Genomic DNA, 72,089 nt, shown 5'->3' with positions numbered 1-72,089 from the left:
TTGGTAAATACAATTAGTCATTCAGATACCAAGCCCCTTTGTAAAGCTAACTAGTGATTACAGAATCCAACATCTAATAAACTTGTAATTGAACATGAATAACTTGCTAACTGAAGCTGCAAAGAAAGGGAGAAAAAAAGTGAAAAAATATTTTATTAAACCAAAATTTACAAAGCAAAGATTATTTTTATCTTTGACAGTAGTATTCACAAAGATGGTATGAAGTATGAACAATCAACTATGCATTGTTGTAAATAGGAAGGCGCCTTGAAGGTTCAACCTTTGGTCTTCACCCTAAAGACCAACTTGTTTACCACCATGCTTAACCCTATTGCTTATATGCATACCCTTACAACATCTCTAATTTCATGGTAACCAAACTTGTAACTAAAGAAACCAAATCCTAACAAACATTTTTAACTTGCAATTGAAAGCCACAACTGGCTCACCGAAAACCAAACAGATTGAAAGATAAGCTAAGGAGATAACTCCACTTGTGAAATTTCCAATAGCAACAAGGTTAAACCCTTAGAACATTTTTCTTTTCATCATGCACAATCATGCTATTGCAAAAACTAACTCCTATAAGAAACCTGTAATTCAATCCCAAAAATTTGTTAACAGAAACAACTATGTTGAGCAGAAAAATCATTAATGAGATACAAAAGTGACATTCATTTTCATTTTCAACAATGATTAATCACAAAGCTTCTTTTATGATTTTGCAAAGGAATCACCACAAACCCCTACATAATGAATCAAAGTAACAATTTGTAATTAAAATAGGGGCATAGATTGCAGTAGAGATACAAAATGTTTCTTCTACGGAAACCATGGTGTTCCAGCAACTTCAGAACAGAAACTACAGTAACAGTATTCAGTAGCAAAGTGATTAATCGGATACCGAAATGACATTATATTTGTTTTCAACATTAACTAATTACAAATCTTTTTATTTTACAATTTTGCAAAGGAATAGCCACAAAAAGACCGAAATCAACGTAACCATTTTGTAATTTAAACGGGGACACAGATAGAACTACAGACATAAACGTCTCATAAAGAAACCAGGAGTATCTCAATTCCAGCAAGTTCAGAGCAGGAATAACATACCAAAGTGTCATTCATTTTTGTTTCTCAACATTAATTAGTGCATGTTTGGGTTCCCCCAGTTTGCAGCACCCATAATCAATTATAGTGGATCAAAATCAATTATGTACATCATCATAAATGACATTAGATTTCCAATTAACCAAAATTTTGTAATTGATTATGGGTCAAAATTAATTATATCATATGTGAAAATTTATCACTTCTCCAGTTAAAATGTTTGTTGATTTTAATTGTCAATTATAAAAATTTACCAAACATATATGACTTTACTTCAAAAGAAATTTTCACATAATCAATGTTAGCTGAAATCAATCCTACAAAAGAATACAAACTTTTTTTGACGAGTAAACCATCGGCCCTGTTGATATGCCTCAACCAAGGATTAGGAACTTTGCATTCAAGTTTCCAAACCCGGCTTATTCACCTAATTGACGAGTAAACCAATCAAAACTTACTCCGAAATATTCTTAACAAATATCAGGAAGAAATATTCAATGGCCATTAGTCGTTTATTGGATAATATATCATAAATAAGTAGTCTTATAAAGAAGATGAAAATTACATGTATGTGTAGCTAGATTTTTTACAAGTATTAGGAGAAAACTTAAGTAATGTGAGATTTTCATAAAATAAACATCAAACATTTTGATTCTATAATAAGCACAGATGAAGGATTGGACATTCATCTAATAAGAACGGTATCATTTCATTTTATTATTGTCTTTGATAAATAAAATGACAAGCTCAACTTAAAGGAATAAATCATAAACACACAAAAATCCATCAAAGGTTTAGAGCGTAAAAACATACTTCCACACTACCAATAGAATCCGCTTCTGTATGTTACAAAATCATCATAGCAATTCTAAATAACAAAGATCCCTTACAGCTAAAATATCACAAGTCCTCTTGTGACCATCTTCAAAACTGTGTTGCATACCATAGGATTACATGACTTCTGTTTAGTTTGAAAAATTGAAATGATGATCAAACATTATTAATATATAAATTAAAAAATTAAAATTATTAAGTGTTTATTTAATTTTTTCTAATTAGTTATTTGATGTTGCTGCTTGTGTGCAGGAAGAAAAATTTAATTTTATGAGTAAATAGTCAAATTGGTCCCCAAAAGATAGCCCGATCTCCAAATTAGTCCCTGTAAGAAAAATTTAATCAAGAATGTCCCCGAAAAATTTAAAATTGGTAACGTTAGTCCTTCCGTCAAATGTTTGAGTAACGGCATGAACATCTGCTGACCTGGCCGTTAGTGTGACACCTCAGCGAAACCTTAAACGGCGTCATTTTCTTTCCTTCCCATTACAACGCTTGGGTTTCCATCCCTGTTTCCTTACATCTCTCTAGTTACATCCTTCTTCTGGAAAGAAAAAACCTCTGTAATCCCTTCCTCTTAGTTGTTACCTCCACGAAGATGAAGCATTGAATGGCGACTACCAGGCTAGACCGACGGCGACATTGTGCTGGAGTTGCAGGTGACCGGTTTGCGACAACATTGGTCAACCGAAAAGGGCACTCCATCGCCTTGTGTGAGAGGTAGGTTACCTTTCTTTTGTTATTTTCTGAGATTGATTGTGGTTTTATCTCCTGATGAGTGTGCTTGTATTATCGTTGGAAATCCATTGTTACTGTTTGCAATGTTAGGGTTTAGGAGAATGTGTTCAGGCTTAGGGCTTTGGTGATGATCCATGAATGACCCTGTTTTTCGAGTCTTGAGAACAATGTTTGTGTTCTGTGTAGCTGCATGTGTGTGTATTTTAGATTCATTTTGGTAGTTGATGTTGAATCTGCTTTGCCTCTTTATGAAAAAAATTTTCATTAGTTGTATGTGTTGCTGTTTTGGTTTTAGATGGAAGGTCCCCCTATGACCTTTGTATTTCACCATGGTGGGAAGTTCAAAACAAATGAATCAGGTTATCTGTGTTATGAACCAGATAATACTGAAGTATTAATGGGTGTAGAAGCAAACACTCTAGACGTTTTCTTTGTGAAGGGATACTATAAGGAGCTAGGATATGCTGAGATGAACAATTGCTTGTGGAAAGTGCCTGGAACACTGCTGGATAATGGCTTGAGGAGGCTAGAAAATGACGCTGATCTGTTGGCATTGGTTAAGGATTACAGGAGGAATCATCACTTCATAAACATCTATTTTGAACATGTGGTGTCTAAGCCACACGTGGTTGACTGCATGAGCGAGGATGGTGATGATGTACTACAGTTGCCAACCATCCCTGAACTCGTAGAGAAAATAAACAAGGACCACAATGATGCAATGTGCCAACCTTATTGTAAGACAACAAAAAAATCACTTTAGCCAAAAAGAGCCAAAACTCAGCACACCAAGTTACCCACACCTAAGCCCACTCCTCAGCCCACACCTAAGCCCACACCTAAAGCCACACCTGAGCCAACTCCTCAGCCCACTCTTGAGCCCACACCTAAGCCCACTCTTCAACCCACCCCTCAACCCACATGTACGCCCACACCTAAGCCCACTCCAAAGCTCAAAACTAAGCCCATGGAAAAGCCCATCCAGCAGCCCAAACCTTAGACTAAACTCCAGGCTGCTAAAATTTCTAGCAAGGCTACAACAGCTGATAAGATCAACAAGAAGGTGAAAGCTACAACCAGTACAAGATCTGGAAGGCAAGTTAAGGCAACTCCGGTTGATAATGATAGTGACTCTCATGATTCATATGAGAGTGCTGAAGACAGTTTGTATAAGCCTCCAAAAGTTGCAGGGGATTCTATATACAGTAATGACAGTGACAGTGGAGTTGATGGAGTAGAGTCTTCTAGGACCAAGAAAGTAGATCACAGAGAGAAGCATAGGCCTGCTGCTGATAGAACAAGGGACAAAGCTATTGACACTGATGACTCCAGCTATGAGGATATCGAATCTGATGAATGCTCTGATGGAGGTATTGTATAATTAATTGTGTATGAGTTATTGAATTTGCTTGTTTCATAGATCTGTGTGAATTACTTTTTTTTGTATTACAATTTTGTGGTGAATTCATGTAATTTCAGAGTCAGATGAGGAATTTTTGTATGAAGAATCATCAGATGGAGATGAATGGAAGTCAGAAGATTCTGTCCAGGAGTTAGACTCTGAAGACGAAGGGCCAGCTATGTATCCACATTATAATGACAAGGCCAAATTTGGTGATCTGAAGTTTGAGGTAAGTATGGTTTTCAAATCCAAGCAACATTTTATGACTGCCACTAGAGATTATACTATACAATGGGGTAGGAATATAAGGTTCTCTAAAAATGACAAGGTTAGAGTCAGGGCTGTTTGTAAGTGTGAAGACTGTCCATAGGTAGTATATTGTGCACACAACCCCAGTGATGATTCCTGGCAGATAAAAACACTAGTTGACAATCACATTTGCGCAAGAAAGCAAAAAAATAGAGCTGCGACATTGGAATGGACTGTGAATAAGTTATACCCAAAACTTAGGAAGCACCCTAAGATGAAGCATAGGGAGGTGTATGAGTGGTTTGTTAGGAAGTGCAACGTGAAGCTGAATAGTTCATGCATTACCAGAGCTCTTAAGGCATCTAGGAAGATAGTTGAAGGGGATGAGATTGCACAATACGGGTTGATATGGGATTATGCACATGAATTGCTAACTACCAACCCAGGTTCCACCGTTCATGTGGGTGTCATTCCCATTACTGATAATCTGCCTCAGTTCGAGAATATTTATGTCTGTCTAGATGCTTGTAAGAAGGGTTTCAAGGTAGGGTGTAGGCCATTGATAGGGTTAGATGGGGCATTCCTGAAAACATTACATGGAGGACAGCTTCTCACTGCATGCAGACAAGATGCAAACAATCACATTTTTGTGATTACATATGCAATTGTTGATGTTGAGAACAAAGAGAACTGGAAATGGTTTTTGGAGCTGCTCCTCTTAGACCTAGGAGAATATGAGGCAAAGAACTTGTGTTTCATCTCAGATATGCAAAAGGTGAGGACCAATTTGAATCGCGATTTAATTTTTAAGGACATGTCTGATTTAATGATGATTCTTTCAAGGACTAAAATGACTATAAATCTTTTCGGGTTTGACTGTTTGTGCAGGGGTTAATACCTGCTGTCAAAGAACTCGTGCCAGCAGTTCCACACAGATTTTGTTTCTGGCATTTGTGGAGGAACTTCTCTAAACAGTGGGGCAGCGTCGAGCTTAAGTACTTGGTCTGGGAGTGTGCAAGATCGAGGACCCCAGTTGAGTTCGAAAGGAATATGACTAGAATCAAGAGGATTAATCAACAAGCTTGGGAATATTTAGCCAAGTGGCCGAAGGAAGGTTGGACCAAAGCCTCTTTCAGTGAAGGGCCAAAGGTAGAAAACATATGCAACAGCGTTTGTGAATCCTTCAATGCAAAGACCAAGCATGACAGAGGAAAGCCTATTCTGAGCCTGGCGGAGGAGGTACGAAGAATGGTTATGAAAAGCATATCTGATAATAGACTAAATCCTTCAATGCAAAGACCAAGCATGACAGAGGAAAGCCTATTCTGAGCCTGGCGGAGGAGGTACGAAGAATGGTTATGAAAAGCATATCTGACAATAGACTGAAGCTTCTGACTTATCAAGGAATACTTACTCCAGTTCAGCAAAGTAGGCTAGAATCTCTTATTAAGTTATCCAGAAACTGGGCTCCCTACTGGTCAGGTGATGCCAAAGAGGAAGTGTACAAAGTTCAAGGATGGCCAACTAATATGGTGGTAGATTTGGGTAACCATACTTTCTCCTGCAGGTTTTGGCAGTTGACAGGTTGAATTCATAACTCATTTCTTCTTTTAGATACATACCATGTTTCGTACTTCACTAAATGAAATTGTTTTTTGTGAAATATATAGGAATGCCTTGTATGCACGCAATATCAGCCATTCAAGAAAAAAAATGATAAGAGGCCTGAGGAGTATTGCCACGAATGGTTGACTATGGAGGCGTACAGAAGAACATACCAATTCAATGTGAATCATGTCAAGGGACAAGATCTATGGGAGAAAACTGGTTCTCCTGCACCTGTTCCACCTCCAATCAAACCTAAATCAGGCAGACCAACAACAAATAGAAGGAAGGACAAGGCTGAAGGACCCACTGGCACGAAGACAAAGATGAAAAGGAAGTATGCTCCAATTCGGTACATGTACTGTGGAGACGTGGGCCACAACAAGAGAACTTGCAGCAAGAAAAAGCAAGACGATGCTCAAGAAAAAGCAAGGATAATGCAATTGCAACTTGCAATTGTGCCACCACCACAAGCTGCACCTGGTCCAGAAGCAGAAAAGGTAGATGACACTCAGCCCATACAGACACTACCTGCAATAGCACCAGCTGCTCCAGATGAACAGACTAAAATTCCTGTTACTCAGCATGCTCAGCTTCCACTGACACAACAATCACAGACCTCAACCAATGTTACTCAGGTTATCTTCTATTCAGTTTCAAATAGAACATTAGTTACTTGTAGCTGTTCTTATTTGAGACAATGATGATAACTATTTGATGCAAACTAGAGGTAGAGGAAGGCCTCCAAAACTCCATGTCACCAGGGCCAGGGCAAAGGGAAATGCCTCTCCAAAGCCTGTTGCTCCAGAACCAGTTGCTGTATCTACTAAAACGATCAAGGGTAGCAGCTTCGCAATAGCCAAGAAGCTTGCTAGCTTCATGAAATTTGTTCCAACTCCGGGTTTAAACCTCCCAGAAAAAAAGACATGGAATGACTTCAAGACTTGAAGACATGAAATATAGGGCAATTAGTATCTGTTATTTTGTTAGGGCCAAATTTTGCCATTTATAAACAATGTGGTAGTTGTGGTATCTTCAATAGCCCTGTTTTTTGTAAGGCCCATTATGGTATATTAGTATTAGACTATCAGCTTCTACCTTTGTGTTATTATCATGTTAAAACAATGTTGTTACTTGAATCTGAGATAATGGAAACTAGTACACCATTGGTGATGTTATTCTATTTCTAGTTCAGTTAATTTTAATTCTGCTTCTTCTGATTTGCTTACATTATGTTATGATCAACAAAAATGTTGCATGTAGATAACCTTTTTACTAGTAAAGAAATATGAACATACAAGGTTTTCACAATAACAGCAAACTATCAAGGTTCACAACATCCACATTTTCACAATAACTGCTTCACTTGCCACTAAAGAACATACACATAATCATAAAAACCACAATCACAACTATTAATCCAAAATACAGTTGCATCCTAAGTGCTCTAACTTCAGCTTCTAAGCTCATCATTCTCCATGATAGGTTATGGTTCAAGACAACAACATCACTCTCCATTTCTGTATCAGTTTTAACATCTCCTAAGTGCTCTAATCCTTCATACTCATCATCCTCAGCCCACCTAAAGTAATTGTAGTGGCTGCCCTTCTACACAACATTAGGGTACAAAAATATCAAAATCCCACTCAAAAAATTAGAAGCTTCAACAAGACTACATTCATAACTCACCCGGTATCTTGGAAAAGCATGGAACAATCTATCTGAATTTTCTTTTGTCCCAAACTTCTTGATCACTGTCTTCAGCCCACAAAAGCACACTTGGTCGGGGTTCTTCCTCCGCCACCGCAGCGACGAGCTCGAAGCATGGCTTCCCTGTGATTACAACACTTGTCGACTGCGACCCCCACCTACGCTACCCATCGTGCAGTTGCTCAAGAATTTTCGGCCTCTGCAGAATCAATCTAAAGCTGCAACAATAATGGCATTGCAGACGAAGAAGGGATTAGGGTTTACAGACCTAGGACTACTTTGACATACATATCGAAACATATCTTGTCACCAGCCACTATGCGCCAAGCTGGCATGCTGATATGCCACACTGACAGCCATATAAGCAACAGTTAATGGCGTCAATGATGGAATTCACAGAAGGTTGACGGAAGGACTAACGTTACCAATTTTAAATTTTTCGGGGACATTCTTGATTAAATTTTTTTTACGGGGACTAATTTGGAGATAGGGCTATCTTTCGGGGACCAATTTGGCTATTTACTCTTAATTTTCTATTGGGCCAGTCAATACAATCCCGTTTTGGTTGACAAACAAGTTTATCCCAACAATAATTATTTACTTCAAGTGGCTAAACAAATTAAGGAAAGATGGCCCAAAGCCTTAGTAACCGGTTCAGTGATCACAAACCAAAGGGGATTCAAATTGTCAAAGGCTTCATGCCTTGGTTACTGGAACTCAAATTTCAATTCAATTAATTACACTCCTTGGTAACCGAAACTCCAAATTCAATGTGATTTAATTTTATTGAAAGCTTCCACTGAAAGCTTTCTTGCTTCCTCTCTTCTCTCTCCTCTTTTTCTTGCTTCGGTCAATCACTCAAAGAAGAAGATAGAAAAAAAATGGAAGCCACAGAGAAAAGCCTATGAAGAAAGGCTAAGAAAGATTTTTTCCACAGAAGGAAAATATGTGAAGAAGGGCCAAAAGATTTCTTTGCCATAGAAAGAAAGAAAGACCTTAGTTCATGAAGCAAATCTATCTTGAAGGCACAGCAAAAATTTATTTCCATTTTTGTGCTTCAAAGAAGATGTAAGCCTCAGAGTCTCTAGCTAGAAGAAGTAAAAATGGAAAGCATAAAGCCATCTTGGGTCAGATGCTCATCAATGCTCAGAATCAATTCTTAGGGCCAAAGTCAAGATCAATGGCCAAGATTGAAGAAGTTGGATGAAAAAGGATGAGTGAGATGCATGCAAAAAGATTCAGTTTCTCTCCCCCTCCTTTGTTCAAGCCGACGCTACACTGATGTTGGAGAAGAAAGATGCTGTGAGGGTGCAACTGGCTTCAACCTTGGAAGTTTCACTCTTCTATATTAAGGGTGAACGGCCAAGGGTTGAGGTAAGGAGAGTAAGTGAAAAAGCACAGAGTTCTTATAGCTACCCTAAAGCTTTCTGAGTTCTTCTCCTTCAATGAAGTTCATTTAGTTTCTTTTTCTTAGTTTTGTCTGTCTGAGTTTCATGGTAAAAGGCAAACATGGTGAGATTTATAAGAAAAAGCTAATAAGAGGAAAAAGTAGTGAGCAAAATTAGAGAAAAAGCCATAGATGTCTAAGAGTTTCTTTGTACATCTTTCTATTGTGTGTCATGATCCTGTGGGGATTCCCTTGCAAGTTGGGTTAGCACTTTGCTATTGAAAGCTTGGTTTGAGTCCAAGTCAAATTCAGATTGGAGTTAGAATCTGGATTTGTCCCAGATAGGATTTGGTAGATCCTAGGGAAGAATTGGTGTTTGTAATCTTGAAAAGATAGTGAAATTTTATCATTATTGTGATGGGACTAGATGTAGGCTACATTGCACCTAGTAGCTGAACCAGGATATATCTTGTGTCAATTCTTCTTCTCTACTTCTTTTCTGTTTTTGGTTCTCAGGAGACAAAACTAAACATATCTCTCAATTTGTTATGAGACAAAAGTGAAAATATCTCCTGAAGTTTGTTGAAAAAGTAAAAGTAATACTCTGTGAAAAAGGAAGCTAAGATTCAACCCTCCCTTCTCTTAGCCACCGATTACCATCAACTTCAAACCCCAGAACCCACTCTCCATTATCTAAAATCGATTTAGCACATAAATAACATTAAGAGAGACATCTATCAATTCATTTGATATATCTATCGGTAGCAAATTAATTAGATATTACCCAAATCTTTCCATAAAATGTATGCAATTATTATCAAAAAATAAAAAATTAAAAAATGTAGAGAATGTTGACTCGTTCATCAAGATTCTTCATCAAGCTATTGAAACCTACAAGCTTCAATTAAAATGATACCAAAACAATAGCATACATCATAATGCACTTCAACAGAACACACCTAAACATGGAGCACAATTCGAGTATTTGACAACCACATCTTAGCAACACACCACAAATATCATGAATAAGTATGACATGAACCAAAACCTAGAAATTAAATGACTAACATAGGAAAATTACAAAATTAAAAAGCAGAACAAGACCAGAAGGTGTGTGGAAATAGACAGAGATACGAGGAGGGATATGATTGGCTGACCGAGCGGGTGTGAGAGACAGAGAACTTACCGTCGGGTGAGAGGGTGATGGAGAGAACAGAGAAGGCACGCCACGACTCTACTCGAGTCGAGCCGAGAGTTTGGGTTGGGTTGGCTTAATGTGATAGTGAACCAAAGTTAGGTGGGTTGTAGGAGTATACTCCTATTTAGTAATGGACTAATGGCTTTTTCAGTTAGGTTAATGTACGAAAAGCAAGTAAATGGCGGCCATTTGTATCCATAAAATATATAAACAGTGACAAATGTATTCATGAAAGAAGAAAACTCATCTTATAACTACTGAAAATGACCTCTGTGTGCCGGAAGTACCCTGACGTTGGTTACGCAATTGGTCCGTTAGTTCCGAATCTACGTGGCAACAAAACCCCTCCAAACCTATTTATGTGTAACCCAACGTATAACTCTACAAAAATTGAAACCCTATATGTCTTTCTTCCTTTTTCTCCAATTTTTCTCCTAACTCAGAAATCTTCACCTTTCTTAAATACGACTACTGACAAAGAAAAATTCTCTAACCCCTGGCCATGTTTCTATGCAGATTTCACTCTGCTATGAGTAATGCAAGTTGTAGCAATGCTTCGAGTTCGAGGAAAAAGAAGGAAAAGAAGCTTGATGGGAGATACTTCTGTAGGTTGGAGGTTGCATTGATGGAATTTGGCACGATAACAAACCCAAATAGATGGTTCATCCGATGTCCCCTCTAGAAGGTAATGGCTTAGCATTTTTCATTTTTTGTGAAGGTTCCATTCTTTTTTCATTGACAGTTGGATGGGTGTGGGTATTTTGATTTTCTAGACAAGAAACTGCAAATACTTTTTGTGGATGGATGAGGTCGAAGAAGGTTGGGAAGGTCTGGCAAGATCGTTAGTTAAAAGGAATATGGAGCATTCTCATGCAAGATGTGAAGATGAACTGACAATCACTGCAGTTGAAGGGGAGAATCATGAAAGCTTCTCCATGATCGCAAGGAAAATGGGAAAACTCAGGGATGAAGTTAGGATAAGTAGAGTGTTGCTTGTAACCATGGCATTGGGAGTTGTGTTTTGTTTAGCTTATAACTTGTATTTAGTGATGAAAATATAGGATTGATGTAATCTGGAGATAGTTGTTGCTTATGATCATTTTTTCTTGTTAACAATGACAAACCAGTCTGAACCAATGCAATTTGTTATATTTAACAGAAGTACCCATGAATGATTAATCAGATGGCATAGCTAACCATGTATATTTGCTTTATTTGACTAAATAGGTCATGTAAGAGTAATGAGATGATGTCTAAAATATGCATTCGTCATGTATTAATTCCTATCATACATAACTGAAACACAAAGCTCTAATTCTATAACACTGTCTTTAAAGGTTAAAACAACATACAACATATGATGCATTGTGGATTCATAGAGAAACACAAGAGTCTAGTATCTCTTAAAGAGTACCTCATATTAGCAAAATGAAATTAAAGAGTCTAGGGACTGTGCTTAGAACCTCATAACAACAGAATGAAACAAAAAAGTCTACTATCTCTGTTGATCACATGAAAAATACCAACAAAACAAGCACAAAAGTCTAATTTAGATTAAAATAAGATTAAACTAATACACCAAACAACATAGTTTTCATCAACTAAACAACTATGGTATTGGAGTTGAGTTGTTGCTCCCACTTGATATAGTATTACTGGGCCCACTGCATGGATGTTTCTCTACCTCTGACTATTGTTCCTCTGCCTCTAACAGTTGATATTGCACCAAGTGTAGGCATAAACTGTATAAAACATGTGGTAGTCCCAGCACCAGCACCTCTCATTGTTTAAGGTGTAACCATGGGTGTTATTTTTGAGTTGGTTGTGGGAGGGTTTGTAGAGGGAGGTCTGGAATATGACGTAGCATTTGGAGGAGATCTCTTAATATTTCTCCTTTTAACAGGCTTTTTAGTTATTGCAGAACTCGGTGGGAAATTTGGTTGAGTTTTCTGGAGTTGATACAAGAAGCAATAGATTACATATTTGCAGAATGTTATGTAGTTAATGACAAATATAATGTGCATCAAATGAAATGACACTTACAAATACAGCTTGTGGGGCTGCTAAACCACTTCCCCCACCAGTGCTTGCTGCTGCTGCTTCAGCATCTGCAGCTTCTAAGGTTTTCTCCCAATACATTTTGGCCAAAACATCAGGATCTTCATCCCCCGCATCTACATGCTCCTGAGGTGCACCACTCCCACCAGTCATTGCTTCTTTCCTCTTCTTCTAACTCCTCTTATTGTGACCCGGCTGCAATCAAAATAGGAAATTGTAATAATATAATTTTAATTGCAAACAATATAGTTACATGCAGAGAAAATAGGAAATTGTAATCATCTAATTTGTACATTGATTTAAGGTACCTGAAGACAGTATTTACAAAAAATAGTTTCGTATCTCCTCTTCATTCTATGAGGGTCGAAGACCTCAGTAGGACCATCATTCCTCTTGTCTCTCTTGACGGAAGGTCTCCCAATAGGTTTCTTATAGCGAGGTGGCAGAATAGGCAAAGTGTCTACCTTCTCCCAAAACTCTTGGCCTGGAACTGGAAGTATTGAATATTGATAAGTTGTATTGTATGCGCCCATTGTTGGCCAGTTATGGGCAAACTCTTCAGGTTTTCTATTTTGATAAGCTAGGGTAGCACATATATGCCTGCAAGGGAGGCCAGTCAATTGTCACAGTTTACAACTGCAAGTTCCCTTGCCCAAATTCACACTAACTTTTACAAGTAAACACTGCTCGTACACATTTCCAGCATCGTCTTTGGTTAAGCGAGGCCTCCATTTATTGCTTGTCCTCTTCTCCCTCTCAAGTATGCTCTGTTGTGTAGGGGTTAACCTTCCGTTGTATCCTCTTCTCCCTTATGACATAGCATCTAACTTCTTCAAGCATGGTGATGATGGATTTTCCTCTCATCTTCTTAATCTTCCCATTAAACACCTCACAATTATTATTCGTGTAGTTGTCTACCTTTGGATATTCACTGAAATGGGATCTACTCCATTGCTTGGGTTTAATCTTGTCTAGGTATTTCCAAGTCCGAGCATTGACTTTTTTAAGCCTTTCCATGGCAACATTAAAATCTTGGGGATTGTCATGAAAGAAGTATTAATCGCTTGAGAATTCCTATAAATTCATGTGATTATATGATCTTGATGCAAACACAAAAATTCATACATTGTTGCTATGACTATCTCAAGACATTCCTTTCAAGAACAGTTGTCAATTGTCACTTAAGCAAATTAACTTTATTTCAAAATTTAAAATAGTACAATTTTAAATGACTCAATTAATTATACCATGTAATAATATTTTATTCTTTTAGTTTTATATGAAATCTCTATTTATACTAACTTATATCACCAATCACCAACAGATGAAAAATAACCACTATGCAAGTAACTCAAAAACAGTGTTCCCTAATCATTAACAGATCAAAATAATCACAAACAAACCAATTCAAGAATAAAACAACATTCACTAACAAACCAACTCAAAATAATCACTAACAAACCAATTCTTGAACAAAATTCACTAATCACTAATCACTAACAGGGTTCCCAACTCAAAATAATCACTAACAAACCAATTTAAGAACAACATTCATTTATCACTAGTCACTAACATGGTTCCCTAATCGCTAACAGAGCATGTCACTAACAGGACTCACTAATCATGCAAATATACATAGAATCCATATCAATATCCAGAATATATTAACTCACTAAAATCATTAAATATAATAGGTACCTTTTACATATCTGACATGAAGTTAAACCCGCTTGCTCTAAAATCTCCAAGGTCCTCTTCCACTATCTCTAAAAATCATTTCCAGCTGGCTTTGTTCTCGGATTCAACAATGGCATAAGCAATAGGATATATATGGTTATTTGCATCTTGTCCTATGGCTGTAAGCAGTTGACCCCCGAAGTACCCTCTGAGAAAAGTCTCATCTAACCCTATAAATGGTCTACATCCTCCAAGAAATTCCTTTTTACAAGCATCAAAACATACACAAGTTTTGAGAAATAGAGGGTTTGAATCAAGCTGTGGATTAGTGTGTATCCTCACTGTGGACCCCAGGTTAGTCTTTAGTATCTCATTCGCTAATCACGGAGCCTAGCATATTGAGCAATCTCAAAATCCTCTATCCTCTCCTTTTCTTTTCCCATCAATCTGTAGATTTTTCTTTTATTAATCAGCACATCATACTCATTTTTGAAGAATTGGTCAGCCTCTTTCACTGTTAGATTTGGTTGGACTCTTATTCTCTCCTAATTCATCTACAACCCATTTTTTATCAGCTGACTTACAATGGTTGTTTTTTGCTGCAGGTGTGTTCATTGACAAACGTCTTGACCTGATAACTCAGGGGAAAGGACTTCTTAGCACAGTATATTTGCCATGGGCATTCTTTATCATAGCAGATTGCCTTGCTTCTGGTTGAATCACATCGAGGGAATAATATGCTCATTCCAATGTTGATGTTAAACTTTCGAACTACCTTTTTGAAATGGCTGAGTATTTCAAACTCCATCCCCAACTCCAACCGAACTTGGATAACAGGAGCATCAGCATTGCTTCTAGGAAAGACTAGAGGCTGATCAGCATCTTCATCACTTGCTATGCTTCTCAATTCTTCTAATTCATAACAATGATATCTAGCATTTTTCATCCGAAAATTCTTCCACGTCAACAGGGACATAGATGGATGGAGGGTTGTTAGGATCAGGATTGGGTATGAAAGATTGTCAAGTTGAGGGAGGCCTCTTTGCTAATCTTCTCTTGCTCAACTTAGGCCTTCCCTCAGCCTGCTCATCTGGGGTGGTCTGGTTGTTCTGAGGAGTACTATTAGCATCAGAGGATAGGATTGGGTATGATTTAGGATTTGATTATGAAAGCGGATTTCTATATGGTTGTAGAATGTATTGGGTTACTTGTTCAGCTGCTTGAGCTTCATTCTCACTGGATACTGAGACAAAAATTACACTTGGAGATGTTGAACCAGCAGTATGTATTGGTTGCTGCTCTTGCTCAATGCAATGTTGTGAAGGCTGTGATTAATTGGAAGGTGGCTCATCTGGTTGCACAGGTGTTATGAGAGACTCAGACATCTGTTTTGCTGGAGATCTTTGTTGGGCCACATTAACCCCATCCTCTTTTTGGGCCTCAACTTTAACCTGGTTGTTTGCTTCATAGGCCTCTTTCTATTCTGAGCCTCACCCCTACCATGGACCTCCATAAAAAATTATACATGACCCACTATTTCAGCATCATCATCGTCATCATTAACAACTATAAATCTTCTTCTTGGAGTCTTCTTTGGAGTTAGATTTCTCTTATCGCAAGTCTTCATTCTCATCTTTGTTGGAGTAATATTCTCTTCAATCATAATAAGATCATTTACAGGGTGTTCTGTGTATGAGTGAATTATGTTACCATTCTTCATAGCAGCCTCATACAGCTTAATTATGTCCATATCAACCCTTAACAATTTCATCCTATTATCAATCTCCTTACTAGGTTCTATCCAATAAAAATCAATAATAGATGTATACCCAATGTCCTTCAGAAAATCATTTATGAAAAATCCATTGAGGGTATCCACATTAACTCTCTCAATTTTTGTTACTTCCCTACCAACATACACAAGCTTTCCACATGGACCTCGCTCAAATCTTCCTCTATGAGACCATGATTAATACAAAAAGTAATATGGACAGTGGTCATCCTAGCAAGCAATACAGTATAATCTAAGGTACCATCCCATGTAATTACGGATAACAACATAGCAACTGAAAATCTAACCCTAACCCAAAAATTATAAAAACATTTCTCAAGCCCATAGAACATAATCAGAATATCCGACAAATTCTCAGAAACATTCTAAGATGGAAAAACTAGTAATGACATACCTCTGTTCTTTGTGGAGCGATAATGGTCGGCTATGGGTAGTGGACGATGAGATGCTTACAACGATGGTGGGCTATGGGTAGTGGACGGCAAGATGATTTCAACGATGGTGGGCTACATGCGGGCAGTGGAGGGCAAGATGTGACGAAGGCGGCCTACGAGTAGTGAAGCAACGACTTGATTAAATTGGGAAAATGTCTCTGTCGTGGAATGGAGGTGCTCTGGTCTTATTCTCCAATTCGGGATGGCAGTGGCGGTGGCAACGGAGCTCTGATAGGGCACAGAGAGTGTTTTTCCCCATTTCTTAACAAAAAAATATTGGGTTACACGTAGATAGGTTTGGAAGGATTTTGTTGCCACGTAGGTTCGGATACTAACGGACCGAGTGTGTAACCAACGTCAAGGTACTTCTGCCATACGGAGGCTATTTTCCATGGTTATAAGGTGAGTTTCCTTCTTCCATGGGTACATTTGTCATGGTTTGGATCTTTCATGAATACAAATGATCATTTATTCTACAAAAAGCATAAGTGACTCAGTGAATTGGTCAACTGATTAGTTTATTTATAAATACAGGTCTACTACACATACAAGTCTTTTGGCTTACAAGTTGGGCCAAGTCCAACAAAAACAACGGTCACATATACGAGCGTGATAAACACGCGCTCACTCAACCGTACAAGTTATACATGTTGGGCCAAGTCCAACAAAAACAACGTTCACATATACGAGCGTGATAAACACGCGCTCACTCGACCGTTTCAATAGCGCGCTCACTCATGATTATGAAAGACAGTTCTTCTTCTTCCTCGATCAAAATGTCAACTCTCAAGATTCAAACGACGCTCAAAATCTCTCAATAAATTGTCAAAATCGTCGCCAAAACTCAAGAAAATCAACAAGAAAACTTCAAAATCTCCATCAAAAAATACACAAACAAAAGAAGAAATACTATTCAAGGTACTGTTTCACTAATCGTCGAGGTTTTTCACTTTTCTCTTTCTCATTTCGAACGCAAAACACTATATAGTTGTATTTCGATTTATTAAGTAGATTCATTATGTGTTCTTGGTTTAAAATAGATATTACTGTTCTCATCATACTGTTCAGTCGGTGACAACCATTTTACATAATGTTTGACGTATAGTTTAACGTATATTTTCATGTGTTTTGTGAATGTTTGCATGTTTAGAACTGAGTTTCTATAAATAGAAACTTTCGCTGTATTTCAAGTAAATTCGACTATAACTGGTGTTGTTGTTCTTGAATATTGTCCTTGTGCTTCTTGTGTCATTTTATGCATGTTTGGTTGACTTGAATATCTTTTTAAACTCATATTATGTCATGTAATCAACAAAATAATAGAGGTGTATATGGATGGTATTTCAGTGTATATCAAGTGAATTCGATTGTAACTAGTAATGTTGTCCTATCCCTAGTGTAACTAGATACAAAATAGTGTCATTGTACTTCTGGTGTCATTTTATACATGTTTGGTTGACTTGAATATCATTTTGAACTCATATTATGTCATGTAATCTAAAAAATAATACAGATGTATATGGCTAGTATTTCGGTGTATATCAAGCGAATTCGACTGTAAATGGTGATGTTGTCCTTTCCCTACTGTAACTAGAAACAGAATATTGTCCTTGTGCTTCTGGTGTCATTTTATGTATGTTTGGTTAACTTGAATATCATTTTGAACTCATATTATGTCATGTAATCTAAAAAAATAATAGAGATGTATATGGCTGGTATTTCGGTGTATATCAAACGAATTTGACTGTAAATGGTGATGTGGTTATCTATTAACCATGTTTTTTATTCCTTACAGTAAAAATGATAAGCAAGAACCCTGCTGCACCAAAATACAATGTAAGAACATATATCTTAGACCAACTAAAGTTTTTCTTGTATAAATATAACTTATTTAAATGATCGTCGTTTCATTTGTTTACAGAAAACTCGTGATTTGAGATGCTCGACAAGACTCCTGAATGAAAAGTTCCAAAACATGAGCGAAGAAAAGAAGGCCATCATCCAGGAATTGGAATTTGATGGTTTGATGCACATCCCTCCAATGAATGTACCGCATAAACTCTTGATGGAGTTGGTATATTCCTTTAATGTGATAACAAATAAATTGGACACCCAGTACGGTGTATTGACCATCAATCCGGAAAATATAGGAGTTGCCCTTGGCTTGAATACATCTTGTAACCGATTATACAAACTGTTAGACTTACATTCTTTGTAATCTATTCTTTTGAACTAATATTATGTCATGTAATAATAGAGGTGTATGGTTGATTTTTTGGTGTATATTATGTCATGTAATCTATTCTTTGTAATCTATTCTTTTTGAACTAATATTATGTCATGTAAAAAAAAGCATGCATGCTTTCACTTCTTTGTGTGCTTCTCATCCCGGACCAGAAGTGGTGATCGAGATAAACTAGAATCCATAAATGATGGTCTTCGAAAAGCTCTGCAAAAACACCTAAATCAGAATTGACATACACCAAAAAACATGCATTTTACACCTCTGCTACAATTAACAACATACTGAAATTAACAATATCACTTAATCCTAATAAAAAACAACATTACCTGAAAGTCACTTGTTGTCCCCAAGACCATACTTCATCAAAAAATCATTATAATTCCTATCAAATGATTCTTTTGTAAGAGAGTTCCAAACAACATGACTCATCTCGTGTTCAATTTCTTCGTGTCTCTTGTAGCTATTTAATTTACTTGGAATCTTCTTCATAATGTGCCAAGTACACCACCAGTGAATTGTTGTGGGCATACAAGCCTCAATAGTCCTCTGCATCGATTCACATTGATCGGTAAGAATGCCTTTTGAAGCATTTCCTCCCATGCAATGAAGCCAACATTCAAATAACCATTTGAATGTTTGAATATCCTCGTTTTTCATCAAAACACATCCCAGAAGTGTCGACTGATCGTGGTGATTCATCTGGACAAAAGAACCAAAAACCAGATTATACTTGAATATGACGAAACAGAAACAAAATCGTTAAATCCACAAAAATAATATCTCTTTACACCGAAAACGGGTCCAAATACACATAAACCAGAACAACATATTACCTGTTTGTAAGTGGTATCGAATGAAATAACATCTCCAAAATATTCACAGGCAGCCCTGCTTCTTGCGTCCGCCCAAAAAGCAATCTTAATCGACTGATCAACCTCGAGTTCAAGCTCGAAAAAGAAATTATGATTCTTCTCTTTTATTCTTAATAAGTATTTCTCAAATTCTCTTGCATCCTCTAGTTCTGAAACATTCCGCACTTTTCTTGTGATGTAATTTCTCACATCTTTTTCGATAAAACTTAACTCACGATGATCCCCCGCTGTTGCAACAAATGATTGGTATATTTTGCTTGGTTTGATTCTGCCTTCTCGTTATTCTCTATTGTACGTCGAACGGACATGCTTAGTTAACTGTGCTGTTTAAGCATCTCTGCTTGATTTGCACGGCAGGGATGTGAATGATGCAATACAACATTCGAAACGATCCAAACACTAATGTCCTTCAATATGTGTATATAAATTCTTGTAAGCCAATTTAATCTGGCTGAGGGATTTGTCTTCTCAGTTGGAGATATTTTCAATTTCTATTTTTCCTCTCTGCTACATGTAATCAATTGGTTCTTAATTTCATTTCCTTTCTTATTTGTGTTCCGAACTCTTGTAGGAAAACCTGCAACTTTCGAATAATCTTTATAGAATTTGGCAGCATCTTCAAACGTGTTAAAAGTCATTCCAATCTTCGGAACAAACTACTAATCAACATCGCAGAGAAACTGTAAAATACGCCAAAAATAGTCCATAATACACAGTGTTAAAAGCTAGCCTACACCGAAACTTATCATAAAAAATAATAAAATCAGATTCAGAACTCATCGTTAAACAGAAACTAAAATGAACTACATTATTTAGATTCAAACCACACCTCGCTATTTGATTCGATTCAAAACCACGTTATAGAATCATAAACTACAAACAAACTACATTATCTAGATTCAAACCACACCTCACTACTTAATTCAATTCAAAACAATAATACAATTCACCCTTGTTCAATTGAAAATATGTGAACCTGTAAATATACCGAAAAATCCCTCACAATACACCAAAATAGTTCTGATATACAATGCAGCAACTTCATTAGAACTCTTACATTACATTCAATTCAAACAATCAATAATGAATAGTAATTTTCACAAGCAATTTTCACAATATTATTTACCTACATAATCATAAACTACTAATGAAAATATTAACTAGAATTGAACCACACCTCAGCCACTTCATTGGATTCAAAACAATAATCCACTTCGCTCTGGTTCAGTTGACAATCTGAACTTAAATTATTCATTATCTTCAAAACGATTTCAGACATTGATTTCAAAAACGAACACAGAGAACAAAGAAAATCAAGAAAAACGAAGAAAGAGAACGCACGAAAACGACAAAAGAGAATGAAGAGAGAACACACAAAAATGAAGAAAAAAAACACAAAGAATGCAGAAAATGCTGACGAAATTCGAAAAAGGAAATAAAATCCTTTTGAAAAAGGCAGTTATATATTCACGTGTTAGATCGAAAATTTAGTTAAATTAAGAGGCACATGAGGTGAATTAGGCTAAAATGACTTGTATGGAGAAATGATTTATATATGGATAATATTTGTATTTTTTTTAGGTTTAGTTTGATAAAGTTTTTACTTTTTAAAAATAGCTTATAAAAGCTAGCTTTTAAAAAATATTTTTTTAAAAGTTATAATATTTATATTTGGTCAATTAAATTAAAAATAATTTTCAACATATACAAGCAACAATTATTATGTTTAGTAAAATAGTTTTTAAAATTTAAAGATACTATAATAGACAGTAAGAGTTAAATTTAAAATTAATTAATGTATAAGATTATATAATATTAGACTTTTTAATCTTAATAAATGTAAGCCAACTTTAAAAAACTTCTTTTTAAGTGCTTTTACAAACATACATAACTTTTAAAAAATGCAAGCAAGTTTGATTTATCAAAAACGAAACGAAATGTTTGTAATACAAAAAACTTTTCCAAATTAAATTTTAATATACTAAAAGTGAATTTTGTCTGTTATATAATGGTAAATCCATTTTTCATATACTCTCCTTTCCTCCAAAATTAAGTATGTATAATTAATTTAATTAAAATAATTTATTTTTATTTTTTTTAATTATTCTCTTATTTATAACAATATGCTCTATATGTCAACGAGTTATAGTTCAAATAACATAGTTTTCTCATATCTTGGGTTTGAGTTTTATTCCTAACTTTCAAATAAAATAAAAAACAATATGCTCTATATCTATCATAATTTTATTTTTATATTTTACGGTCTCAAATAAATCAATTCATAATTTCTCTTTTAGTTCAAATCAAATTTCAAATTGTCCATCTTAAAATAAAACAATTATTTACTTATGTTTTGGCCATTCTTCCTTTTTATATTTTTGTTCTTTCATATATTTATATGAGAAATGTTAGATATTAAAATTTATTATTTTTTATTATTATTTAATTATTAACTCATTAACTTAATTCTTTTAGTTTAATAATCTAATAATATACTTTTAAATATTTATGACTACCTAATAACCAAAACCATTAAATATTCTAATAATCTTCTAACATTCCTCTATTTATATTCTTAGTTTTTTACTCTCCTTTCCAAATTACATTATAAGCTTTTTTGACAACTAATTTTATTTTATTTTCCTTCTCATTAACTCATTCTGCTTTAATTTATATATTCTGTTTTCGAATAAATAGCTACTTTTTTAATTATAAAAGATTGATACACTAATAAATTGAGAAATTTATCATAAAGAACCGTTAACACATATTAATTAGTAAAAATGATCAATTAAACTAAAATTATTATAAAGGACATAACAAAAAAATTTAAGAATAAAGACAAAAAAATTATTATAAGATGACAATAATATTTTTTAATAGTATCATCCTTTTTTATTTTAATTTAGTTTTTTTTTTTTTTTTTTTTTACTTTATGCCCAACACCACTCATCTATGATTTTTCCAAAATCTATTTTAGCTTTCAAAATATCAAAGAGTTGCAACAAAAAGATTCTAAAATCTCATTAATGAGGTTGGAAAAAATTTATGTATATAATCCCATCATTATTATAATTCTCATTTATCATCTTTTCTCATTCGATTTTTTAAAAATACCTAACCATAGTGTTAATCGTGCCACTCAATCACAGAACTCTAGCATTAGACATAAATCCTAACTCCACTACACTCTATCACCTCAAGTTTGCAATTGAAGATAATTATGGCATCTTCATTTTTCAGTAGCATTTGTTTATCTCCAACAACCTCCAAATACGCAAAAATGACGATTTTGCACTCATCTCCGACTTTCGCATCAAACGTTACTCAACCGTAATCTTTACATTCCTTTCTTTGGTGGCACGCTGTCTTCGACAGTTCTCAAATCACGATTTGATTTTTTCAACTCAAAGTCATTTCCGAACTATGATAAGTAGTGTTATTGTAAATTTGAAAACTTTAACTGAAGAAAGATAAATCAAAGGAGAATATAATATTGAAGGTAACATTGTCACTTAATGAAAATAACATGGTCATTTTTTAAAGATAAATTTTAAAGTTAAGTACGATTTTGGTTTTTAAGGTATAAGTCAAAAAAATTTTCCATCTTCAACCTTTTTTTGTGTGTACAAAATCGTCTCTAAAGTTTAACTTAATTTTAAAATCGTTATTTTTACTTAAATCTTAAAATTTATGACAAAATTACTCCTAACTAAAGTAATTATAAAATTGAAAAAAAAAAGAAAAAAAAAAGAGAAAGAGAATGGATGAGAGGGAGAAAGACAACACAAGGAAGGAAAGAAGAAGAAGGGAGAAGGGAAGGTGCCGACGATGCCAGCGAGAGAGGATGTCCGCCGCGTCGCCGTTCTACACAACTTCCTTGCTAGCTCGCAGGTCACCACTGCTCCTCGCATGTCACCTGCCGCTGCTTCGCGTCCTCGCTGCTGCTCTTCACTGCTGTTCCTCCCTAGGGTTCCAATTCTGCTTTTGATTTGTTGATTTATTAATTATATTGTTGATTCTTCTGCTTCTATTTTTTTTTGTTAATTACATTGTTAATTTGTTAATTTTCTTAATTACATTATTTCTGATTCTGATTCTATTGTTGTTATTGATTCTGATTCTATTATGATTCCATTGTTCTTCTGTTTCTATTTCTTCTGCTTCTGATATGATTCTTTTGCTTTTGTTTCTTCTATTTATCTTTCTAATTTTATGTTTATTCCAATTCTTCAGATGGTTTCTCTTTCTGGTTCTGTTTTTTCTATTTTTGATTCTATTTTTTATGTTTATTACATTGGTTCTGCTTCTAATTTTATTATTACTGATGAAGCTGTGATGAAGAAGAAGAAAAAGAAGAATAGAACCTGAGTATTTTGGGAAAGAAGGAGAAGAATATTTTAGTTCGAAGGACAATTTTAAAACCAAGTTAAATCTTAGGGACGATTTTATATGTAAAACAAAAAAGAGATTGGGGACAAAAAAATTTTTGATCTATACCTTAGGAACCAAAATCGTACTTAACCCTAAATTTTATTATGGTCTTTTAATAATTTTAATATATTTGGACTCTCTTTTAAATTAACCTTTACTAGTGGTCCTCTCCCTAGTGATAATGATTTGACTCTTTATACACATAAACTACTAATTTATTCAAATTAATAAATTCAAATAATTAAAATTAAAATTTAATTTTAATGCACTGTCAGTGTTGAACAATTTGATACGTACATCCAATTATATAACGCTATATCTGTAAGACCTGAAAAAATAATAAATAATCAATTAATTAATTAAAAGTGAGCTAAGAGGATTTAAACTGTCCGGTTTGGGATGAAAATCCAAAATTTATAATTTGGGAATTTATAGATAAAAATTTAACTCAAAAAATTATTTGGAGCGCAAAAATATAATTATTTGTGAAAAAACGCATACCGGCGTCGAAGTTAATTGTACACGCTTGGGATTGTCCGGTACTGTGTATGATCAGAAAAAGATTAGTCAAACTCACGCCATCAATAATCAGACTACACACATTTCCACTCACCAAGCATCTAGTGTGAAAAAGATTTTGGCATTGCTCTAGGCTATCTTCTTTCACCTGTAAATTCAAAGCACGTCTAACAACAAGAGATTCACCATGGATTGCATACTCCACATCACTATCAGAACAATCCTCCAAAGGTGGCAAACTATTATGATCAGAATTATCACCATGATCAGAATCAGACACAATATCATCCCCTCTAATAACCATCAATCTCCTGTTTAGGTAATCACTAGCATAATGACTCATACCATGACACTTAAAGCATTTAATATCTCGGTGCCTAGAAGTAGCAGAAGAAGAGTTAGAATTATCTTTCTTCTTTGTAACATCAAGCACCCTTAGGCTTTGTTGTGTTAGCACTATGAGACTCCCACTTTAGATTAGCATGAGATAATCCCCTTGGTGCTCTTCTTTGTTGTTGCCTCTCCACCTTCATTGCCATACTAGCTAAATCCTCCATCTCCACATAATGAAGTAACTCCACCACATCAGCAATTACTCTATTCAAACCACCTACAAATTGTGCCATAGTAACTTTAGTGTTCTCTTTTATGTTAGCAGTGATCATAAGCATCTCCATTTATTTATGGTAGTCTTCAACGGATTTGGAGCCTTGAGTCAGCTGATGTAATTTCAAATGCACTTCCCTGTAGTAGTATGAAGGCACAAATCTCTTCTTCATGAGGAGCTTCATAAGATTCCAAGTTTCTATAGGGTGATAATCATTTTGTCGTCTTGTCTTCACTAGTTCATTTTTTCTTTTGAATGGTGATATTTGCATCTTGATGGCATTGATATTGCTATCTTAACTTTTGTGTCGAGGTGTTATAATCCCATCAGAGTCATCATCCGAAGGTACATGATTCTGACGCCGATTCCAAAAAGTTCCTGATTTAGTATTCTTGGACAATGTCTGTGTCACCTCTTGCCTCCATGATTCCAATTTAGTCAAGCGATTAGTTAAGTGTTGAATGGCCCTTTGCATCAACTCCATGTCAACTAAAGTATCTTCGGAATGAGCCGTCATAACAATGAACCTGTAACAAAAATGTTATAGAAAGGACCTCACAATCACTCTCTCACGTGTTTCACTCAAGGATGGGCACTCGTGTTTATTTTTAAAATTGACTTTTACCCTCTATTGAACTTACCACTCCTGTCTTTTACCACTCTTGAATCTCTTTGATTGTTGTACTTTAGAAATCAAATAAAATAAAAAAAGTAGAGAAATTCGACACAACGATAAGAGGAAAAATGACCAAAACAAAAGGCAAAAGATACAGAATACAATAATAATAATAATAATAATAATAATAATAATAATTTTTTTATTTTAGAAATTTGTTTGTTTGAGATTGGTGTGCTTTTGGTTTTTTTTTTTTTGGGTAATACAACTCTTTTTTTTCTTGTAATTGTTTTGTATTTTTTTTTTGCTGCTTTTTTTGACGTAAATACTACTGGGCAATTTGTTTTTTTTTTTTTGTAAAAAAAAAAAAAAAAACCTAAACTGTACGGGAACAATGCAAGAAGAAAAGGAAAAGAGAAAAATAAAAGACATCACGGGACACAATAAAAAAAGGAAAGAAAGAAGATAGAAACCAATAATGTGAAAAGGAACAGCAATTAACTAATGGTGGTACTCCCATGAAGATATTATAATTGTCTTCATGTGATGATTTTTCTTTTTGACCCTTAGATGATGGAGTGTAGGGTTAGATTTTGATATGTTATAAAAGTATTGTTTTTATTTGAAGTGTGGCCAAATTAATAAATCACACTTTTATACAAAGCATCTTCATAAAAAGATGTTTTTTGCATCTTCATTTGAGTAGCTCCCTTAACTAATTATAGCAAAGTAACAATAAGAAAAGACAAAAGACAAGGCACTAAAAGGAATCAACAAGAAATAATGAATGACGCAGTGAATGATGATGACGGCGACCGTTTAGGGGAAACTTTTTTTTTTTAAACAAGGTCAAAGAAGTATAAATCTAGATTAATAAGGATTAATCTAATACCTGGAATTTGATACCAAATGATACGGAACGTAACTCAGAGTAAGATAGAAAATCAAAGAAAGGGACTCCTCTACCTCAATTTGATTTCCTGATGCAACAGTTAAAGGAATCATTCTACCTCACCTGTTCACACCCAAGTTTCTCAAAGAAACTCAAAGAATTTTTATTCATAAAAATTAAGGAAAGAAAATGGCTACCAGGTTTTAGAAGGTTTTTATACCTCTTAAGTTTAAAACCCTAACTCATAAGTTCACTAAAATAAAAATGGTCAAATCATAACTGGGCCTATAACAAACAAAAACAAACTAAAATATAAACATAAAATAAATACTAAGGACGTAATGCCTATTTAATTCATCTTGATTAATGAGAGTCTTCAATGCATCTTGTAAATAGTAAGACGTTTGACTTTCCATAATCGTTAATCATTGTCTTGTCCAATTCTTGATGCATCTCCTGAACAAATGATTTAGCCATCTTTGCAAAACCTTCTTTTATTTTCTTAGTTGTTGCTCTTGTAATTGGACCAATTGGCATATGAAAGTTCTCAGTCCTTCACCCACTTAATATAACAGTGTGACTCACCCCCCATTCAATCAAAATTTCATTCATTTCCTTTGAGAGTGAGAGAGAGTCACGAAGATGAAGAGAAGAGAGAAGCATTAACATTATTCACCCATCCATTCAATTTTATTTTTCTCTCAATCCGGAGCTCTGATCGAAGACTGGTTTGTAGCCATGCGACCACCTTGACATCCTCTACATTTCTATCTAACTTTTGCGATGAGCATTCACGAGAATCTTAGCCTATTTCTCTATTTTCTATCAAATTTGAATTTTAGTACATGTTGGATTGAAGTTTGTGATTTTGATGTTTTAGGAGAAGCTCAAGCACAATCTCTAGTAAAATTTTGACCCAATATTATGTGGTACAAGGTAAATAAACTTTTTTCTTTTGATATTTTTCAATTATATACGAAAACCTAGTATAAAAAATTGAGAAATTGATATAAATAGATTAAATGGAGTAGCTTGAATGCTTGGTTTGATTTGGTACGAATTTGGGTGTGCTATTTGATTGGAGGAGGATCGGGTGAGGCTTGATTGCGTTGATTAAAGCTTGGGTGTAATTGGAGATGAGATTCAAAGAATGTGAAAACCGCCGTCAATTAAGGTACCAATTTTAGTTTCAGGTAAACATTATATAACGCCATGTGAAAACTTAGTCTATATACCCCTAAACTAGTGTTGAATTGAAATAATTGATGTCGTTGATGATAATTGTTTAGTGTGAATAATAATTAATGTTGAATGATAATGTGTTGTAGTGTGTTTATGCGAAATTGGGTTTGATAAGTAATATGTATATGTGTATATATATATATATATATATATATATATATATATATATATATATATATATATATATATATATATATATATATATATATATATATAATGATTAGTGAATGAAAATTGGATCGAAGGCTTTGATTAGGTGAGTTACACCCATATTGAATAAATTTTTGGGCCGGAGGTTGTGATTGGGTAAGTCTCGGATTCTTGGAAAGTTTGGCCGAATTCATTTGAGTTATATAAGTTATGGACATGCATTGATTGGAGTTGTTGAGGGACATTAGCTTAGTGTGAATGTTTATGTTGAAATATGTTATTGAGATTGACATATAGCAAATAAAGCATGAAATTGTGTTGTGTTGATTTATCGATATTGTTTGGGAGTTGTATGAATAGAGGATTAATGATGAAGTAAGGTTGAGGTATTGATGGAAATTTGTTGATTTGATGCATGTGAGAAATTATGGTTTTGGTCATGAGAATTATGTTTGGCAAAGAATTGAGTATTTGGGTAAGTTGAGAAGGTATAAATGATGGAAAAGATTGATTGATACGGAGGTTAAGATGAAAGGAGGTTGTGGTGTTGATTTCAAAGGGAAGGATTTGAGAAAATTAGGTTTTAAATTATGCAGAATTTTGGGTAAAAGTGAGATTTTGGCCAACTTCGATGACCCATAACTTGGCGTTCGTATTTTAGAATTGAGTGAAACTTATCTTAAGTTAAAATTGGTGATGAGAGTTTTAAAACCGTCTAAGGACGAAGGAAAAATAAATTTTGTAACAAAAGTTATGAGTATTTGAAAATCAGTGTCGAAAATTAAAAATTATAGATTATGCAGCACACTAGAAAACGTTCTAATGTGTGCATGTGCACAGGGGTGTGCGTGCGCACACGAAGAAAAAAAATTTGTGCACACGCACAGAGTGGTGGGAAAGCTTGCTGACAAGCTTGTGACCCCCTGTAGCCTCCGTATGACACCCGATAATCAATTTTCAAGCTATGAATAGAGTGTGAATAAATTTAAGGGATTAAATTGAGTAATTCCCAGATAAACATTTGGTTAATCGGATGATAATGTTGTGGGGATGGTGGTTCGTCCCGCCCACGGTGAGGACGATGATGCTGTCCCGCTTACGAGATAATGAAATTGATAAATTGATAAAGAATTGGGGTTAATGAATATTATAATGATTTAGGTCAATGATTTGATTGAATGTGGTTTGAACGACTGAATTGGCAAGGACGGAGGTCTTATCCTGCTTACGCGTTTATGATTGATAATGATTATTAATTGGCAAGGTCGGAGGTTTGTCCTGCTTGCATGGCAAGATCGTGAATTTTGTCCCGCTTACGTATTGATTTGGCACCAGCACCGAGTAAGGATGATGGTTCTATCCCGTTTGTTTGTGGTTGCGGTGTGATGTGGGGATGGTGATTCGTCTCGCCCATGGTGAGGACAGTGGCAAAGTCCCGCTCACGAATTGATAAGGTTGAAGATTCTCTCCGATTATATATATATATATATATGTATGTATGTATGTATGTGAATGGGGTTATGATGAATTATGCTCTACGAGGCTAGTTAAGATTATGACTAGGATTGAATGGAATTTATTAGAGGCTTAAGATAAAAACTATCATTGAAAAGTGTAGTGGGCACTATATCCCAAAAGTGTAGTGGACACTATATCCCAGAGCAAATAGACAAGTTGAGGATAAATGATTCCTCTCTTACTGCGATAGACAAGTTGAGGATGAAGGATTCCCTTTTTTCTTGCGGTGGACAAGTTTGAGGTTGAAGATTTTTTCTCTTGTTGCATCAGGGGATTAGATAGAAGGTTGAGAATTCTCTTCGATTTATTCCCAACTGTGGTGAGGACAGTGGTTTCATTTCGCTCACGGCTAGAGGATAATTATCCTTGTGATAAATGTAAATATAAAGAATTATGATTCCGATTTCAATTTTGATTATAATTGATTGTGATTATGATTGAAAAGTGTGTCGGATACTATATCCAAAAAGTGTGCCAGACACTATATCCCTGATAGCACATTTCTCTCTGGTTGTAAGGTAGAAAGGCACACTCTTTTGTAATTCTTCCTGGATAAGGTGGAAAGGCAACACTCTCCTTCATTTATATTTCTCTTGGGGATGCACAACCGAGAGACCATGTCTAATTTTGCTACCGAATGTGTCGGGTCTGCCAGTTTAACCGACAAGTGAGCTCACAGCTAGTAGGACAAACATGCATCATGTGTATTTATTTATTTTTATTTGAGTGTGCATAATTGTTTAGTTTGCCTACTTGTTTATCTATCTGCTACATGTACTACTTGAACTAATTGCACTCGATTGTGATTGACTTGGATGTTTTGTTTATATTTGATTTTATTGAGAACTTGAGACTGGAAATATAAGATGGATGATGTGTTGAGATTGATGATTTCAAATCGTGGCCAAGTTTAGCGAGTGGTAAATGTTAGAGATTGAGATGATTGGAGAATAGGAAATGTATTATGGTGGTGTCATTTTAATGCCGATGAGTAAGTTGTTTGATTTAGAGTTCTTAGTCTGTAATTGTGAGAAAATTATTGTTACATTAAGAATTTTGTTAATGAACAAGTAAGATGATTAACTGAATTATAATTAAACTTAAAGTACCTAGTAAAGTTTTTCCTTAAACAAATTAGTTAAACTCTAGGCTTGAACTTCTGTGAAGTTGGAGATTTAGGATTGTAGAGTGGGTTCATGTTTCTTTACATAGTCTTTTATTTGGAATTGCTACCCTATTGGAAACCTTCGGGTTCTCACCCATTGTGAAAATTTCTGTTTTTCAAATACAGGGCGTAAATGCACCTCACTGTGTGTGCGGGATTCTCTTTGATGAAGTGAAGAAGACTCTTTTGGATTTATTTTGATACTTTGTATTATTCTCCACTTTTGGAACATATTATTGTATATTCCTCTTAAAGGCTTGTATTTTTGGAGAAACAGGATGCTATTTTGTATACTTTCTGGTTTTGTAATATTCTAGCCGGTATTTTTTTCGCAATTCGAGACTAGTAACTACTATGTATCCTATTTCCGAACTTATATATATCTGTTTTGTTTCTGTATACGACGTTTTCTTGCATTAACATGGTTTGATTGTGATTAACGGCTGTCAATTGTTTAAAAATTTTCTTTAAAGGCTCCTAGTTATATTATTATTCTTCAAAGTATTATGTATGTATCTTTCTTTTAGGTGTCGTAATGTCTCACTACCATTGATTTACAATTTAAGCGTAAAGCTCTGTGTGGTAGGGTGTTACAACATCAATAAAAATAACGGTAATGCTACATGTACAAATATTTTTGCAACCAAATCCAACCAAGTTGGCTCAAGTCTAACGAAAAAAATGCGTACTTATGTCACCACTTCTCCTTTTTCGCACTTTTGCAACACACATTTTTTGTGAAAAACACATAAATTTATTGATACATACAATACAAAAAAATTTATACATAATACAAAATAATATAAAAATTTTTGTATATACCACATATTTGCATATAACTTAGAAATTCTTGTTACGAATGTATTTTGTTAGTTGGACGAGTCAATGTTTTTGAATATGTGGTTCTTAAAAAATTTATGTGCTACACACTAAAATTTCTGTGCTATGTACTAAGATTTCTGTACTATACACTAAAATTTATGTGCTGTGCGTATTTTGTTGGTTGGGTGCCACCAAAATTTCTATTCTATGTACCAAAAATTCTATATTTTGTGTATTTTGTTGGTTGAGTGCCAATGTTCTAGATATTTTATTTTTCAAAAACTTTTTATACTCTAATTTCTTGAACATATATAGGAGAAAAAGAATATGAAGACGTTGATGATAATGATGATGATGATAATAAAAAAAATACGAGAAAAAAATTGAGGAGAATAAATTAAACAACAACAAGACGACGACAATGATAACAAAAGTGGAGGAAGAAGAAGAAGCAGCAGCAGCAGCAACACCACGTATGTGAGAAGGAGAAAAGACGTGACTTGGTCAAAAAAAATGCTTAAACGTCTAATTTATTGTAAAATTAAGTATAGGGTTAAGTACTTTTTTCGTTCTTAAGGTCCGAGGCCAAAATCAAAATCGTCCCCGACTTTTTTTTGTTATTAAAATCATCCTCAACATTACAAAACATTATAAAATCGTTCTTTTGAACATAATAATTTTTGAAATGACACAAATACCCTTTTCCTATTATTACTAATTACCCCAGTCCCATCCACCCGTTACCCCCACCCCTTTCCCACAGCACCTAAAACAGACAAACTGAAACAAAAAAAATGAACAAAAGAAGGAGAAAAAAGAAAAGGAAAGGAAGAAGAGGGAGGCGACGGCGGAGAAGAGGGCGGCCTTCTACGGCGAGGAGACGTCAGCAGTTGCTTCGTTAGGGGGATGGCAACAGGTCAGAGTCGGGCGCTTGGGTTGCGTAGTGTAATGGGGTGCTCGAAATTCTGTTCGTTGGGGTCGTTGTCGTCGTCGCCGGCGAAGAGGCCTAGAGAACGTGCGACACTTAGTCAACAGAGCTCTGGGCTCCCTTCACTGTGTCCCTCCCTTCGCTAAAGGTGCTGCGCGTTGGGAATAAGGTTTTGTTTGGGTGCCATGAGTATATAGTGATGCTTTTCGCTAGGTGCCCTATTCTTGATAAATTAGTGTTAGAATCAACCTACAGCAATGCATGTGGAGGACCCGTTTATGCCCGGAGAAGTTCAATTTAATTTGAATCATTTGGTGAAAGCTATGATTGGGTTATCTTGGTACAAAACCTACACTAAGTCTATGTTCTTGATAATCAATTTCCTCTCCAATGTTTGATGCCTTTCAATTTTGTCCTCCACGGTTGAGGTGTGGTGTTTTTTGTTTCTGAACTTGGATTTCTTCAATTCACTCTATTGAAGTTTGATTATTTTAGAATGTGGAAGTGAAGTTTTATGTGATGTGTGGGGCTTGGGGGTGACTGTTGAAAAATCACCTTAATTTGAAATTTCTGTGGATTTATTGTGATTGTTGTTGTTGTTGAATTGTTGCACAAAGAAAACGGTTCAGGTGGAAAAAAAAGGATTAGGGGTAGTGGGTGGGTGGTAGTGATTTAGAATGATGAATTGAAAATAGAGAGAAAGAAGATGTGCTGGTTATGGTGGAAGTGGTGATGGCAATAAAGAAAGGGAGGAAGAGATGTGTAGCAATAGTGATGATGTTAGAGGTTAGTGGTGAGGGTAGGGAGGGTTTTTCCATTTTTGTTTAAGGGAAAAATTGTCCAAAAAATATTGTTTATGGACAAAAGGACAATTTTATAACGTTGAAGATGATTTTAATAAAAAAAAAGGTCGGGAACGATTTTAATTTTGGCATCATACCTTAGGGACAAAAAAAGTACTTAACCCTTAATTATATTTTACATTGATTGCATGAATGATTATAAAAAATAATATAATTAGACAATTATCTAAAATATTTTATATTATCATTACATCAAATTAAATTCTTAAAATTATTAATAATTATTCTCCACATACAAGTATTTTACCCATACAATTCATACAAGTCCATATATTCTATTTCACGTCAGACGTGCGTCTTCTAGCACGTCAATTTCACGCGCCTCCTAATTTAACAGATTTTTCAATCAACGCGTGCACGTTTTTCTTTGTGCCGTTACTACACGTTCCTCCTCCTCCTCCTCCTCCTCCTCCTCCTCCTTTTTTCATTGGAATTTCTTCTCCTTCTTCCTTTTCCTCCTTATCTTGTTGTTAACGATAATGAATAATTCAAGTTTAGATTATCAATTGAACCAAAAAGAAACTTCTTCTTCTTCTTCTTCTCCTCCTCCTCCTCCTCCTCCTCCTCCTCCTTTTTTCATTGGAATTTCTTCTCCTCCTTTCTTTTCCTCCTTCTCCTCCTTATCTTGTTGTTAAAAATAATGAAATAATTCAAGTTTAGATTATCAATTGAACCAAAAAGAAATTGATTATTGTTTTAAATTCAATCAAGTAGTTGAGGTGTTCTTCGATTCTAGTTAATTTTTTTATTAGTAGTTTATGATTTTGTAGGTGAATAATGTTTCATCGTTGATGTTCTGAATTGAATGTAATGTAAAATTTCTGCATTGAAGAAAATATTTTTCTGTATTTGCAGTAAATTTGGGTGTAACACGAAAATATTTGGGTGTAACACGAAGATATTTGGGTGTATTCTTTAAGAATTTTCTGTGTATGTGTGCTGATAAATTCTGTATAATTCAAATCTCTTCTTCTCCCTCCTCCTCATCTTCTGCTTTTTCTTCTTCGTTCTTCTTCTTCTTCTTCATCATCATCATTATTATCTTCTTTTTCTTATTCATCTTTTTTTTTCTTGTTTTATCTTCTTAAGTTTCTTCTTGTTTTACTCTTTTAACAAGAATAAAAATAAAAAAAAATCAAACAAAGAAGAAGAAGAAGCATATAATGGTACAAAATTACTTGGAAGATGATGAAGTTACATTCGTTCAACTAAAAGAAAGAAAGAAATAAGGAAAAAAAGAAGAACAAAAAAATACAGCATTAGAGGAAACATTTTTCTGTATTTACAGAAATTTGGTTGTAACATGAAGATATTTGGATATAACACGAAGATATTTGGGTGTATTATTTAAGAATTTTTTGTATATGTGTGCTGATAAGTTTTGCATAATTCAAAACTCTTCCTCTTCCTCCTCCTCATCTTCTGCTGCTGCTTCTTCTTCTTTTTTTCATCATCATCACCATCTTCTTCTTCTTTTTTTCTTATTCATCTTTTCCTTTTTGTTTCACCTTTTCAAGTTTCTTCTTGTTTTACTCTCTCACCAATACCACCTCCTCCTCTTCCTCGTCTTTCTCCTTCTTTTTTTATTGAAATTTCTTCTCCTCCTTCCCTTTTCTCCTTCTCCTCCATCATCAGTTATCTTGTTGTTGAAGATAATGAATAATTCAAGTTTAGATTGTCAATTAAACCAGAATGAAATTGATTATTTTGAATCCAATCAAGTGGCTGAGGTGTGGTTCGATTGTAGTTAATATTTTCGTTGGTAGTTTGTGATTCTGTAGGTGAATAATGTTGTTTTTGTTTGTGAAAATTGTTGTTCATCGTTGATGGTTTGAATTGAATGTAATGAAAAAGTTCTGCATTAAAGAAAATATTTTTCTGTATTTGGGTATAACACGAAGATATTTAGGTGTAACACGAAGATATTTGTGTGTATTATTTAAGAATTTTTTGTGTATGTGTGCTGATAAGTTCTGCATAATTCAAAACTCTTCTTCTCCCTTCTCCTCATCTTCTACTTCTTCTTCTTCTTCTTTTTCATCATCATCATCATCATCATCTTCTTTTTTTTTCTTATTCATCTTTTTTTTCTTGTTTTATCTTCTCAAGTTTCTTCTTGTTTTACTTTTTTAATAAGAATAAAAACAAAAAAATCAAACAAAGAAAAAGAAGAAACACATAATAGTACAAAATTACTTAGAAGAGGATGAACTTACATTCGTTCAACTAAAAGAAAGAAAGAAATAAGGAAAAAAAGAAGAAAAAAAAATTACAGCATTAAAGGAAACATTTTTCTGTATTTGCAGCAAATTTGGGTGTAACACGAAGATATTTGGGTATAGCACGAAGATATTTGGGTGTATTATTTAAGAATTTTCGGTGTATGTGTGCTAATAAGTTCTGCATAATTCAAAACTCTTCTTCTTCTTCCTCCTCCTCCTCATCTTCTACTGTTTTTTCTTCTTCATGTTCTTGTTTCATATTATCATAATTCTTCTTGGGAGGAAAAAATCAAACAAAGAAGAAAAAAGTACATAATGTTGGAAAATCAGTAGAAAGAGAAGGAGGAAAAAATGCAGCAACAACAACAGTAATAAAAAAACGACGATGAAGATGAAACATGCAAAGAAAAAGGAGGAAAAACGCAAAGAAGAAGGAGAAGAAGAAGGGAGAGGAGGCGGAGGAACGCGAAGCGCGCTATGGATACCGTTGAGTAGCGCGCGTGTTAACACGCTCGTATGGGTGAACGTCTTTTTTGTTGAGTTTGGCCCAACTTGTATGACTTGTAAACCAAAATGACTTGTATGTGTAGTACTTCTGAATTATTAATACGCATAAAATTATAAAAACTTATTGTGCATATTTCAATTTTTTTTGGGTGGTGTTATGCAAATATTTCATGAGAGAAAAGGTAGTAAGAAAAAGAGAAAATGACAAATAAGTTCCTGACCTTTTTTTCCATGGACATTTTAGTCTCCAAGAATTGGAAATACATTTATGTCTCTAACCCTTCCAAAATGCGGAGAAATTTACCCCTCCGTTGAAGTGACTCTGTTAGACCCGACGGAAAGTCTGATGTGGCTCCCGTGGCACTGACCTGGCCGTTACGGGAGCACACGCGGCATGTAACTTTTCAAAATAGGACATATTAGTCCTCTCACACCAAAATGTGTAGCTTTTTAAAACAGGACATATTAGTCCTCCCACACCAAAACGATCCCGTTATTTTTATGCTGGCATTGTGCATTGTATTCTTTGTACCTGATTCTCTTTATGTAAATAACTGATGGATTTGCACTCCAATTAGAACCTTTTGTATATCTTCAAAGCAAAGAAAGCTTTTTTACTTATGACATACTCCCAGATCGTACCATGAGCTATCAAAACCTCTTCATAGAAGTATAAAGTTGTGTTTTCATAAGGTCAAATGCGATATCAAACCAACCAGACTTTAGTCCAGAATTTTGAGAATTGAGACAAAACCAGAGAAGGTTACATATTGAGAGAACAATTAAAAGGTGAATACAATTTGATACAATAGATATTTTATACAGCAATAAAACTATAACCAATCAGCCAATCACAACTCAGTTACTAATCTCTGTTAACAATTTCTAACTAACCCCACAAAGGAAGAATCTGATTTGAGAAGACTAATACAGTTGCTTCCTCAACAAATTATCAAATGCCAAAGACTAATACAGTTCAACCAATTAAAGCAGAATTTACCCAATATCAAGCTTCACTAATTGGCAGAAACAAACATCAAAAGCTACCAGAACTATTTCAAGAAATTTTAACCAAATGCTTAACCACCTTAAAACAAAGTAAAAAAAGAAGCTAAGTTGAACTCAATCAACAGTTGCAGAAGCTATATAAAAAATATGAAACTTTGAAATGAAACATGGAATTATAGTTGAAACTTCACACTTCTGAAAGAGCAATCAAACCCTTGGAAACAAAGCGATAAACAAGAACACCAACCCTAACACCATCGGAGAGAGCACAAGTGTGCAAAACGTCAATAACGAAGAGCTTCTTCGCTTTTTTGAAGAATGCCGATTCTTTCTTCTACCTCCTCATGTGAGCCATCACAAACACCGTCTCCTTCTACATAGGCAAGTCTATTACGACGTTGTATCGAGGTGAGTTCGCTATTATCCACGGCACCAGGTCACGCTCCTTCGCAAATCCTAAACCTAAAACGGCGCGAAGGAGTGAGAGAGTGCGATTGGGAGGGACTAGAGTGTGTTAGGGTAAGCGAGGGAGTGGAAAGGGAGGGGGATGGTGTGGCAAAGAGAGGAGGGACAGCGTAGGTGGTGGTGGAAGAGGGAGTCAGGGGGTAGGAGGTGGTTGGGGTTAAAGGGGCATGTGATGAGGTCAGGAGAGGGAGGAGTAACTTGGAGAGCAGTGTTGGAGAAGGAGAGGAGGCTGTTGAGGGATGTGAAGATGGCGGGGAGATGGTTAGAGGCTGAGGAAGGAGTTGGAGGTGGCTGAGAACAATGACCCACTTCACCTACTTCACCGTTTCTGTGCATTCGAAGAATTAGGACTCATAAATTTAAAAGATTGGGGGTCTGGGTGAAACGGCGTCGTTTTAGTGTGGAAGGACTAAAAAGTCCTGTTTTAAAAAGTTACATGTCATGTGTGCTTTCGTAACGGTCAGGTCAGTGCCACATCAGATTTTTCTGTCAAGTCCAACAGAATCATTTCAACAGAGAGATAAATTTGTTCGCATTTTAGAGGGATTATAAACATAAATGTATTTTTTAATTCTTGGAAATTAAAATGTTTGCGAAAAAAATAGTAAGGACCTATTTGTCATTTTCTCTAAGAAAAATTAGTGGAAGAAATTTTGGCACGCCTAGTGTTAACTAACACACTGTAGCAGCCAAAAGCCATAAACCCTCTCGAATCTTACGATCTGTTCCAAACACATAAACCCTTTCCTCAGTTCTCATTTCTCAGTACTCAATTAAGAAAAGAAAAAGGAAAACAAAATAACGAAAAATCACAGATCTTATCTCCGAATCCCAAACTCATCGCTATGAGAAGGATTACCTCCTCCGTACTCCTCCGGACCTTATCCGCCGCTCGAGGCGAAGCCGTCTCCTTCTCCGTCCCCAACCGTTTCCTCCAGGTAGCTCTCTATGGCAGCAGTGCCGGCGGCGCCAGAGCTCACCGCCGCTGGTGGTTCACCTACGGACCTTTCGCCGGGGCATCGCTCGGCGTCGCCGGGGCTCTGGCGACGGCGGTGGCCACCACCTCGGCTTATCAGGAAGTCTTTGCCAAGGAGCCGCCGCCGCCTGAGGCTCTCCCGAACGACGTCGTTCTCTACCAATACGAGGCTTGCCCTTTCTGCAATAAAGTCAAAGGTCTCTACACTTTTTTCTTTTTTTCGTGTCTTGAAATGTTTTTAGGGATTAGAATGCTGACTTGGTGTTTGTTCAGTTGGGTAGCGTTGGGTTTTAGGAGTTTAGGTGGCTGTAATTGTAGCCATTACTTGCATTGCTTGCTGTGAATTGCAAATAATCATTTTTTTGGCTTCGATAAAACTGCATCTCGTTGATCTGATTCGAAATTATGGAAACTGGATTTGGATCATCTAAAGTGAGGATCATTGTACGGTGAAACAATGAGCTGTTCTCCGCTATTGGGTTATTTAGTGAAATCCACATCCAATGTAAATTATTGATACGATGGTGGATCCCTCGCATTTTTGGGTTCCAGTGATTTTCATTTTATGGAGTTTTAATTCATAAGAAAACAATATTTGTTTTGGTTGCTGATGAACTGGAGAAGCAGGAATTGAAAACTTACCTGTCTGGAAATTTTTTGCTGGAACCATTAAATGTATGTTTGGATACTGCATTCATCTTCGAAACTTTTTTATACAAGTTTATTATAAAATGTTTCCTGAGTTTTAGAGGGGGAAGTTAATCATTTCTTCGGAAACAATCAAATCCATACACTACTTAAGTCACATTGCAAAGGAGCATTACTTGCCTATTAAGACCTTTGATAAATGAAGTTACTTTCTAGATTGATTTATCTCACATATAATTGTGAATATGTGCTACGATATTGGTCCTTATTCTTCCCGGCATCCTTATTTCTTTATCATTGTAGTTTCCTATCATTGAGCTTTCACAGCATTTTCTTAGTTACCGTTGCTGATGCTTTGCTTGCTTGGCCAGCATATTTGGATTACTATGATATACCTTACAAAGTTGTGGAGGTCAACCCGCTCAGTAAGAAAGAAATTAAATGGTCTGAGTATAAGAAGGTGCCAATATTGATGGTAGATGGTGAGCAGCTAAATGACTCTTCAGGTATTGGACATTTCCCCTGAAAATTGGCTGTTAAGTTTTCTCATTGACCTATGCGGCTATGCCCACTGAATGAGACACTTCGGGTTTTTTCACTAAGTTGTTTTGTACCTGTCATTTTGGCAGCTATAATTGACATGCTGGGAGAGAAGATTATGTCAAAGAAAAAGGCAGGTGAGGATGACGAAGAGACAAAATGGAGGCGGTATGATTTTCCTCCTCTTCATCCCGTTTTAGTTTCCAATCAAACATGTCTCTAATGAATCATAAGTGGTGAAGTAACAAGCACCATTTTCAGTAGTTCGATTGAATAATGTTTTCCCCTATTTTAGGAGGTTGTTTATGACACTTTCATTTGCCTAGAATATGGAAGTGATGACTGAAAGAGAAAGCTTTCTACCTTCCTTTCCTTCCATATGCTATAGGGTTGATGTAAAAACATGTAGTAATTTATAACATTGCACTTATTATCTCAATGCAAATTTGTTCTGCTAACAAGTGTAAGAAATTCTGGGCACTTATTATGTGAAGACAATATAGAATATAGATGAATGTGTTGTTCTCTTTCCTTGTATGCTTCTAATTCTTAAGATTTTTTCTCAAATTGGTAGTTTGATTTCAGTCATTGTACTTGTTTCTTAGGGTTGTGCGTGCTTACAATTTATTAAATCTCTTTAGGGGTCATATATGAGTCAAGATCTAGGATTTGAACTTTTCTTTTTGGTTCCCCTGATTAGTGTAGTTGGTTTAGTATCCTGATCAGTCTCATTCTTTTATGTAAGAAAGGTCAGGTGTGGGATTTAGGCATTAGTTCCTACGAACTTGTTTCTCGGTTGCACTTCTTTTTAGTAAGATGATCAATTTAGCATCCAGTGTCTGTAGTCGATAAATTGCAATATACATCAGTATAGGCAACTTTGGTCATTATTGCTAAATTGAACCTGCTATAGGAGACTCATACAGGGAGAAAAAATATATGGAAATGATTAAATCGTATTTTTACTTGGCATGAGTCTACTATACTAATTATCTTTTCCTGTTTCTGATACAGGTGGGTTGATAATCATTTAGTACATGTTCTGTCACCAAACATATACCGAAATACTTCTGAAGCACTCGAGTCCTTTGACTACATCACGAGCAATGGTTTGTGTTGATCTAGTTACATAATTGGTATTCAGTTGAACATATTTCAAAAAGTTGTATATCTCACCACTAAATTTTGTTATATAAAGTTATCGATATCTCAATAAAGCATGAATTTCAGTCAAAGTCTATAGTTGGTACTTGTAAGATGTGGACATCATATGGAGTGCAGAAATCCAATACCAAGCATGACAGGATGCTTCTATAAGAAATGAAATTATTTGCTACTTTCATTACCCTGCTTCTCTCGAAAATGTGGCAATTTTATTTGAACTTAGGGTTTAGGGTTTAGGGTTTAGGGTTTTGGGCAAGTCATTTTTTAGATGTAATTGTGCAATTTTTATAAACTGGGATGCTTTTTATGATTGAGCATGCGGCTTTAAAAAGACTCGGATGATATAGAAAAATATGAGATGTAGATAAAATAAGGAGATGCATACAATAATACAAAGTTACAAAGAGATGCATCATCTCTCTCTGGTGTTGACTTTTACAACAGTTCATTGATCAGGTGTCTTCGATTGTGGCTAAAATGATCACAGCTGAAGATTTTCCCTTTTACTTTTTAAATCCCTTTGCCTCTGCATGTACCTTCCACACATAACACTATATCAAGGAAATAATTTGTTTTTGGATAACTCTTTGCAAATGTTCTGTCTGCTTTCTGCTTCTGCACATTATGCATGCAAATTATTCAAAGTTCTATCTTTGGCCATGCTCTATTCAAGCCCCTGATTTCTGATTGCCTAATGTGTAGTAATTTATTTCAATTTTATGTATATTGTAGGAAATTTCAGCTTTACAGAGAAAATTACTGTTAAGTATGCTGGAGCTGCAGCTATGTATTTTGTGTCCAAGAATCTGAAGAAGAAATATAACATCACTGATGAACGTGCTGCTCTTTACGAGGCAGCAGAAACATGGGTAGATGCTCTGAATGGCCGGGAATTTCTCGGTATGTACTCAACTTTTGTGTCACAGAAACCTATTATAATGCAAGAGCAAGCATTCACAGATCACAGTGTATCTGTGCATGTTAAACTGAAGCCAGAGATCCCTTTCTATCTCAAAATTTTTAGTTTTAAATTTCTTCTCTAATATTTTAGCGTCAACAAGAAAAAGTGTACCAGATTGGTTATGGCTTCATAATATATATCCTTGTCGTGCCAAAACATTGATCATGAACTTATTTATATACAAGTTTCATTTCTATGCGTTATTGATATAAAACTCCTCAACACTAACATGGTCCGGGACTTGTATATAACTCAAAAGTTAAAATGAAACCCTTGTATACCTTTTTTTATATTATACCACAAATTTAAGTCTCCAGCATGTACTTGAATATACTGTTTTGCCTTTGGTGATTAATCATTATTGCATTATTTAGATATGACCCCATGACTACTTTTCTTTCTTTTTCTTCAGGAGGGTCTAAGCCTAACTTAGCTGACCTGGCAGTGTTCGGGGTTTTAAGACCCATTCGGTATCTGAGGTCGGGAAAGGATATGGTGGAACACACGCGGATTGGTGACTGGTACTCGAGAATGGAGAGTGTTGTGGGAGAGTCTGCCAGGGTTAACGCCTAAACTAGGTTCGTAATCTCGGATTCAAATACTTAATTTTCCTTGCTTCTATTACTACCGTCTTGGTTTTACCTCAACTTGTTTGAAGTGAAGACATTTGGGTTTCTCAGTGAACATTTTTTGGCTCGTCAGGAAGATACTGCAATGTGGTGATAGTTAAAAACTAAAAAGAATGTAAAGCAAATTTTTTGCTGGAGTATTGATTCTTTAGAAAACTGATTCATAATTTCATCTGTTATAGTTGCTATTATTGTAAAGATCTAGCTGTATCAGGGAATAAGGCAATTATCTGTTGTACCCGAGATTGAAACTTCGGTACTGATCATAATACGCAAAGGGACATCAAGTAAATATTTAGTTTGATGTTAGTCAATTAATATACCACAAATAATGAGACCTGAATATTATAATATATATTATATGATGGAATTTCTAGACAACCAAATCAAATTTACGTACTTTGTACGTTCTTCTTCTTCCTCCTCTTTTCCCCCTCCTCCGTTATCATCTTCATCATTATCACTTCCTCTTCTTTCACCTTCTCTTTTTCCTCCTCATGATCCTTCATCATGTCATCGTCATCATCTTTTTTTTCTTCTTCGTCGTCGTCGTCATTGTTGTCGCCTTCTTGAAAAAAAAATTGAAGTATTCTATTTTATGTGTCATCCTCTACGCAATTCTTTTTTAACGTTGTCGTCATCGACTTCTTTCAAAAAAGAATAAGAAAAAACTGCAGCACTCTATTTTAAGCGTCACATTTAAAATATTCCGGTGTCAGAATTAAAATTTTTTATGTCATAACTAAGAAAATTTAGTACTATTTTTCTTTTATATATTTTTTTAAACAATTCTTTCTCCTCCTCTTCCTCTTTTTCCTTCTTCCTTCTTGTTTTTGTAGTTTTCTTGTTTCGCACTCTGCGTAATTTTTATTGTTTCACCTTTTTAGAAGAATTAAAAAAGTAAACAAAAAAACACAAAGGAATATAAAGAAGGAATTATGTGACTTTATTCTGCTTTTTGGTTTATCTTTAGATAATAAACACAAATTTTTGGAAAAAAAAAACACATCTTTATAATAAAAATACAAAAAATTCTACACGAAAAGAGGAAAAAAAAAGAAACAACAAAAAATTTATAGCATTCTATTCTGTGTTATATTAAAATTAAAAAATTTTTGTATTATAATTAAAAAATTTTGGTATTATATTTTTATTTTATATATATTTTTTAAACAACTCCTCTTCCTCCTACAAGTATACAACTATGCATTTCCTTAACCTTTTACAAATCATGATACTGATAAAGTAACAGACAAATTTTTATTTTAAACATAAGGTCTACGTGTTGAGTGTATAACATAAAATTTTGAAGATAGATTATAGTGTTATTTTTATTACACTGAACTGCAAACTAACAATTTTTAGTGTTCGTTATGTCTTTGTTTTTAATTTATATAAAACTAGAATGAGACCGTACGTTGCGAGAATTTAAATAAATAATAGAAGTGATTCATAAATATTATAAAAATAATTTTAAATACATAAATATAAATATAAATAATAAATTATTTTTTGAAAAGTATATTTATTGAAATATAGAAGTTTAATTACATGAAAATATAGGTTGTAAACATTTCAAGATTTTATGCAAGATAGTTATTTGTATAATCTCTAAAGTTATCTTTACTAATTTATATTTCAAAAATTAAAATTTAATATATCTATATTATCAACTATTTTAATAAGTACAACTAAACTGCATTTTTTTATTGGATATGATTAAAACATAAATATTACATTAAAATTAAATAATATTGACTAATTATCTTAGCTTGAATTAATTCAAAAGAAAACGTTGTAAAGATCGAACACAAATTATAATTTTATCCAACATTATTATAGTTATTTGTGGATTTTATAATACTATTAAAGTGAATGCAAAAGTGTATTGAGTTATTACTTATTAGGCATAAAATTAATCGTAATAGTCTAAAATTAAAAATTAGAGATAGTATTTCTTTTCCTATAAATCAAATTATATGAGAGTAGTTTGACGTCTTTCGACTATAGTATAAAGCGCTCATTGGTTTTTATATTTTGAAATAGTCTAGCACACCCATCTCCAATAAATTATCTTTAAAAGAATGCAATTGTAAAAACAAATGAATAATCAATTTGTTTCATGTTTTTCTTAAAAAAAATGGAAGATACTTTAATCTACAATTTAGAATTCAACACATGTGATGCTTTAAATAGGAGAATCTTGTTAATTATTGTGAGATCTATTATAAAATATGAATTGAATAGTGAAGATGACATTTAATATTAATTAAAAGGAGAATTTTTTTTTAAAGTTAAGAGTGAGACTCAAGCCCGTAATCTTTTAAGTGAGTATGAAAAAATTATGCTATTTGAACTATAATTTTTTGACTAAAAAAAAATTAATTATAAGAGTTATTTTGTTTATTATTATAGAAATCGTTACAAGAATTAACATTAAGGTTGAAAGAAAAAATATATTTAATTTCATAATAGAATTACATCTATACTACTATGTTGACATGGTAAAATTCTAAAAATTTATATGTCGAATTTTATATAAATAAAATAGATAAATAAATACTATTTTTTATAAATTTTATATTAATAATCAATAATATATAGTTCTAAAATTTGTTACAAGAATACAAGTAAAAAATAAGATTGGTATATATATATATATATATATATATATATATATATATATATATATATATATATATATATATATATATATATATATATATATATATATATATATATATATATATATATATATATATATATATATTATCAAAACGCATACACAACAAAATCATGTGTATAAGTGTGTTAGACTTGTGTCATCAAGTTTTAATGCCCTTGTATATAGAGGCGGATTTAGTGGGCACTAGCATGGGCTATGGCTCTCTAAATTTTTAAAATTTAAAATATATTTAATATAATATTTAAAATTTTTAACAATATACCTTCTAGTTTAATGGTCAAAGAAAAACATTTCATACTCTAAAATATGAGTTCAAATTTCATTTCATGCATTTTAAATTTATTTTCTTTTGTTCTTTCAATTTTTTTCCTTTTTTGTAATTCTTCTATCTATTATTATATAAAAATACTTTAGTTTCTATAATAATTCCTAATTGAATGTAATAAGAAAATATATATATAAAAATAAATTAGATTAAATTTTATTTTTTATGATATTAAAATCAAAATATATTAAGTGAATTATTTATTAATATAAATATATTTTATATATTATATTTATTAATTTATTTTAAATACGTATATTAAAAGTATTAGAGAAACAAATTTATATTATTTATGTTATATCTTTTATAATAAAGATAAAAATTAGAATTTTATGAAAACAAACTTTGATATAAATTATTTTTTTATTAGTTTAATATGGCATTTTTTATTTTTTATTTCTAACCCCCTTTTTATAAGATTTTTAGATTTGTCATTGCTTATATAGATATAACAATTCAACATAATCTCCATTACTCATGTCTTTTTTCTTTTCTATTTTGGGGGAGTGGGGGAGGTGAGAATTGAATCAAAGCTTTCAATTGCATTAAGATCTAAATAGTTTGTATGTATACTTGATTTTTCACATAAGTTGGATCCACTAAAGGAACAAAAATTGTGAGAACATATTAAACCATCGAAGAGATGTCAGCGTGGGGATGTAGCTCAGATGGTAGAGCGCTCGCTTAGCATGCGAGAGGTACGGGGATCGATACCCCGCATCTCCATTTTTCTCTTTTGGTAAAAATATAAAATTCTATTTTTGGGACTGGAGACCATCTACCGTGTTGGCCCTTGTTAAAAATAAATATCCTAAATTCTTATACATATTTTGAGTATTTTCTCCAGTCAAAAACAAATATATATATATATATATATATATAAGAAAAAAATACTTATCTTTTATCGCTGATATTATAATTTATAGCATATTTTTATTTGTATTAGATGACTCAAATGTTTTGGATTATTAAAAATAAAAAAAATTATTAATAACTCAAAATCATCTACTTGATTTTTATTTATTGGTCAAAGACTTATTGCTTCTACAAAGTAGGATTCAGAATTAAATACTCCATCAATTCAAGTTAAAATATATAGATTGTGTTAATGATTATCTTAAAATTATTCTAAAAACACTCATAAAAAAATACAAATATAATTCTTTTAATTAAAAAATGTAATATCATTGAAAATAGGGTTCGAAGTGAGCCGAGTTGAGTCGAGTTAAACCAAGTTTAAATTTGACTCATGAAAATTAAGCTTGACTCACGGCTCGACTCATTAACAATCGAGCCTATTTTGTAAGCTCAAGTTCAGCTCAACGAAAACTCACGAACTGATTCAAATAATAAGAACATAATCTATAATTCTATATCAATAAATTATAACTTATATATATATTAAAAAATATTAAAAAAATAAATTTAATATATTATCTATCTATCAATTATAAATTTTTTATTTATGTCATACATCAAAAGTATATATAAAAAATAACTATAAAATTTTAAACATTTAAAAAAACACACTATATATATATACCCGGCTCATTTAATTTATGAGCTCAAATCCAAATTCAAACTCGACTTACCAACTCACGAATTTAGCTTATTAAGCTATTAATGAGTCGAACTCAAGCTGACTCATGAGCTGATTTGTCTCACTTCCAACCTAATTGAAAACAAAACATTCTTCTTTTAATAATAAAAATGACTCGAACCTCTGTCTCACTTATTGCCTCTAATAGCAATGGGACAAGTTGGAAACATGAGGAATAATATTTAGATTATTGAAAATTTTTAATGGTATCAATTTACTGATGTTTCAATCATTTTTAACTGTTAATTTTAATTATAGTTTTAATTATAAAAAATATATAATATACAATTAAAATTAACTAAAATACCAATGTACCAACATATCTAAAAGTTTTTTTAGATTAATTACAATAATAAAATGTTCCAACATGTAATTATGGGTTTCACTTGTTTTTTTTAAATATTATTATTTCATATGACTAATATTTTCAACGGAAGGTATACTTATTTTTAAAAATGATCTAATGTAGGTAACTTTTGTATGATTATATAAATAATATTTATAAAACATTTAAATAAAATTTTAGTTTGTGTAAATTTATTGTTTTGGTTCTTGTAATATATTTTTAATTTTAATCCGACTAATATTCAAAATATTTAGTTTTTATCTCTACCATTAAAAAATAATTTAATTTTGATATAAAATTTTATTTATGTATTTAATTACGTAACGCCATGTCAGAAAAAATAGATATAATTAAATAATTTTATAAAATATTTTTATATTATCAATATATCAAAATTAAATTATTAAAAAAATACTAATGTAATACTAAAATAATGATGTGACAAATTTAGTATTTATATACTAAAATAGAAAACATCAATATTGAAAAATTTCTATGATGGAGAAAAAAATTAGATGAAAAAAATAACAAAAAATTAATTATTAAATTAAAAAAATAATAAAATATATATTAAAAATAAATTAAATAATATATATTTTTACACAAATATATAATGCTCATTGGTGATTTTTTTTTATCTATACTAAACATTAAAAAAAAGAGTGAAAAGAATAGAAACTAAACGGTTTTATACGTTTTAGGAACAAGAACAAAATAAATAATAAATAAAAGAAAAATTACAAAAAAAATAAACCAAAATTCAGCATTTTATAAGGCTAAGAAGTAAGAAGTAAGAAATTAACAACTAATTTAATAAAATTTGGATCTCTAAATTTTAAATTTTTATTTTAGAGAATAAAATGTGATTTTTTATTTTTAAATTTTTTTTGTTTATCTATAAAATAAATGATGAGAGATTATATTTTATTTTTTAAAATAAAATTTAAAATTTAAAAAATATAAATTTGATTGAATATAAAAAAAATAAAAAATAAAAAAGGAAGAAAAAGCAAGAGAGACTGAGAGTAGTTAACTACTTTTCAGCTGCTCGTGAATATAGCCATAGCTCTATCCCATTCTTCTTCTTCTTCTCTTGGTTCTCACCATTGGTGGCGCTTCATATCTCTCTCCCTCTCTCTCTCTCGGTGATTGTGGAAGAAGAAGCTACATAGCAGTATGGGGACCCCACAACCCGCGAATCACGTATGGGTCATACTTGGTCTTGGTTTTGCTGGAATCTTTCTCATTACTGCAAAGCTCAAGAAGAAGAAGAAGAGCGTCAACAACAACAATTTTGGCGCTTTCATCCATAACCTTCAGCTTCTTCCTCCGCCTCCTCCTCCACCTCCCAAAGCACCTCTCCCTCTCTCTCCACTCACCTTCGCCCTCTCTGACCTGTAAGCTTCTCTCTCCTAATTTCATTCCTTTTTCTGCTTTTGCTTTGTGCTTCGTTCCTATTTTCATCTATACTTCATCAATTCCCATGCTTTTGTTTTTCATCTAAGGTTCCTTTTCTTTTTTCCGGGCTTTATTTGAATATTTTTTAAAAAAAGCTATGTTTTTGGACATTTTTAGTTTTCATAACTTGGAGTATACCTCTCTATCCGATTGGATTTGTTATCAGCTCTTTATTTCAAGCTTTTCTTGTTTGTGCTCAAGCACTTCTATTCTTGGTAGTTAACTTAATAATGTACCGTACTACCATGTATATGTAATTGTGTATTAGAATTCTCTTATATGTTCTTAATAACGTGTAATGACTTGTATGAGAGAAAGATGTGCAAATGAAATTGTTGGATAGATATAAATACTGTTAGCCTATTATATTTCATAATAAACATGATTCTCTCATATTAGTAAGTTATTTTACAGGAACAAGTAACATTTTAGGTCAACCAGTATATATTTTTTCTGAATATTCACGATGATTATTTAAGCCGTTGCAGTATCAAAACTTTATTTTATTTTTCATTTTTTTTTTTGCAATAAATTAATGAATCAGATTGTTGTCTTGTCATGATGGTTACCAGATTTGACATAGATGGACATGTTACTACATTTGGGCATCCAGAGTGGGCGAGGACACACGAAGCTGCCTCTCAGACATGTCCTGTGGTATCTGCGCTGGTCGAAGGTGGTGCAACCTGCATTGGGACTACTGTTGTTGATGAACTAGCTTTAGGGTTGGTTTCATATTCCATTGTTTATTTATTTGTTTCTTTTCGATTCCCCTCAGCCATGTCTTGGTGGGGACATATGGGCTAGGTTTTGTTAACTAGGTATATACTCAGGAAAGTTATGCTGAATTATGATGTTAACCAAATGGAGTATAGAAAAATAGGCACCTGGCCATGAGTAAAAAAAAAAAAAATGAAATGTAACAAATGTGCGGGTCATCGAGAATGATCTTACATAAGTTAAAAAATGATTTGAATGTCTAAGAAATGATATTATAGACCATGTTGACCTAAAAATTTCTTCCTGTCTAGGGATTTGGCTAAGGAGATCAAAGAATGACTGAATATATTTTTGCCTTATGTCCATCATATGGTGTAGTAGATAGTAAATGATATTCAATAGTTTACTTGGGGATTTTTAGAATGAAAGCTTTTCCTATTTTTTTATCTTCTGGATTTTTAGTAAATACATTTTCTGTTTGCAATCTCTGGTTTGCAGTCTTAGTGGTGAAAATAAACATTATGGAACGCCAACCAATCCTGCTTTGCCTGCTCGAGTACCAGGCGGCTCCTCCAGCGGTGCTGCTGTTGCTGTGGCTGCCAATTTGGTTGATTTTGCCCTTGGTGAGCATCATGATACATTTAAAGTAGTTTATCCTAGTCATTACTTGTTTGCTTTCTTGGTATAGCCGATACTTGTTTTGTAAGACATGCTCAGTTTCATTCTAGATGACATATTTATAAAAGAAGAGTGTATGTGTTTGTGTTTGTGTTTGTGTTTGAGTTTATTCATATCTAAATAACAAGACCAATATGATGTTGTATAGAAAAGGCGACTTTGTTTTGACTTCTGCATATTGAAGATTGTTGAGTTGTACAATAATTAGCCTATAGTAATAGAGTTGATTCCTGTCTCAATTTGGGCCCTTTTTTATATATATAAAATAAATTTTTTCCCACATGGGAAATGCTGGATCATGAATTTGGTATGTAGGACATCTAATGGATAGTTGGTTGATTGGATGGGGGTGAGAGGTATGCTTGTTGCCAGTAAGGCAGAGGAAATCGAGATTTTACGTAAAATTGGAAGAGTAAATGAAATAAATAAAACATGAAATCATAACAAGATTTAAATTATAAAATCGTCTGACCCAATGAAAATTTTATAGAATCGGTTAACTCATTCAAAATTTTAATATCGGAAGATTATAAGGGATAATTGAAATTCTAGCTACTATAGTTGCCACCAGGGGCATGTTGTGAGAGAGACAAAACACGGAAAGTTGTGTCCTTGTCCCTGTCCCCGGAAACGTTCTCATGGAGATTTCTCATGCTTTGGTGAAGTTTATATTGATTGGGAGTTGAAACCAAAATTCAAAAATTGTATTTTCCGATTCAAGACATATCTAGACATTTGATGGATTAACTACCAAAGCCTTTAGTTTATGGGCAACACAATGCTGATGTAAACTTAAATCTTGAAGGCATAGTATTAACTCAAATCGTTGAATTTTTTATATTTACCTTTTTTTTTTTGGTTTTGGCAAACTCTTGTGCTCTATCATTTTAGGAGTTTATGGTTCTATTCCAATTCTTGCTAGTGTTTTTATTTATTTATTTTATTGTTTTTTATTAATTAACCAAATATAATATGCTGATATGTGAATTTGTTTCTGATATAATCACACTTTCCATAATCATGTACAACAGGTGTTGATACCGTTGGAGGGGTAAGAGTGCCTGCTGGATTTTGTGGCATTTTAGGATTTCGACCTTCATATGGGGCAGTCTCTCATGTTGGAAGCATACCTGTTTCAAAAAGCCTGGACACTATTGGTATGCATGATTTGATTTGTTATTTGTTTTATTGACTAGTATACTTCTTCAGTCTAAAAGATCAATGATGAGAGCGTTATCCCAAATGGCACTAAGTTCCTTTAGGGGCTGCTTGACCCCAGAATTGAATCCCTGGCTCCATTATCATGATTTTTCTGTGGAAGCTAGTATTATGTCATCAAATGCATTTTGTTGAAGTTCTTTTTAACTTTTAACAATGAAATGGCTTTTGCAGGCTGGTTTGCAAGGGATCCTAATATTTTGCGACTTGTTGGGCATATACTTATGCAAGTACCATATATATTTCAACGCAATCCACGACAAATAATTATAGCTGATGATTGTTTTCAGCAACTAAATGTCCCTCTCGACAGAAGTTCTCAGTTGGTCATCAAATCTGCTGAGAAGCTTTTTGGAAGTATGTTCTATTACTATGTGCTAAATTTCCATTATGTCATCTTAAGGTCATTGTTAACATGTCCTTTTTCTTTCTATATTTTTTAATTATTCTTTTCTTTTGTAAATGAATATTACTTAGCTATTTTCTTGAGTTCTCTACACCAATTTTCTTCACTCTTCAGGGCAAGTATTGAAGCATATAAATCTTGAGGACTATTTAAGTTCTAATGTTCCTACTTTGAAAGAGCTCTCCAGTCTCAAAACAAATGGTGAACTTAAAGTTTCGTCATTGAAATCACTTGCAAATGTTATGCAGTTTCTACAAAGGTTAGTTGATTTTTTTCTGATGTTGAAAAGTCATACAATGCAATAACATTGTATTGGGCAGAATGGGGCTCCCCGCACCTAGACGGCCATGCAAAGGCCATTATCACAAATTGAGCATGCTACATCAATTATCAAACAACTTTCAGGAAATAGTTTATTTTATCTTTTGAATTTTCTCGTTTTAATCCTCAACGATTCTGCAATTTGTTCATTATCTTTTAAGTTTGACTTGATCCTCGTCATCTATGCAAATTTTAATAATATAGAATGATTATTTTATTATCCTGTGTCAACAGACATGAATTTAGACTTGTGCATGAGGAGTGGATAAACACAGTAAAGCCTGATCTTCATCCAGCTGTTTCAGCAGATTTATATGAAAAGTTTGAGGTATCTGATGTAGAGGTTGAACACTTCAAATCCATTAGAAATGAAATGCGTGCTGCTGTCAGATCTCTTTTGAAGGTAATGATTTTGCATCACTATGCATCTCAACTCTCATAAATCTTTCTGATTAATTTTAATACGGTTTATGCTTTTAAGAATGAAGGAATATTGGTTATTCCTACTGGAGCTGATCCTCCTCCAAAGTTGGGTGGCAAAGAGATCTCATCAAAGGACTATTGGAGTCATGCATTTAGTTTGCTAAGTATTGCTAGCATATCAGGATGCTGTCAGGTATAGTTCTCTCCCCTGCTGGAAACTGGTATCTCACGTTCCTTTTAGTGCATGTTTCGTTTCTATTTTATTTTTAGTGTTATCCATCCTTAGGATTTTGCGAAGAGAAAAATGAAAACAGTGAACTCCTGTTTTCTGTTTTTATTTCTTGTTTTCGCTTTTTACTTTAGAAAATCCTAAAACTAGAAAACATTAAAAATGAAAAACCAAACAGGCTCAAATTTTCCTTTTCCTAGTCTTCATACAACACGAAATAATTGTTTGCAAAAGAAAAATAATATATAGCACATAGACAGACATGTATAGCACTTTTTTGCAAAAAAAAAAAAAAATATTACATTATTGTAAATAATGGAATCACAATATTGTTTGGAAATGGGTGGGCCCCCGGGTAATGTAGTAACAGAAATAACTGAGAGGAAGAGTAATAAGAAATGAGACAAGAATTAATGTGGTTTAGCTTAAAGTCTATGTCCACCAACAAAGGTAACAACAATGAATTTTGCAGTGAAATATGAAGAGGATAGAAGATAGGTGACACTAAAAAAGAGATACAACTTGGACAACCACACTAGCCGAGTCAAATTTCCGATGAGATACAAAGTGGTAAATAGCAACACTTCACTCAAACCCGAATCCCAAATACATTATAATATTTATCTCACTAGTGTATACACACTATCCTCACAAGTCACAAATGAGGGAGAGAAACTTAAACAAACTTAATATTCTCACAATTGAATATAAGGGAAGAATGTGTTGAATCAGAGAGCAAAGTGATTTGCTTCTTCTGGGATTTTGCATGGTTGTGTTTGGTGCTTTAAGAGTTGCCAATGAGCTCTCTATTTATGGTTATGGGCTTAACAGCAACATAATCATTTCATCCCACTGGTGGCTAAATAAAAGCTACTTTGGGTGGATTATAAAAGTAGCAATGCGAGTCGCATTGCAAAAATACACACCCTTGTGATTATTTTCTCATCCACATTTTGCTGATTGTCTTTTCAGGTCACAATACCATTAGGAATTTACGAAAAGTGTCCTGTTTCGGTGTCCTTAATAGCTCGGCATGGTAATGATTGCTTTCTACTGGACACACTACAGACCATGTATTCTACGCTCCAAGAGCAGGTTGATATTGCTGCCAAAAGTAAATCACCAAGAAATGTTGTCACTAAGGAAGAAGCTGCTGAAATTGCGAAAGAAAGGGTATTTCTGCAACTGTGTTAGATAAATTCAGCACTTTATGAATTCTGCTTTCATTGTGCAACATGGCCTGCACATTTTATGACATCATCTTTGACTACAACTCAGCTGCTATAAACCATACTTATCTTTCGTTTGAATCCATGTATATTAAACACTGGATTTCTTTCTTTCTTCCTTTCTTTTTCTTGTATTATTGTTACTATTTTTAACCATTTTTTTTCCGGTTCGTTACTCAATGAGTCAGGGAAATCAAGCTTACAAAGACAAGCAGTGGCAGAAAGCCATTGGATTTTATTCGGAAGCCATAAAACTGAGCAGCGACAATGCAACATACTACAGTAATAGGGCCCAAGCATCTCTAGAACTTGGAAGGTAGCATATCATTCTTGATGGTTTCACTTCTCAAAAGTTATTTAGCAAACATCATAATTTTTTATTTTATTTTATTTTTATGCAGTTACCTCCAAGCTGAGTCGGATTGTACAAAAGCAATTAGCCTTGACAAAAAGGTGATTTACATCTATAAATAATCCTGAACTTGGATAGTAATAAAAGTTCTGTGTGATTGATTTTCTTGACGTACAGACAAATAATTATTTCTTACAATCCGAAGTCCAAATATCATGAGTCCACTTCATATGAAACTTTATCTAACTTTGTTCACGCAAAATACGAAAGGTAAAAAGCAAGTCAATCTATTAGCCTTCTCCCTTCGGCTCCTCTTTAGATCTTGGACTTGGGCTTATTCAAGGGAAGCACTTTGTTTATTCTTGCATATTCTATACTTCCTTGGATCTAGTAGCTGTGCAAATTTTATTATATATTGGTATTAATTCCCTGTCTTTTTTCCTGCAGAATGTCAAAGTCTAGTAGCTGTGCAGAATTTTATTATATATTGGTATTAATTCCCAGTCTTTTTCCCTGCAGAATGTCAAAGCGTATTTTCGAAGAGGTAGAGCAAGAGAGATGCTTGGCTACTATACTGATGCAATCGATGGTAGGATCTTTCACTCAGTTCAGACTTGCGTGCGACAAGTATCTGCATGCTACTATATTTCCTTGTGTACATCTTTGTTTCATTGTTGCTCCATTTTCATATGAAAGTTTCAGAATTTTCCAAATCATAGGTGAACTATTTTTCTTTGCAGATTTTCAACATGCCTTGGTACTTGAACCAACCAACAAAATGGCATCCTCCGCTGCTGAAAGATTGAGGAAACTATTCCAGTAGATATATCATTCTGTCCACTATATGTGATGGCTTCGATAAGTCGTCGCTGGCTGCCGAAGGGTTCCAGAAACATGAAGGTTTTGAACCTACTCATTTCTTGTTATAGTATTCATACAATATTGTGTTAGGTGGTGTCAGCAAAATTATACTTATTCTTTGTCCTTTAAGGCAATGAAAGCTAGTATTATTCAAGTTCTACATCACTAGTGTTACTGCCAAAAGTAATTTAATGTCCAATTTTGCTTTAGGTAAATACATTACGATTGTAACGTACTACAAGTGATGTGAGATTGTGAGGTATAGTGGTCATGACTAAAGCTCAATATTTTGATTTTGGGATCATTGGTCTTTGAATTTTCTAATAAAAGCACTCACCATTGGTGTCTGAAGGTATCTTACTACCTTGTGGTAAGATCTCAAATACCTCATTTTTATTTTACTAATTTTGATCTTGTAGACGTCTCTATAAAATGTCATGCTATTTAAAAATCATTTGAATATATAATGTGAATTGCAAACGATGTACCCCCCCCCCCCCCCCCCCGGGGAGAAAAAAAAGGCTCTTTTATCATATATATTCATAAAAATACCTTGTGCTGTTTATAAAACTTGAGCTCTTTAGTTCGAATTTAGAATATAAGTATTTATCATTTTAGCCAATTTTAGCTATTATTATTATTATTATTATTATTATTATTATTATTATTATAGATAAAAAAAAATGGATACACTAGTATAAATAAAATCAATGAAATATAATTGTTTGAAATTTATTAATTTACATATACTGACTTGTTCAATTACACATTTATTCATATCCAATTTTAACAAAATTTGGTATTAAATTATCTGTTTTATGAATTCTTATAATTCAGCAGTAATAACAATAAATTTTATATTATAAAATTTTTTAAGTGAAGTAGTCTTATCAAAGTTCTAACAATTTTGCAATAGTTTGTTACAAAAATAAACTTATAAATAGAAAACGGATATGATAAATGGCGAAGATCAAGAGAATCTAGCCTTTTGAATCTTTTGATACACGCTTAAGTATCCATTTTCCACTATAGCAATTTTCATGAATCTTTTTGGTCAATTTCTTTTCAGATTAGAAGGATTTTCCGAAAATGTAAGTTTAGGACATGGTAAATTGGGAGTTAAATCTCAATTTGGCCCTAAAATTTTGTTCGAGATTTAGAATGATCCCTATAATTTCATTAACCTCAATTAGAATTTCCAAATTTACATTCGTGGCTCCGATTTGTCTCTGCGATCATCTCCGCCACCGGAAAGCTGATCTGGCACAGTGTCATGACACAGTGGACTACATGTGGCCTGTTAAGTGCTGAATGGGATTGCTAATAGTTACATGACCTGGAGATAGAATTTTATATCTCAATCTAGTCCCTTCGATTGAAATAAATCCCTAGACAATGGCTCAAAACCCCTAAACTGATAATTCATCATCGTCTTCATAGGGATGATTAGGAGCAGCAGTCAAGATTCAGGGAACTCAAGTAGGTCACGTTCACATGGAACGTGGGCGAGGACTACCAATCGCATCAGAGCAGGGAAGCTTCCTCAATGGTGTGGATGCGGGATGCGCCTTGTTCTTCGTTGATCTGGTACAGACGCCAATCCTGAGCGACATTTTTTTGGTTGCCCAAACTACAATGTGAGTTGTTGAATCCTAGGAGCTTATTGGAACCTCCTTATTAATTGTATTTTATGTTAATTTTTTTTCCTGGTATCGTTGCAGACCGCAGGAAAGAGATGGTGCGGGCTTTTCGTATGGGCAGATGAAGAGGATGAAGCCATTGTTGGAAGAGTTGATTCTGCAAAAAATGTTGACTATTGGAAAATGAATTTAAGTTGGACAATTAGGGACTTGGAAGCTGATGTTAGGATTTTAAAAATATGGAACTGTGTTTTAAGTTTGTTTGTATTTTCGATTGTGGCTTTGTGTATTGGTTATGGCTTTGTTGTAGCAATAGATATGTTAAACATCACTTTTTGCCAGTTTTATTTTCAAGTTGGCTAATATGGTAATGTTGAATATTATCAATTTTTGCAATGTAGTGGTATGAAGTTGCAGTAAAAAACAGCACCTAATTGAACATAAATTATTATAATATGCAAGTTTCAATTTCAACTTGGCTAACATGGTGATGTTAAATATTATCAGAGTCTTCAACGTGCACATATCAAATTACAATTAAAAACAACACCTAATTTAAGATAAATGATTATAGTAACTAATAGGCAAGTTTCATTTCCAAATTGATAATAAGGTGATACTAGCACTGACATTTATAGCAGTCATCAACATTGATGTCTATCTAGTATTATCATTATACAAAATATTAAAATCATTCAAAATAGAACCACCTATTCAAATCCAAACTTAAACATTCTATATCAATTTTATTGATTTTGACTTGTACATAAACTAATCCCAAAATACAATTATCAAGATGAACCCAAGTTTAGCATAATTAAATACTACAAAACAGAAAGCTTCTCATCACTTCTTTCTTGGGGTATGAAGCCTGGCGTAGGGACAAACCTCATGACCCCTGCCAATCTTGCTGTTGTCCTGGAACTTGCTCTCTACATTGGGTCCATATTTGCAGCAGTTGAGTATTGAGGAGATTTTCTCTTTGGGAGCAACTTCTTTGGCCTTGTAATTTGAATTGGAACAAGTGGAATAAATGCAAGATAATGAGTCAGTTCTGCTGTAGAAATGTGTAAGCAATAATTATTGTTTATTGTTTTGGAGTGAGTTGGGAAGTCATACTCCTTTATTAATCAATAGTTGTGAATAAATGGGTTGTGTGATTTCAACCTCTGAAACTGCAGTATCATTATTAGCATTATTACCGGCATCATTTCCAATATCATTAGCAACAACATGTCCATCATTGCTAGCAGTATTCCCATTATGTCCATCAGCACCAACATTGGCGGCAGCATCACTAGTATTTGCAACAGCAGCAGCTTCAACAGTAGCAGCTTTAGCAGCAGTAGTAGCTTCAGCAATGGCTTCATCGTCAGCCTTTCTATGACTGCAGCTTCTTTTAGTGTGGCCTTTTGTCCCACAATAGGTACAAGTAAGCTGCTTGTACTTTCTGTTTAACTTAGTTGTACTTTTTTGCTTTTTACTTCCTGAAGGTTCTTTATCGGTATCTTTTCTTCTCTTCTTTTTCAAAGTTCCAGGCTTTCTCTTTACTTTCTATATATATATATTAATCAAATTTATACCGTGACATAAACAAACACATATATTAATTAAAGGGATAAGTATGATTTTGGTCCCTAAAGTAGGGGCCAAAAATTTATTTCGTCCCTCGGCTTTTTTTCGCAACAAAAAGGTCCCTTAGGTTCCGGTTTGTTTTAAAAACGTCCTTTGCCTCCAAAAATAAATTTTTAATACGAAAATGCCCTTGTTGGTTGGTATTACTTCCCGCGAGATCAAATTTCCTTTCCCAAGCAACGCTTCGACTGAGAATAGGAGTAGAGAGTGAAACGTTTGTGTGAAACGATTGTGCGAAACCCTTGGAAGGCCTTCCTACGACGTCCGGCGTTGGTAGCTTGAGAGAGGTTGCCGGAAAACTTCGTGGTTTGTTAACTTGGCTTCGTTCCAACAAAAATCCCTCGGCAAGGTAAGCATTATGTGAACGTAATTTCTCGTTTCTTAATGTGGATTGTGCGAAGGTGTGTGGAAGGGTAGGGTTTGAACTGATTGTAGTTGTTGTTGTTCATAGTTGGTTGAGTAACTCCCTATGTTGATTAATAGGGTTTTTCGGGAAGGAGATGGCGCTGTTCAACATGCGGGTGCACCATGGTGGGTTATTTGGATATGATAATGGTGTGCTGAGGTACTTGAAGGGTCAATCTACAGTTATGGAGGACATTGACGGCGATCGGTGGAGTGTGTTTGAGGCATACGAGGAACTGAGACACCTTGGATACCTGAAATCCAACATTTCAGCGTTATGGTACATAGACCCAACTAAGGATGATTATGAGCGTCATTTGAGGCTATTGGTAGGTGACACAGAGGCAATTGAAATGTGTACCATAGCAGGGAGGAGAGGCTTTGTTGATCTGTTTGTGGTGCATGAGGTTGAGGATGCCGAGGGATTTCCGGAGGTGGGTTTTCTGGACGTGGGGGGACAAACGGTTGGTGGCCAGAATGAGAAACCCTTAGGTGGTGGTATGGATTTAGTGTTGTTCGAAGGCAATGTAGATAACAGTGATGGAGCTAGGGTTGCAGATCAACAAGAGTGCGATAATAAGGATGGTGGAGTGGAATTAGGCCAAGAGGGAGATGAGGCGGATGGTGATGATGCTAGCAGTGGCGAAGACAGTGATGACCCAACATACTTGCCATCTGATGAAGAGGAAAACAGTGTGGAAGACATCCACTTCACTGACAGTGATGAGGTGTACGACTATGAAAGTGGATTTGGTGAAGATAATGCTGTGCCGAAGGACTGCAATGTGGAGAAGGGCAAAAAAGTTGTTACAAGTGATTTGGATGATGAGGATGCAGTTGACAGTGATGAATTGGAGCAGGATTATGTAATTGCAGGAGTAGGGATGGGTGATGATGATGGGGAGGATCATGCTGAGGAGGGGGGGCAGAGGTTTCCAGTGCATAAGACACAAAAGGAAATGGGAAAGTACCAATGGAAGGTTAGCACATTGTATGAATCTCGGCAGGAGTTCAAGGACACAGTGGCGGCCTATGCAGTCAACACAGCTAGAAACATTAAATTCAGCAAGTGCGACTTGGTGAGGGTCCGAGCTGTTTGTCAGAAAGGCTGCCCATTTTGGTTATATGCACACAGGGTGGGTGAGGAGTCCACTTGGCAACTAAGAAGCATGAATCTCCAACATACCTGCATGCAGACACACCGGGTTGGGATTATGCACAGCAAATGGTTGGGTACCCAGTTTAAGAAGAAAGTTGAATCCAACCCAAAGATCAAGGTGAAGGAGCTAGTTGCAAAGGCTCACAAAAAATGGAACTTGACCGTTACCAAGGCAATGGCAGCTAAGACAAAACAGGAAGCTTTGAGTCAGATATAGGGGGCCTTTAGGGAGCAGTACAAGCGAATAAACGACTACTGCCATGAACTCCTAAGAACAAACCCAGGTTCCACAGTGATTCTCAAGGTTATTAGATCACCAGATTTTGCTCAAGAGAGACAGAATGCAGAACTGATGAACTATTGTGTCTTCCAAAGAATGTATGTATGCTTTGAGGCTTGCAAGAAAGGTTTTCAACACTGCAGAAGGTTCATTGGGCTGGACGGTTGCTTCTTGAAAACCCCCCAAGGTGGACAACTGTTGACTGCAGTCGGAAGAGACCCAAATGACCAGATTTTCCCCTTAGCGTATGCGGTTGTGGAGGCGGAGACTAAGGACTCTTGGGTCTGGTTTCTGCGTCACCTGTCCGATGACTTAGGCCCACACAATGTTGCAAAGTGCACGTTTATGTCCGATCAGCAAAAGGTAACTCACAATATATCAGCCTTTCACAAGTTGTCCTTGAATTTATTTTAATAAATGAAGTAACAATTTGAAATCTTACCTAACTGTAAACAGGGCTTATTGCCGGCGTTTGAAGAGGTCATTCCAGGTGTGGATAACAGGTTCTGTGTCAGGCATCTCTACAGCAACTTTAGGAAGAAGTTTCCTGGTTTAGAGCTAAAGAACAAGATGTGGAGGTGTGCTAAAGCAAGTCATTGGCAGATCTGGGAGAAGGAAATGAAAACTTTGCGACTTCTGAATGAGGGAGCATTTAGACATCTGAATGGCATTCCACCAAGGTTCTGGTCAAGATCCAGGTTTACCTTCCTATCTAAATGTGACAATCTTGTTAATAATATGAGTGAGAGTTTCAATTCTGTGTTAGTAGAAGCAAGAGAGAAACCAATTGTGAGCATGTTAGAGGATATTAGGATTTACATGATGACTAGATGGGCTGCAAATAGGGAAAGGGTTCTTAATTATCCAGGAAACATTATGCCAATGATTAGTAAGAAATTAGAGAAACGGGCAAGCTTAGCTAGGGACTGGAGGCCTTACTGGTCATCTGCTAGCCAATACGAGGTTATGAGTGGTCTAGATAAGTATGTTGTGGATCTGGCAGCTGGTGAATGTTCTTGCAGGAATTGGCAACTTAGTGGGATTCCTTGTCCTCATGCCATCAGCTGCATCACCTTCAAGGGCCTTAATTTGGAGTCATATGTGGATGAATGCTACAAGAAGGAGGCTTACATCAGGTGCTACGAGGCGGTGATACACCCTGTAAACGGCTCGGAGCTATGGGAGAGGACTCAATATGATGATGTCATCCCACCTCCTTATAGGAGGCCAAGCCACAGACCGGTGAAGAAGAGGAAAAGAGGGGCTACAGAGGAAGACATTAGAAGCCAGACTCATATGTCACGGAGGGGAGAAGTCCAAAGATGCTCCAACTGTGGTGGAGTTGGACACAAGAAAAGCGGCTGCAGCCTTCCTAAGAAGAGGGTAAGAGGGTTTGTGATATGCTATTCTAGGGTTCAACTAGCATCATGATTGCCAACTATATAAGTTTACTACTATATGATATGTGTGTTACTTTCTATATGATTTACATAACTATTGTAGGCCCAAAGTTCAACCAACAGAGCTAAGAAGAATGCAGCTAAGCTGGCACCTGGTCAGACAGCTTGGGGAGGGAGAAAGAGGACTACTACACCATCACCATCCAATCTACCAGCATCTCATACCAGGAAAACCCCCCACAAGGCCCAAGAAACGTGAAGCCCGGCCCACCACAGAAGCACCTCAGCCCAAGAAGGCTTCCACCAAGCCCAAGAAAGCTTCCACTCAGCCCAACATCCTGGCCCAGCCCAAGAACAAGGCTGCATCTTCTGCAACCTCCACCAGCAACAAACAGCCTCCTAGCCAGCCATCTGTGAAGAAGAGGCCCTTTTCTATCATTCAATGCAGTGCACCTCATCTACCCATGCAGAAGCTGAGGTTGATGGCCAAGTTACCCCCATCTCAGTGGGGAAATCTTTAGGATTTAAGTGTGAAATTTTTTGTGACTCTTGTGTTAATGTTTTGCAAGAAGTGTTTTTAATTTTGGTATTGGATATTTACATTAAGAACTTTACCTTAGTTACATTGGTTTGAGTACTGTATTTTGGTATTAAGTGCCTGAGGACACTTACAGTGTTGCTTCTCTATTTTTTGGTACTAGGCATGTGGAGCCAAAGACAAAATATTTGTGTATGTTTTAACTAGTCATCAAATGAAATATTCCATTACTAATTACTGAATTTTCAGATCTTCTATTGAATGCTTTTCTGCTTTGCTCATAAACTACTTTTACATTACAAAATAAAACAGGTCCACTATCAAAGAAAGTGACAATTTGGGCAACATTACACAACACTTTTCTTCATTAGTTCAAACGCTTTCAAAGTTGAAGACCAAAAAAAAAAAAAACATTTTCAAAGTTGCTACAAACCTAAACCACTGTAACATCAAAGAATACCCTCAAACTCTACCCACACAACACAGTAAACCTCATAACATTCCCTACCAAATCATCTATAACCTAAGTGCATTCCATTCGGCTGCTTCAAGTTGTAATGATTCTGCAGGAATAAGAACAGAAACCCCACCCACCCAGCAAAACATAGAGCAGCCACAACCCAAAGCTTCGTCTCCAACTCTTTCAATCTTGCCTTTAATTTCGTTATCTTTCTCCTATTTCTTGCAAATTCAACCTCTTCCTGAACCTAGTACAAGCCACAGAAACATATGAAGAAATCTCAAATTCTCAGACCCACAATAGCAAAATAGGAAGAACACTTTACCTCATAGTATACACAACCCCAAAATCTTCGTCCAGGGTTATCCTTCGTCGATGAAGTTTGCAAAACCGGCCTCTCACCATGGCCACAGAGCAACTCCTTTGCATCTGAACGAAAACGTGAGGCTCTTGAGCTCTGGGAAGCCATAGACGCCACTGACTCCTAAACCCTAGCCGTCGACCTTCAGCAGCAACTCTCGTCGTTATTCCTCCCTCCACTGCACCTCATTTTCATTCACTTTCTTGATTTAATCCTTCTATTATTATTTATTTATATTAATTAACGTTTCCCATATCCGTTAAAAACGGTCGTAATGAAATCCAACAACCACAGGAGTAAAATCGTTAGAGGGACGATTTTAAAACAAACCGGAACCTAAGGGACCTTTTTGTTGCGAAAAAAAGCCGAGGGACGAAATAAATTTTTGGCCCCTACTCTAGGGACCAAAATCATACTTATCCCTTAATTAAATTTGCCAAAGTAGTTAAAGTTAGCTCAACAATATAAACAAATATATATTAATGAAAGATGAACCTGTTATTTGCCAAAATCTGTACGTACAGATGCTCTTTCCCAAATCAACTGCCATGTTAGTCGGCCACCCATGAATTTCAAATCTTTCATAGTGTTCATCTCCACTTCAAATAGGAAGCCACTTTCCAGATTCTTTCCTGATCTTTTGTAGCCTACTATGTTGAACTGGGGTAACTTGCTTATGTAATTGACTAATTTCACTTTGTTCTTTGCAATTGATCTCAGTACAAACATCCTAACCTCCTCCAAAAGTGTTATAATTGGCTTTGCCCGATACTCCTTAATCCTAGAGTTAAAAACCTTACATGCATTATTTGTGATGTTATCAATTTTTGGGTCATGCCTAAAGAATGCTTTGGTCCATGATTCCTTAGGCCATTTGTCCAAGTAAGCCCACGCTTCTTCACTTCGATTCCGAATCCTTTCCATTTTCCGCTGAAATCCATGCCTTGTACTTTCTCTAGCACACTCCCATAAAAGACCCCTAAGTCCCGACTCCTTCCATTTCTTATTAAAGTTCCGCCATAAGTGCCAGACACAGAACCTGTGGTGGGCCGTCGGCATTACCTCCCGTACTGCTGGTATAAGCCCCTGCATCATTCAATTTTTTTAATATCGTGCTTCAAACAGACCCATCAAAATATATTAATGAACTCAATAAGACTCCCTCAAATATTTTAATGAACTTTATTAAACCCTTAAGCAAGTTCGGAAAATTAAATAAATGAATGAATTTTTTTTACCTTCTGCATGTCTGACATTATGCACCATCCATGATTTGGTTCACCAACATCATCAACTAGTAGCTCTAAAAATCAGCTCCAGTTCTCTTTGTTCTCTATCTCCATTATGGCCCAAGCAATGATGTAGACATAGTTGTTAGCATCCTGGCCAACTGTAGAGAGGATTTGTCTTCCAAACTGCATGTTTCAATTTATGATTCTTCTTTGTCACTTTAAATCCTCCACTATCAGTCTCAATTTCAATTGAGCTTTCAATAGCCCCTGGCTTATAAAGAGAGTCTTCAGCACTCTCGTATGAATCACTGGTACTGCTACTGTCATCCTCATTGCTATGTTCATTTTATTGAACTTTAGGTGTTGATCTACTAGCTGATCTGGTCACAGAGAGAGTGGATTTGACAGTGGTTGCTTTGACAGTTTTTGGCTTGTTAGAATTTGGTGTGGCTTTTTTAGTTGTGGGCTTAGATGACTGGGACTTTGGTTGGGTTTGCTTGACAATGGTGGGTTTACATAAGTTGGGCTTGGAGATAATGGGCTTCATAATGGTGGGCTTAGATTGGTTGGGCTTGGATGTAGTGGGATTAGCAGTGGTGTACTTAGATGAGTTAGGCTTGGATGAAGTGGGCTTGGCAGTGGTGAGCTTAGATGAGTTGGGTTTCGATGTAGTTGGTTTAGCTTCATTGGTGGTTATTGACTTTGTTGGGGCATTAGCTGATGCATTAGGTGGGGTTCGGTAATTGAAGTAGTCTCAACATTTGATTTTGTGGTTGCCTTAGAAATGGGATTGTGGGTGTTGACTTAATAGTGGATTGTTTGGTGGTGGTGTGGGGGGTACTTGTATTTGGGTTTGGGGTGGGAATGGAAATAGGGTTGGGGGAAATCTCACACAAGTTTGGACACTCTTCTTCATCATCAAATTTTGGTTGGGATACTCCATGTTCAAAGTAAATATGTACAATTCCTTGGTTATTCTTTGCATGAAAACACATCTCCAACAACTCAGAATCCTGTGAAAGAAATCTTAACCCAGTCTCCAGAGGTCTTCCAGGAGCCAGCCACCAACATTCCACAATGTTATCATATCTTAACACTTTGTAGTAGTCCCTAATTGAAAACACATCCATCATGTCTTCATCTAATCCAACCAACTCACCAGTGTTGTCTCTAACATATACTACATTACCATCCTCCTTGGTAACAAATCTACCTCCATGGTGAAATACTATGGTTATATGGTCATCCATCTGCAAAGAAATTTCAAACAAATTCAGACTAATTTTTATGCATACTCATTCATAGGAAACCATCCTAAAAGCACCACTGTTAAATCTTTCCATTACAATATTAATCCTAGACCCACAAACAACCAATATGTCACTTATCAACAAAACTAACTTTGTAGCAAACTAAAAAAACATCAAACCCTAAGTCCTACATTGCATGTGCACATTAACCACAACAGTTTATTCACAAAATACATGAATAATCAGCAACCAAAGTTAAAGAAGTAGAAGATAGCGCATTGGTAGCAATGGGTTGTGTAACTAACCTCTGTATGAACTAGTGCTTGTGGTTTCTTCACTCTTGCCAAAACCCCTAAGTTTGCATAGATTTTCAGAATGGCTAGAAGGAGCTTCTTTGGATTTCACAGCAACGCATCAAGAAAAACGAAGAAGAAGAGAAGAAGGGGCGGAGCTAGATAAAAGATTAGAGGGGGGTCAAAAATATTTATATAATAAAATAAGACTAAAATAAAATTTTAAGGGGGGCTAAACTGAAATTTACATATAATTTACATGTAAAAAATTAAAATTAGGGGAGCCATTGCCCCCGTTTGCTACAATGTAGCTTCGCCCCTGAAGAAGAAGAAGATGCAACTTATGATTGTCGTAGTGAGAAGAGGGAGAGTTTTAACCACCAAAACAAGTGAAACAACGTAGTTTCAATAGGTTTTGGGCGCGAAGCCATACATCGTCGTTTTAGTATAGTCCACTGTGCATGACACTGTGCCAGATCAGCTTTCCGGTGACGTAGATGATCGCAGGGACAAGCCGGAGCTACGATTGCAAATTTAGGGGTTCTAATTGAGGCTAATGAAATTATAGGGATCATTCTAAGTCTCGAACCAAATTTCAGAGGTCAAATTAAGATTTAACTCGGTAAATTGGTAATGTCTATGGTCATTAAAGCACTATGTAAGAAATTCCTGATGTATGGTTTAAATTGTTGTAGGACATAAGATGTTAGTATGGTTAGATTTAACTCAACATTAAATGTAATTACAAACCGATATATGAGATAGTCTGATTGGACCAACGACTTTAGGATTTTTTTTTTTTTGGTTGAGAAAAAGTATTGATTAGTGGTTAATTGTTTTGGAGAGTTCTATGGTGTAGATAGCGAGAGACATCTAGAGATCTAGATCTGATGTGGATGCGCTGCCATTGGGATGTGTGTGAGAGAATAGGTTCAGCCAAACGGTGGGACCCATGTCAAAAGGCTGTTAGAGTCAAGTGAGTTTAGGCCATATGTCTTTTCTCTTGTATCAGATGATTAAAGATTTACGAAAAAAGATAAATTAATCTCTGACTTTTTAGTATGTGGACATTTAAGTTTCCAAAGATTTAAAAATACATTTAAATTTGGACACATCGATTCATGAGTCTAATTTGTCTCATTTTAAAAACTCTCTCACGTGTGCATCCGTATCGACCAGGTCAGTACAACGGGAGTCTCGTTTGATTTTTCTATTGGGTCTGACACACCCAAATAAACATGAGAGATTGATATGTCTAAGTTTTGAAAAAGTTAGGAACTTAAATGTCTACAGATCAAAAGATCAAGAATTTATTTGTCCTTTTCTTTTTTAAAAAAATGCATGACTCATAAAATTATTAACAAATTCTACTTTAAAAATCAAAAATAAAAAGAATTATACTTTTCTGTGATTATCACACTAACTTGTAATAACCCAATTTATAATTTCATCTATTTTATCTATTTGTTTTATTTTGGGTTGAGGACTTATTAAAGGCGAATGTTATGATGTAGGATGAAGATTCTTTCTACACATGTAGATGTCACCTGTAGAGATATGAGAGTGATATGATGTTATGTATGAACCAGAAGATAATCACTAGAGTTAGGTGATTCAATGCATTCTAAAATAGCAGTGTTGTAAGTAATGATGTCGCTTTACTTTAGTGCTAAGAGACATTATCAGGAGATAGTCAGTAAAATAATTGAAAAGAGATTATGATTTGCTAAATTTTTGGATGGGGTTAACTAATATTTTTTTAGAATGTTATTATGTTTTGGGCCTAAATTACAATAAACATAAGTAGTGGTTTAGTCTATTAAAAAAAGGTTAGCGGAAGTCATTTAACAAAAAAAAATTGGATAGTCTCTCTAACAATACGATGATCATGATCATTTTATTCAAATTTTACGTTAGATTCAACTCAATTTTAAACAAAATATGTGGATGTTCTATTTCAAAAACCAAAACTTCAAATCCAAAATTATTATTTTGTAATCCGCCACAAATAATAATGATAATGATAATCATGATCATAATTATAATTTATATTAGTAATGATAATAATAAATTTTATTACTCAATTAGTAGTTTATTGTCCTATTTTGCACTTTTTTTAATTTTACATAATCTAAAATATATTTAAACAAATCCACAATATCTCCAAAAAAAAAAAATGATTATTCATGTTTATCATTAAATATAACCAATATAATTTCAATTAACTAATCCAATTAAAATTTAATCATATCGACTAAAAAAAGTTTACACCATAAATCATCTATATATCATTAACAAATATACAATCAAACACAAAACAAAACCTTAATAACACAATCTCAATTTTCAACCATGAAGATGTATCTCATCGAATCAATCTTACTTTTCTTCTATTAGGAAAACTATCATCGGACATTACAAACATTATCTAATGCCTTCAACTAATGATTTTGCAAGTTCATGGTGACAAAGAAAACTCTTGCTGAAACAACTATTAGTACAATTTTGTCACTTAATTCTCTGAAAATCCTTACAACGTATTACATGACCATGAGGTTATTTCATCTTTATTTTAGAAACCAATCACGTATGCTACTAACAATTTCAATTCATTAGAACTAATGTCATCAGACTTATTCATCCCCGGTAACATCTTATTACCAACATTAGGAACTAATGCGAAAAGAAATGTACGAATAATTTTACAATTTAACATTTCTACATCTAATTACAATCCAACTTAAAAATAAAAAAAATGTCAATTATATATTCTATTATCTTAGCTTTATAACTACCACTTACGAATAAATTTTATATTATTTTCATTTGTCTTTTATACATAATTTTTCTTGTTTAAAGAATTAGAGTTAAGTACGATTTTGGTCCCTAACGTAGAGGCTGAAAATTTATTTTGTCCCCGACCTTTTTTTCGCTACAAAATGGTCCCAAAAGTTTCAATTTGTTTTAAAATCATTTTTTTACCGATTTCATTTTTTTTATTACCAAATTACCCTCATTAAAAAAATTATAAAATAAAATAAAATAAAAGAAAGGCCATGAGAGGTGAGAAAGAGAATCCAGGGGGAAGGGGGGGGAAGTTGCACTGCCGCACCACCGCAACGCCGCCTGTGATCCGCCACTGCTCTGCTCGCCGTTTTGCAGAAAGAGAATCGGGGAGTGGGGGGAAGGAAGCCGCACCGCCACACCGCCACACCACCGCACCACTGCAACGCCGCCCTACCGCCTGTGATCCGCCACTGCTCCGCTCTCCGTTTTGCCGTTTCTGCATATGCTTCGGCTTCTGCTTCTGCTTTGTTTCTGCTTTGCTTCAACTTCTGATTCTGTTTTTTTGTTCTGATTTTAATTTGTTATTTTTCTGATTTCATTGTTGTTGTGTGTTAATTTTGTGGCTGAATTTGATGTTAATTTCTGCATTTGAATAATCTTGAATCTGATTATTGGAATTTGGTGGGAGTAAGGGTGGTGGTGGTGGTGGTTCGGCTTCCGGTGGATTTTGGGGAAGAAGGGGGAATGATATTTTTGTCCAAAGGATGATTCTAAAACTAAGTTAAACATTTGGAACAATTTTGTAGCGAAAAAAAGGCTAGGGACGAAATAAATTTTCAGTCTTTACGTTAGGGACTAAAATCGTACTTAACCCAAAAAATTATTAACCAATTGCCCTTAATGTATTTGTATTTCTCATCATCTTACTTGTTTTCAGGGGTGTTTATGGATACGGATAATTTGATTATCCATTTAAATTGATCCAACCCAATTATATTGTTTCTGAATTCAATGGGTAATCGAGTACAATCAACTCAGACCATCTCCAGTAGGGAACTCATTCCAGTTCCTGTTTATGGCCCACCTGTCATAAAAAGTAACTCCACATCAGCTTTTGCGTCATAAACAATAAATAGGAACTCAAAGCATCTCTCTCTTCTCCATTAGGAGGAACTAACTTTAGTCCCTATTGTGGTCCCACTTAATTAATTAATTAAAATATTTAAAATTAATATAATTAATTTTTTTAATAATATTATTTAAATTTATAAATTTAAAAATAATTCATTATTAAAAGATATTAATATTAAATAAATTCATATATAATAATAATACACAATATATAATTCAAGATTATACTAATTTATAGTTTTGTGTTTACAACTGCTAATTTTAATAATATCATTAGCATTTTAGATTTTAAAAATAAAAATAACCAACTCAACTAAAAATTATTTTATAAGGTATAAAAATTAAATTTATTTTTTAATGTAAGTAAATTTAATTAATTATAATTTAATATAATAATATAAATAATATTCAATATTAATTATAATATAAATAATTAATTAAATAAAAACTTAATTATTTAATCTAATTAATTATTTAATTAATTATTATTTAAATAATTAATATAAATTATTAATTAAATAAAAATATAATTATTTAATATAATTTTTATTATAATTATTATTAATTTAATTATTATTTGATTATTTAATTATTTCAGATTTTATATTATTATTTTTTTATAATAACTTGCCAAATGGCAAGTTGTTATTGGTTAATTTGAGTCCCTACTTAGAGGGACTCCCTTACCTTGATCCTTGTGCGGGAACTCACTCCTTCTCTCCTCCAATGGTTAGAGTTCCTATATGTCAGAAAAAAGTCAAAAAGGAACTCACCATTGGAGATGCTCTCAGACTCGATTAAACCCGACTTTAATTGGTTTGAGTATTGGTTTTAGGATCGCTGAATTCGAACCAAACCAATTAATTTAATATTAATTAAAAAAATAAAATCTAATAATATATATACATTTTTATTTATTAACCCAAAATTATTTTAAATTATGATAGTTATTTTCACTTTGGTGTTGAGCTCCTTTGTTTCAAAAGGAAAAATTATGATAGTTATTTAAGTTTAAATTGATAATGTATTATTATTATTATTGTTGTTGTTTTTCAGCCTTTACATTAGGGACTAAAATCGTACTTAACCCAAAAAATTATTAACCAATTGCCCTTAATGTATTTGTATTTCTCATCATCTTACTTGTTTTCAGGGGTGTTTATGGATACGGATAATTTGATTATCCATTTAAATTGATCCAACCCAATTATATTGTTTCTGAATTCAATGGGTAATCGAGTACAATCAACTCAGACTCGATTAAACCCGACTTTAATTGGTTTGAGTATTGGTTTTAGGATCGCTGAATTCGAACCAAACCAATTAATTTAATATTAATTAAAAAAAAATCTAATAATATATATACATTTTTATTTATTAACCTAAAATTATTTTAAATTGTGATAGTTATTTTCACTTTGGTGTTGAGCTCCTTTGTTTCAAAAGGAAAAATTATGATAGTTATTTAAGTTTAAATTGATAATGTATTATTATTATTATTATTATTGTTGTTGTTGTTGTTGTTGTTGTTGTTGTTACATATTTGTAGTATTTAGAATAATAATTTTGGGTTAATAAATAAAAATGTATATATATTATTAGATTTATTTTTTTAATTAATATTAAACTAATTGGATTGGTTTGGATTATGCGATCTTAAGACTAATACCCGAATCAATTAAGGTTGGATTTAATCGAGTCTGAGTCGATTATACCTGATTACCCATTAAATTCAGAAATAATATAATCGGGTTGGATCAATTTTAAATGGATAATCGAATTATTCGTATCTGTGAACACCCCTGAAAATAAGTAAACAAGTATGATGATAAGAAATATAAATACATTAAAGACAAGTGATTAACAATTCTTTAGACAAAAAAATTATACATAAAAGAGAAATAAAAATAAGGGATAAATATGATTTTGGTCCCCAACGTAGGGGCTGAAAATTTATTTCGTTCCTCGCCTTTTTTCGCTCCAAAATGGTCTCCAAAGTTTCAGTTTATTTTAAAATCGTCCTTTTTACCAATTATATTTTTTATTACCAAATTACTCTTTATTAAAAAAAATATAAAATAAAATAAATATAAAATAAATAAAAAAAAAGAAAAAAAGAAAGAAAGGGGGATACAGAGAAGGGGGGCGAGAAAGGGGGGAGAGAAGGGGGACGCTATGCCGCCGCACCGCCGCCCGCCGCTTCTTCCTTCTGCCGCCGCCCGTTTCTTCTTTTTCTTCTTCTTCTTCCCACCGCCGCCCGTTTCTTCCCGCCGCCGCACCCGCCGCCGCCCGCCGCTTCTTCTTCTTCTTACCGCCGACCCCACCGCCGCACCGCCTCTTCTTCTTATTCTTCTGTGAATTGGATTTTTTGTAAATTTTGTGTGAAATTTGTTGTGGAATATTGTTGTTGCTGAAATTTGAATTTGGAGTATTGTTGTTGATTCTGGGTTCTTGATGATGATGATGATTTTCTGAGTTG

General features: G+C 34.3%; 3 protein-coding genes and 1 non-coding gene across 7 annotated transcripts; all 4 read left to right on the top strand.

The window, feature by feature from the left end:
- Positions 1 to 37,933: 37,933 nt before the first annotated feature.
- On the top strand, positions 37,934 to 42,568 carry LOC112751011 (uncharacterized). Its single transcript, XM_029293350.2, has 6 exons — positions 37,934 to 38,442; positions 39,265 to 39,399; positions 39,523 to 39,601; positions 40,448 to 40,542; positions 41,330 to 41,497; positions 41,971 to 42,568. The coding sequence occupies exons 1-6, from the start codon at positions 38,115 to 38,117 to the stop codon at positions 42,129 to 42,131; spliced, it is 966 nt and encodes a 321-aa protein (XP_029149183.1). The 5' UTR covers positions 37,934 to 38,114; the 3' UTR covers positions 42,132 to 42,568.
- Positions 42,569 to 45,851: 3,283 nt separating this feature from the next.
- On the top strand, positions 45,852 to 45,924 carry TRNAA-AGC (transfer RNA alanine (anticodon AGC)). The gene has a single exon. It is a non-coding gene; the product is annotated as a tRNA-Ala (tRNA).
- A 2,225-nt stretch (positions 45,925 to 48,149) lies between these two features.
- LOC140179004 (translocon at the outer membrane of chloroplasts 64-like) lies at positions 48,150 to 57,060 on the top strand. Of its 4 annotated transcripts, XR_011872407.1 has the most exons (15): positions 48,150 to 48,541; positions 49,175 to 49,327; positions 49,821 to 49,945; positions 51,032 to 51,157; positions 51,393 to 51,575; positions 51,739 to 51,883; positions 52,180 to 52,348; positions 52,427 to 52,561; positions 53,570 to 53,770; positions 54,015 to 54,142; positions 54,228 to 54,279; positions 54,698 to 54,767; positions 54,919 to 55,078; positions 56,480 to 56,676; positions 56,761 to 57,060. XR_011872407.1 is itself a non-coding variant. In XM_072217070.1 (13 exons), the coding sequence occupies exons 1-13, from the start codon at positions 48,321 to 48,323 to the stop codon at positions 54,999 to 55,001; spliced, it is 1,791 nt and encodes a 596-aa protein (XP_072073171.1). In that variant the 5' UTR covers positions 48,150 to 48,320; the 3' UTR covers positions 55,002 to 55,444. The 4 variants fall into 4 exon arrangements, 2 of the variants coding, with proteins under 2 accessions (XP_072073171.1, XP_072073172.1); XR_011872406.1 differs by lacking the exons at positions 56,480 to 56,676; positions 56,761 to 57,060 and adding an exon at positions 55,250 to 55,444; XM_072217070.1 differs by lacking the exons at positions 56,480 to 56,676; positions 56,761 to 57,060 and having other exon boundaries at positions 54,919 to 55,444.
- Positions 57,061 to 60,254: 3,194 nt separating this feature from the next.
- Positions 60,255 to 62,079, top strand: LOC112749101 (uncharacterized). The gene is made up of 3 exons (XM_025797367.1): positions 60,255 to 60,521; positions 60,615 to 61,549; positions 61,662 to 62,079. The coding sequence occupies exons 1-3, from the start codon at positions 60,255 to 60,257 to the stop codon at positions 62,077 to 62,079; spliced, it is 1,620 nt and encodes a 539-aa protein (XP_025653152.1).
- The last annotated feature ends 10,010 nt before the right edge of the window (positions 62,080 to 72,089 follow it).

Source organism: Arachis hypogaea, chromosome 15 (assembly GCF_003086295.3).
Source record: "Arachis hypogaea cultivar Tifrunner chromosome 15, arahy.Tifrunner.gnm2.J5K5, whole genome shotgun sequence".
NCBI lineage: Eukaryota > Viridiplantae > Streptophyta > Magnoliopsida > Fabales > Fabaceae > Arachis > Arachis hypogaea.
This window is presented reverse-complemented; position numbering and strand designations above follow the sequence as displayed.

Excerpts from the sequence above, each read along its gene's own strand:
- LOC112751011 (XM_029293350.2), top strand. The coding sequence starts at position 38,115 with ATGAGAAGGATTACCTCCTCCGTACTCCTCCGGACCTTATCCGCCGCT. Across the intron at positions 39,602-40,447 it reads GAAGAGACAAAATGGAGGCG|GTGGGTTGATAATCATTTAG; the intron begins GTATGATTTTCC and ends TTTCTGATACAG. Across the intron at positions 41,498-41,970 it reads GAATGGCCGGGAATTTCTCG|GAGGGTCTAAGCCTAACTTA; the intron begins GTATGTACTCAA and ends CTTTTTCTTCAG.
- LOC140179004 (XM_072217070.1), top strand. The coding sequence starts at position 48,321 with ATGGGGACCCCACAACCCGCGAATCACGTATGGGTCATACTTGGTCTT. Across the intron at positions 53,771-54,014 it reads CTGAAATTGCGAAAGAAAGG|GGAAATCAAGCTTACAAAGA; the intron begins GTATTTCTGCAA and ends TCAATGAGTCAG. Across the intron at positions 54,768-54,918 it reads CTATACTGATGCAATCGATG|ATTTTCAACATGCCTTGGTA; the intron begins GTAGGATCTTTC and ends TTTTCTTTGCAG.
- LOC112749101 (XM_025797367.1), top strand. The coding sequence starts at position 60,255 with ATGTATGTATGCTTTGAGGCTTGCAAGAAAGGTTTTCAACACTGCAGA. Across the intron at positions 60,522-60,614 it reads TTATGTCCGATCAGCAAAAG|GGCTTATTGCCGGCGTTTGA; the intron begins GTAACTCACAAT and ends AACTGTAAACAG. Across the intron at positions 61,550-61,661 it reads CCTAAGAAGAGGGTAAGAGG|GCCCAAAGTTCAACCAACAG; the intron begins GTTTGTGATATG and ends TAACTATTGTAG.